This window comes from Pteropus medius, unplaced genomic scaffold (genome assembly GCF_902729225.1).
Source record: "Pteropus medius unplaced genomic scaffold, Ma_sr-lr_union100, whole genome shotgun sequence".
NCBI lineage: Eukaryota > Metazoa > Chordata > Mammalia > Chiroptera > Pteropodidae > Pteropus > Pteropus medius.
Window position 1 is genome coordinate 4,785,297 of NW_024344436.1, and position 70,165 is coordinate 4,855,461.

Sequence of the window (70,165 nt, forward strand, 5' to 3'; positions counted from 1 at the left end):
GCTGATGGAGAATGTAACAAAGAAGCGCATAGTTCTAAAGCAGAGCCCTGTGGGGTTCCCCTTGGCCCCAGTGTAGCCCTCCACTTCCTCCTTAGCCCCCTCCCAGTTTCCAGGAACCTTGCTCTGGAATACCCAGGCCTCATCCTAAGCCTCTCAGAGAGCTTAGCATGCTTCGAACACCACCTGATGTTTTGACAATCTCCTTTCCTTTCTGATTATAAAGCCAACACATGACTTTAGTAGACAACCTGATAAATACAGGGAAGGGTGATGGACAGAACAACATCATCTGAGATCCCAGCACCCAGGGCAGGAAGCCAGAGCTGAAATTTAGGTGTATCCCTCTCTCTTTTCTTTGCAGGTGGGACACACATGTGTATACACACATCGTGTGTGTAGATGCACAGATTCGTGTACATACCCACTTCACACTCAAGGCCACTCTACTGTATAGCAGACCCCTATGCATTACCTGTGAGACATGTTCCCATTTCACTAAAAATTCTCCATATGGTATTTGTACCAGGCCTCACACCTATCACCAACCATGTGCTCCCTCCTTTCTGGAACTTTCCATCCCTCTTGGCTCCAGGTTCCTGTGCTCCTGGTGCTCCCTCATAGCATCTGTGGTGTCCTCACAAGGGCCTGAACTGCCATAAGCCCAGTGGCAAGGCAAGTTCTCAGCCAGACAGCCCCATGCTCACGCTGCTCAGTGGGTGTGGAAGCCTCAGGGAAGCCGAGAGATGCCTTCAGCACCTTCCCACCAGCGGCTCTCGAGGGGAGTGGTCTTGCACCCAACAAGGATAGACGGGATCAGGAACATCAGCAATGGGGGACACAGGACACTCCTCTCTTCAAAGAGCAGGGCAGATGCTGGGTGATGCCCTGGAGGGGCAGGAGCCTTGAGGTGCCAGAGGAGGTCAGGAGGGAGGCCCTAGGCACCAAAGGCTTCTCATGAAATGGGATCTATCCGAGTCACAGTGCTCTTACCCTGAGCCCTTCACAGCCCCCGTCCCTGTGCTTTCTGGTGAAGATCAGTCTCAGCTCAGCCTCCAGCTACCTCTCCCTGCATACGGTAGGCCCATCTGTTCATCTGTCCATCCTTTCATTTGCAATGTGGGCACCAGGGAGCCCAGAGGTAGGAAGACAGCCTCGGCATGGCAGTGCATACTTGGAAGAGGCCCCCATCCTTCAAGCCCCACAGACATGGATGCAGAATAGCCGTCATTACCTTGTGACAGCAGCCACCACCACTGAGTGTTCTCAAGGCCTGGCACTAGGGTCAGCATCAAAGTCAATGGACATCCATGGGCCTGTTTTAATTATATATAAAATGCCATTAAGATTGATGGAATTTGCTTTTTCATGTACAGAGCGCTGGGGCGCCCACAGAAATGTTCACCGTAAGGGTACTTCCCCACCTTGACACGCTGCTCTTCATGAAGGAGTTCTAGGGGTGAGCCCCATTCTGGAAGGGGGTTGGGGGAGCCTGGCCCTCATTCCGAGTACGGTTGGGACAGAAAGCTGTGGAGTCTTTGTCCTTAGCCCCCACCCAAGGGCCGAGAATGAGGAGTCACAGTGCAGAGCACTTAGGGTGGGTTTTCCTGGCTCCTGCCTCAGGAGACACATGCCAGGTCAACCCTGCTGCCTTGAGACTTTGGGTGGCAGCCCAGCCTCTCTGAGCTCTTTCCTCTTCAGCCACTGAGGTCAGCGGTGGCAGCCCCCAGGCTATCCACCAGAGAGAGTCTACCCGGAGCTCCTTGCTGGGATGAAACTGGCCACAGGGGTTGACACAGGCTTCTGGCCCCCTAATATCTCAGCAATTCATCCCGGTGTTTGCTCCTGGCACCACTTGGCATGGGCTTGGAGAGTCCAGGAGGTAGGAGGAAGGCAGAGTAGAGGGACCAGGCCTGCAGTGACAGAGCTGGTCAACAGAGGGCAGCAGAGGGCCCTAGGGCTTCTTTGGCTGATTCTCCTGCCTCCTGGGGCCTTGTCCCACCTCTGGGACTCACAGACCCTAACTTACCGCTACAGGAGTAGGTCAAGCTTTACCCTTCCAACTCCCCGCTGTAAGCCAGCTGCTGGACTGGGGGGAAGGGGCATCTCCCTTTCAAGTCTGCTGCCTGCCCCCAGCACAGAGCTCTCAGCACCCTTCCTCCACTGTCCCCACCCCCACACACACACAGGAGTCACCCTCCTGGACAATGTCCTGGTCCATCCCAGAGCCCAGCTGAGGGTCTGTCTCCTGCACTCCCAGTCCCCAGAGGGTGGGACGAGGCTTCAGAATGTTCTGGGCAATATGACGAACACTTCCCAAGGGAGCAAGTTCACAGAGCAAGACTCAGGCTCCAGGGCTTGGTCAGACATCTTCAGGGTACAACTTCTCTCAGTGGGGGTCCCGACAGAGGTGACCATGCAAGGCTCCCTAGTGTCCCGCATCTAGAAGGTTATAGAGCCTCATCACCCTAGCTAATAGTCAGTCCCTTTCTGTCCTCTGGTGACGGGGAGCTCATCCCTTCAAGGCTACTGGTTCCAGAACCTTCCATAGCTTTTCCCCATCAGCTCATGCTCATCTCTGTCAGCTCCCTCAGCCTCAGGAGTGTATTACAAATTTGTCGAGACCTTCAAGCCCTCCTCCTCCCCCTTCCCACTGCTGGCCCCATTCTTTGCCCTCGGCCCTTCCCTTCACCATCCACCTTCTTTCTCTGGTGAATGCAACCAGTGTCTTGGCTGTAACTAGAGTTCACTGCTATCATGAGTGAGGCCCACGTTCCTCTCTCCAGCCCAGCCATTCCAGGAACCCACCCCTATGCCCAGCTCCCACTGTCAGCTACACACACCTGACTTATCTTAAACTGTCCCTGGCCCCATCCTCACCATCCACCAAATGGCACCACTGGCCCTAGGGACATCGCCCCCTCCCCATCGCTTCCACTTGTTCCATCTCTATCTCCCTCTTCCTTTCTTCCCCACCCAACTTGGCTGGCCCCAGCATCCATCCTGGACAGAAGCTCCTAAGTGACCTCCTTTCCCCACCCACACCAGGGCCACCTGTTGCACTTAGAATTAGCCCCAGTTCCCCACTCACTGTCCCTTGACCCTATCATACAGGCAAGAATCCCACCCAGCCTGCAGTGGTTGTGACCTGGCAGGACCTGGAACTCTCCCACGGTGAGGACTGGGGCCTGGCTGGCTCAGCTCATCAGCACAGACTTGTTCCTGCCACAGAGGCTGATCCGAAGAGAGCAGAATCCAGGCCAGCTGGGTTGCTCTGGCCTGCCCTGGGCACAGTGATGGTCCAAGTTTGTGCAATGAGGGTGGAGCCAAGGGTGGCTGCTGGGTGGCTAGAGTGAGAGGTGCAGACTGGGGGCTACCCAGAAGATGAGGCAGGCCCACAGGGCAGCATGGTCAAGCAAACCCCAAAGAACAGAGCTGAGCCCTGATCAAGCAGCACCTGAAGCCCACCCTGCTGTGTATCTTCTCAGTTACATGAGCCTACAAGTTTTCTTCACCATCCCACCCAGGTTGCAGTGGATTTTCTATTCCTTAAAGCCAAAGGCTCACTGTCAGTGTATCGTCTCCACCTACCCCATCTCACCATCTCCCCAGCCCAAGTCAGTGTGCTGAGTAAGCTCCTATTGTACCACCTTCGGCCTTCCTGCCCCTGCCTGGAGTATGCTGGAAGATCGCACCATGGCTGGTCTCATGCACCTCCCCCACTGCCCTGGTCAGGCTCTTTGTTGAGTGCTGGTCACTCATGATTTATCCCTCATACCTGCCTTGAATTGGGGGTGGCCTTGTCACCTTTTAGTGCTCAATGTGGCCAGCTGGGGTGGTGAAATAAGCTGGGTCTACCTGACCCACAGCTTTGCCCCCAAGGGGATTCTGAGAAGGAGGCCCTAGCTGCCCAGAGATGGCTATGCCCCACAGGAGGGAGGCTGGACTGCGGTACCACACTCCCTACCTGCGGCCCCAGAGTTCACGTTTCCTGTTCTCCCGCCCACACCCATCGGTCAGCGCCAGGCTGGCCAGCTCTGCGACATGGGGGTTCATCCATGCTGGTCCCCTTGTCGGGCATGGGGGGTTGTGGCAATTCAGGGGGATCATGTCAGGGACCAGGATAGGTGGGTTCCACTTATTCTAATAGGAAACTCAGCCTTTGGTTTTTCTTTTTCCATTGCCTGGTTAGGAGTGAGGAGGCCTGGGAGGGAGTGTGACCGCCGCCTCATGGCCTGCAGGATGGAATGCAAGTGCAGACAGAGCTCACTTTATTGTGCTTTGCGTTATTGTACCTCACAGGTGTTGTGATTTTTACAAATTGAAGGCAACACCCTCCACCAGCAAAAAGATTATGACTTGCTTTATTGTGACACTCGCTTAATTACAGTGATCTAGAACAAAACCCAACGCAATGTCTCCGAGGTATGCCTGTATCCCCTCTGCTGAGATGGGGCTATTCTATGCCCAGTAGGCTCTGGTTTTCTGAAAAAGGAAAGAGGGGAGGCTTCTGGGAGGTAAGAAGGAGATTGGGGGGGGCACCAATTTCACTTCCATGGTCCCAAGGCATTTGCTCAGCCACATTTCATTTACTAAGAAAATGCTACCTCTCAAACCAACGATGGTGCACAGGGGCTCCCAATTAGCCATGGGACACAAAGAGCTTCTGAGCCACCAAATCCCCAAGTCTCAGTGCGGGTGAACGCACCCTAGCACTGGGCTTGTTAAAAGCCTGTCTTTCCAATTATCTGCAGTCGGCTTGCCTTGGGGATAATTGGCTCCCTGAAGCTCCTTGCTGTCCCTCTGCCTCTGGAGGAAGCAGGCAAGGAGTGGACTGTGCAGTGTTGCCCCTGGAACCATCATATTGGCCCACGACCAGCCTGAGACTCCCGATGGCCCCCAAAGGCCCAGTGCTAGCCTTCAGGGATGCCCTTAGGAGGGGCAGACTGGTGGAGGGAATACATCCCCGGAGGAGTTCCCTGGAGGCCATCTTACCCAGGAGGAGAATGCTTTCCACCCAGACCCTTAGGTCTGGACTTTGGGGGCACCCCCACTGTCCTCCCACTCTACTTCTTCACTCCCAGACCAGGTAGCCCCACACCAAGTCCAAGCACAGGGGCTCCAGCAGGCTCGGCCCTGCCCACTGCCCAACCTGGTTCCATGCCCTCATCTCTAGGGGCCTGCAGCCCCTCAGCCAGCACCCTTTGTCCAGCCTCTACGAGCCCACACCAATCAACTGCAGCCCCCTACCGCATACAGGGCACACCCAAAAGCCAGTGGGGCTTCCTGATTCTGGGAGCCTTTCAGAGGAGACAGCCCATGGACGAGAGCTGGCAGGGTAGGTGTCTCAAGGCCCACCCCGCTTTGCTCCTCCCAAAGCCGTGTTTTCAAGGACAGAGCATTTTGTAATGAAAGGGTGTGATGGTTAATAGAAGTAACTTTCCACTTTCGAAAAACTGAACAGAGCCTCTGCCACAGGCCACAGCATATAGAGCAGAGGCCTTCTACCTGGCCCTGCTTTCAGGATGTCCCCCCAGCTGGCTTGTGTCCTCCTCTACCCTCAGTATTGGCCTTGAGCCACCTGTCCTATCACTGGGTCCCCATGAGGGGCCCCCAGTGATCTGGGCTGCTAAGGTGGCATTGAAGCCTCTGGCTGGCACAGCCTCATGCCCTTCTCATCAAGATGCAGGACAGTGATCACTGTTCCCAGCCATTGGGAGCATGCCGGTGCAGAGCCGCCTCAGGGAGGGTGCAGAGGAGGCAGAGTGCCCACCCTGCACCTGTCAGCGGCGGATGGGTAGGATGCATGTGGGGGCCTGTGGCCGTGCCAGGGGAGAGTCTGACCACACAGTGGCCGGCAGTGGCATTGGGGGTGCCCCCTTACCTGGACCATATCTGTGGGTGGTCAGGGTCTCAGCCTCCCGGTGGTCCTGTGAAAGCTCCACAGTCAAGCCAGCATGGCCTGAGCTCTGTCTCCCCCATCCCAGCTGTTTGATCCCAAAATTCATTTTCCTGCTGCTAGCTCGGTTTTCTCATCTCTACAGTGGAGCTGATGTGGAATGAAATGAGAGGATGAGACATGTCTGGGAAGAAAAAGCCCTCGGTGGGGGTCAAAGAGAGTCAACGGAAACCAGTGGAAGCCCACGGCAGCTGCAAGCCTTTCTCAGCATCAAGAGTTGGGGCTTGTCAGCGCTGGGCAGTGGCTGTGGCTGGAATGGGTCACTTCTCAGGCTGCATACATGCTGGACTCTTGCCCCAGCCCTGCCCTCCATTTACCTATGCTCCATCCTCCCAGCTGGGCAGGGTAGCTCAGTGGTGTGCCAATGGGTCCAGTCTCAGGGACCCTGGCTATGGGGTGGAGGACACAGCCTCAACACCTCAATGTGGTCGTGGACGTGGGAGCAGCCTAGCTCCCTGACACTCCCTCCCCAGAAATAAAAGATTTCCTTCCTCCTTTCAGCCTTACATAGCCACAGCCTGCTCACCGCCTGGCCCTTTGTGCCTATGCGTTGCCATGGAGACGGCGATTCAAAGACCTGGCACTTCAAGTCTTCCCTCTTCTTCCCTAGCAGGCCGGGGCGGGGGTAGCCGGGATGGTTGCCCAAGCCCAGCCAGTGTTGCTTCCTCTCTGTCCAGCTAGATGCCCGTCCCTGCCAGGCCAGCACACCCACCACCTCTTCCTCTGATGTGGGCTGACTCTCGGCTTACCTGGGGAGCAGGTGTGCTTTTACAGGAACCTTATTCAAAGTTAGATATAATGAGGGAAACTGAGGCACACTCATTCCTGGGGAGACCTTGCTTCCCTTGGTGCTTGGCACTTGGAGGGTGCAGCATGTCACAAAGCGGCTGTGTGAATCTTGAGGTGTCCTTCCTCCAGCCCAATCCGCCATCTGTACAGTAAGCTGTTCTTACCTGGGCACCAGCAGGGTCGGGTCCCTGAGGCTCCGAGGCTACAGGCCTGGGGAGATGTTGTCCCCTCCTCCATGCCTCCAGGGATGGCCAGCAAGGTGGGCTGTGTGGGGCTCCTGATGCAGGATCCAAACCGACCCCTCTGCGCCTCCATGTTCCCTGTGGGGAGTTTTTCTCTGAGTCACCCCATCCAGAGTGTCGCAGGGTCTTTGAGGCTCTTGCGCTTTCTCTACATCCTGTGCACCACTCATACTTTTCATCTCTCCATAATCCGCACTTTAATCATCTCCTCTGACTCACGCAACTAGAAAAATCTACAGCGGAATTTTCTGGTTGCAGCCATTTTCCTTCCACTCACTCTGGTGTGGTAGAGGGAGAGGTGGCCCTTTGGGAATTCGTCACCCACTCATTGTGGCACTCAGGCAGGTCTGGGGCCACTTCAAGTCTCGGTTCGCTCCCCTGTGAAATGAAAGCGGTCGTCCACACTGTAACAAATGTCCACGGACATCTGGGGGGCTGGGCTCCATACCGGGCCCAGGAACAGGACATCTCATTTCTTTGGGGAAGATCCTGCCCTTCTTGCTCAAGTCCAGGAACTCTGGTAAGAATGGCCAATCACAGACCCTCCCACTTACCCCTGTCCCAGTCAGCCCGGGCCCATCAGGGACTTCCCTGGGAGTTTACAAATAGAGGAAAGAAAACAGGGAGAGGCAGCAGGGCTGGCTGCACTCTGGGCTGGCTCCAGGGGCCCGGGCTTCGTAGCTGCCTTCCCTGGCCTGGACCCCCATCCCACTTGAGCAGCTTGGCCCAGGGTAGCCCTCACCCTCAAAGACGGCTCAGATGGCACCATGGTCCTGGTCTCAGGAGTAGGCAAGGGGCATGGACAATACAGAAAGATTGTGAAGGTCAGGGCCGTGTGACAGGGCACAGCAGGAGCTAGGCAGCTTCTCTAGCTGTTGCCCAGCACAGCATCTAGGAGGCCCTTGATGTTTTTTGTTAACTTCCCAGGAGCAAATTCCCCCTTCTGGAAGGATGCTGGGCGTGACCTGATGTCCCCCATGACCAGGTAGTGTTGTTACACCCCATGAAAAGCTTTGAAACACAAGTTCAAGGTATCCAATGACACAGCCAGGCTCAATCCTAGCAGAGAGGGGACCATAGCCACTTCTAGGCCATGCCCCCTAGTGTCTTGAGTCTGAAAACAGGTGGTTTTAGTGGACAGGTGTGCCTCAGGGCTGTGTTAGGGTTCCAGGTGAGTCCTGGGCAAGAGTGGCCAATCCTCCAGGTGGTGTAAGGAGAAAGAGTGCATTAGCCACTGACTCCCCAGTCTAAGGCCAATCCTGGGCCTCCCTTGCTCAGAACCCCTGCCCATCAGACTCCACTATGATCTGAATGTATCCTCGCAAAATTCATATGTTGAAATCCAAACTCCCAAAGATGATGGCATTAGTAGGTGAGGTTTGTAGGAGGCGCTTAAGCCAAGAAGGTGGAGTCTTCATGAACAGGATTAATGCTCTTATAAAGGAGGCTCCAGACAGCTCCCTCACCCCTTCTGCCATGTGAGGATACAAGAAGTCTGTGACCCAGACCTGCTGGCACCTGACCTCAGACTTCCAGCCTCCAGAACTGTAAGGAATTCATTTAGGCTGTTTATAAGCTACCCAGCCTCTGGTATTGTTACAGCGGCCCAAATGGACTGAGAGGCTCGGTGCCTTTTCTCCACTGCACGAGACTGTGGGCCTGCCCCGGGCCCAGGACATTTGTGGAAAGAAATAGGCTGTGACTGACTTTGGGAGTCTCTGGCATGGTCAGTCCTGGGGCCGGGCACACAGCAAGTCATTAACAGAGCCAAACCCACCCTTGCCCCCACCCCTATTTCTCGTTGCTCCCAATGAGCTCACAGATGTCACCAGAGCTCCCAGCCCAGTAAGCCCTGCAACGAGCAGAGCCCCACTTGGCCCCCTCTTGGGTGGTTATGGTTGGCTGAGCACTACTGTCCACAGGCCACCTCCCCTGTGATTTGAGGGAGCTAAATGGCACCTGTTCTATTAGGGGAACCCCTGGCCCAGAGCAGTGAATTCCCTCAGCCAGGAAAGGTTAGGGCTATAGTGAGGGGGTTTGAACATAGTCTATCTGTCACTCAGGCCTGGGCGTACCCTACCACTCTCTGCTTTCTGCAAAAGAAATGGAAGGGAGACTCAGCCACAGCTTTGAAGAACAGGGCTAGCTGTGTCTGAGCTCACTGCTCCCACCTTCTGGGAGCACAGTTGGAGCTACTCCCTCCATCTGCTGGCTGCACATGGGATAGCCCATGGGGGTGAGGTCAACCTCAGCCCATGGGAAAGGGGGCTGGGCCGGGTCCTAGGTGGCCTCTGCAGAGTAAGAGCCAGCCTAACTCAGGACCCACTGCTACATCCTTCAGAGCAGGATGGATGGATTATCCCCATTGGGCTTCCTGCTGCCAGGAAGAACAGTTAAGAGGTTCCAGGCTGGGGTAGGTGTTGGTGAGGAGGGAAGAAGAAGGTGGTTTGGTACTGGGCCCGACCAGGTGAAAAACGGGATCATACAAACTGCCTGAGCCATGGCCCAGGTCACCACTGGAGGCGGGGTGGTCCTACTGCTTTTTGCTGACAAATCCATCTTTTTTTTGAAATAAATAAACTTTTAATTTTAGAATAATTTTATATTTAGAAAGAAATTGAGAGGCTAGTCCAGGGAGTTCCCATATACCACACACCCGGTTTCCCCCATCGTTAACATCTTACATTAGTATGTATAAGTGATGAACCAATATTAATACATTATCACCAACTAAAGCATGTTTTGTTCCTATTTCCTTAGTTTTTGCCTGATGTTCTTTTTCTGTTTGAATATCTGCCTGACTTTTAGTCGCTGAGACTCCCAAGTACAAGGGGACACAGAGTGTGGTTAGCTGGCAGGGCTTCTAGCTGTGACCTCCGCTGCCCCTTAGTCTCAGCCTCTCCCTCCCCTGAGACATCCAGGGGGCCTCCATGGACAAGGTGGAGAAAGTGACCCACCACACATCTTGTCATCACCCTTCCCCACTCCTTACTCCCTGTATACCATGGAGAGCCTCCTGAGCCTCAGTTTCCTCCTCTGTGACATGGGCCCAGGCTGCTGCCATAGTCACACCATGCTTGACACCCAACAGTCATGTGGCAGAGCCTTTCTCCCACTTTTAACTGTGGCCTGATACTCTTGGAGCTAGACTTCCCCCCAGCCTACTCCAGGAGCCTGGCTCCACTAGACAGGGTCTCTATATCCTAGGGCCTGGTTGGGACAGAGCCAGCGGGCACAGGAGGTATCTCCTGACCTGGCATGTAGAGTGGTTTTTGGAGGGGCCTCTCCCCGTCCTCATACCCCTCAGCTCTCATCCCCCAGTACTCACTCCCCTTCCCCCCACCCCCCGGCCCACCATCCTCCACCTCCAACTCAGCCTCAGCTGAAAAGGTGACCTTTTCCCCAGAAAGCTGTCAGGCAAGACAAGCTGGTAAGCTATGGGACAGAGGAGACCCAAATGCTCTGCTTGGGTGAGAACAGCTTCTGCCTCACTCTGCTCCTGGAAGCTTAGCACTAGGGGCGGCTCTGAGCTCAGGCCTATCCGGCAGCCCTCTTCAGATGTGGGTAGATGAGGAGTGGGCAGGCAGAGGTAGGCAGGCGCGTTCCTGCAGAGTGGACAGGTGGCCTTGGACACGCGTACTTGGGGACCAGCAGTTAGGCTCCTTCAGGCAGCCCTCCTGCCTCAGCCTCCTCTTTTCCAATCAACTGACATTTCTTCACCTCCAAGATGGTTGTTTCCAGGCAGGCCCCCTGAAAACTCAGGGACGCCTGACCTGCTCTAGGACCCCCATGGACTACGCTCCCTCCATGTCCCACCCCTCCTATTCTCCCCAGTTCTGTTCATTCTTCCTCCTATGAAGTAGGTCTCACCCGAATTCACCATCAGGGAAACTGAGGTTGGGAGGGGAGGGGACTTCCCAGGGACATGTGGCTTATCCATAGGAGGCCCTGGATTTGCTGGCCACCTGTGACACATTGGGACAGCTGGGGTGTGAGAAAACAATCTGGGTGAGGTAGACTGGACCTGATGAGGAAGGGCAGTGGAACTCGTGGCCAGGGGCTGCAGCAAGGACTGGGGGCCGAGCAGGGCCTCTGTGTGCCCCTGTCGAATTTGGCACTGCTCCCAAGAAGCACACAAGAGAGAAATTAAAGCAGGCCTCTGCAAGCACAGTGCCAGTGAAGACGAGGGGGAACAGGTGCTTACAGGTGCTTGTCGGCAGCTATGCGCAGGTGGGACTGTCAGCAGAGCCTCTACCCGCTGCTTTGTAGGTGGTGGCAGCCAGAAAGGGATGGTGTCATTTGTTTTATTTTAAAATAACGCTTTATTTTCTATTTAGACTGGATCTCCTGGACAGTGATATGGAATAAAGGAGCATGAAGAACTGGCTCCCTCCCACCTCACCCCCTAGCCATACCTGCAGGTGCCCCCTCTCCACCTTCTAACCATATATATAGGTGTCCCCTCTGTCACTCCCAGCAGCTCCTGCAGTTGCCCACCCCAACAGAGTGAATCCTTCACCTTGAACTTTGCCATCCTGTCGGGGTGGGGATACTGCATCTCACTGTAATTTAAATTTGTATCTTTCTCATTTTAAGTGAAGTTGAGCCTGTTTTGATGGGTTCATTTCATGTCTTGGCCCATCTATTTCCTGTGTTATCGGTCTTTTTCTTACTAATTTGTAAGAATTTATATACATAACAAGAAACGGCCCTTTGTGAGATGAGTTTCCAATATTCCCACAGTTTGTTGCTTTGTTTGTTTGTTTCCCAGGCATCTGCCTTTTATTTTTATGAGGTTGAATGCCCATCTATTATTTAATGGTTTCTTGGTTTTGTATAATTCTTAGAATGACTCAAGTTTATAGATTATTCTTCTAGTAGTTTTATGCTTTTGTTTTTTACTTTTTAAAATTTTGGTTCATTTGGAACTTATTTTAACCTCAAGGAGCGAGGTAGGAATCCAAAAGTTTCCCCCATATCTGTTTAGTTGTCCTAAGACCGTGTATTTATTATATATTTTGAGTTATTTATTAAATAATCCATTTTTCCCTCCTGGATTTCAACTGCCCCCTTTTCATATTTGCATTAAAATCTCTTTCTGGACTTTCTTTCCCATCATTTGACTGTCTATGGGCTGCGTTAATTCTTGTGGTTTTGGAATGTATTTTAGAATCACATACAGAAAATCTACCTCAGTACATTTAGTTTTAAATTGTTCCTTGGTTTCTCTGTTTGCTTATTCTTTCATGTGACTTTCAGAATTGCTTTGGCCTGGCCTCTTGATTTATTCATGGAACAAGCCGTCAGAACTTTAGCGTGGCGCACACGCGCCTGGGTCTCAGCTCAGGGTTCACCTCATTGGTAGGGTCCATGGGCCTCGCTGGCCAGCCTGGCTAAGCCCTGTGGGTGGAGTGTGCAGGCGTGGTGCTGTCCAGGGTGCTGGACAGTGTTTCTGCCCCCAGGCCTTGAAAGAAGGTGTCCCAAGGGAGCGGCTAAGGTGGAGGACCCTCTCTCTGGGTGTCATAACTTGCCATGGGAAGGGAGGTGGTCCTGGCTAAGTTGTGAGGCTCTGTGGGCCCAAGTGTGGGCCTTTCTGCTCGCACGCACCTGACCTTGTAGAACGGGCTGGAGGGGCCCAGCAGCCAGAGCAGGTAGGTGGACAGTGCTCGGCAGACCCTGTAGGCCTATCTGGAGAGGCCAGGTGGTCAGAGCAGGTGAGTAGCACTGAGCATAAGTATCTGGGAGAGAAGCTGGGCCTGGGATGGTCAGCTGTGGCCACTCTGCTGACCACTCATTCCAGAGGAGATTTGTAGGTGGGTGGCAGGCAGCAGCCAGTCTGCCTTCAAGCTGAACTTGCACACACTCAGCCCAGAGCCTGGAGCCTGGGCATGAGTCAAAGCCTCCCAGAAACCTGACCCTCAGGTTGGCCAGTCAAGAATGGCAAGTCGGAGCTCAGAATCCATGAGAAAGACAGTCCACAGCTCTGTGCCCAAGTCTTCCCTCACCTGTTCTCCACTGCACCCCCAGGGCCTAAGCTCATTTTTCACAGTGGCTGACCTAACTTGGGAGAAACCAGCCACCTGGTTGAAATGCTGAAGCTGCCTGGGCTGGTGGGGTGGGGGCACCAAGCAGAGCTGGGGTGGCATGGGCAGACCCTGAGTGTCCTTACAGGCTGAGAGAAGTACCTCTGAGGCTGACAGAAAACCTCAGTCATCCTGAACTGTCAGCAGAAATCCTGGCTAAAAATACCCCAGCCTTAGAGGCCTGCCTGCTGCTGTAGCTTCTTCAGAGCCCCCTCCTCATGGTAGGCACTGCAAACAGGCCCTTCAACCTCCATGCAAGAGGGCAGCAACAAGGCCCATTGAACAAAAGAGGTTCTGCACCCAGTAAGTCCCAGCCCAGGGCCCCAATCTCCAGGACTGGGCACAGAGCCTTCTGTCTCACGTCAAGGTCAGATTTGGCCCCTTCCCTGCTCCTTGCCTGTGACCCTTGGCAGGGTTCAGGGCAAGGCTCAGTCCAGAATAAGCTCAGCATGGGATGAAGGCTCGGCCAGACCCCACTCTGCCTGGGTCTCTGTTTCATGGCTCTTGGGATGCAGAGACACTTGCTGGGGGCAGAATCATGAGGGCTTGAGCTGGGCCAACCCAGTAGAATGTGGAACAGCAGGCGAGTGCCCGGTGGGCTCTGTCCCAGTTGCCTGGCCATCTGTCTCTGTGGGCTTCCAGGTGACCATGTGGCATAGATACCCACTTTGTTTTGGGCTCACTAGCTGAGTGGCCTAAGACAAGACCTTATTCCCTGGGTTCAGTTTCCCCGCTTGCGCCCTGTGGGGATGAAGAACATGGAAGTCCGCAGAAGTATGATGGTATCTGGAATCAGCCTCCCAGAGAGTTTGTTGAGTGACTAAATAACTGAGCAAGAGAGCAGATAAAAGCATTGAGGGAAAGAAGGCAAGGGCCTCTTCCACAGTGCTTTTTGGGTCGGATCTCTGGCCTCCACAGTCCTTCTCTGCCCTCAGCAGGCAATCAAGGATGAGCCCTTGGCCTCTCCATCTGGGAAATGGAGCAAATCTACATGCCCTGTGGTCATGGTAGCTCAGAAAGGGGCTCAGGGAAAAGCAAGCCTGGGCACTAAGTCTGAGTTGGCCCAGCAGGATCCCCCTCACTGTGACCCCAGGATGGGTCTGGCCTCCACTCTTGTCCACTCCAGCTGTGCCTAGGCCTGCCTTCCTTGCCCTACTGGGTGCTTGCAGATCCCTTACCAGGTGCCTCCCCGCCCTCCCCCCGCCCCCTGCCACCCCCCAGACCTGGTTTTGACTGTCTGCTGGGCTCCTGGTGTGAACAGCGGCTCCCAATTTAGCTGTCACTGTCAGGTGGGTGGCTCTACAAGGATCTGCATTCCTTGCAGGGGTAGGGAAGGGGAATGAATCAAGTGCTGATGCCTCAGGCACAGCCTGGGGACCCCATCTTCCTGAACTCTGTCTCTGCACCAGACTTTGGGCTCTCAGGGACCGGAAGCATCCTATTCATCGCCGGCGCAGGCTGGTGCTCGGACAGAGGCTACCAATCTTGCTGTACCCACTGGGAGAGGACTCTGAGCCCATCTACTGGTGACCACTAGGGAGCCCTAGACACTCATCCCTCTCTCTGGGAGCAAGGAAAAAGGGCAGATCCAGCCTTGAAAGCCAAGAATCAGCACTGCATGTCCACTCGGCCTGAGTCTACTCTCTTCTCCTCACCTTAGAGACCAAACATGGGGGCTCCAGGACCAGAGAGTGGTGTGGGGAGGGCCACCACTATGCAATGCACACTCCCCTATTTGCCAGCAGCCCCTCAGAGATGGGAGGTGCACATAGCCTGGGATGCACCCAGCACAGCAGAATTCAGGATGCCATCCTGTGAGCGGAGGCCCCTGCTTAGCATGGAGGTTGGAGGCATATAGAGATGGGCAGTCTGGGCAGGATTCTTGGGGATGCTGCCAGGGGTCAGGCTTTCGGTCCCTTCCCTGCAGTGTCCCAGCATTGCTGCTGTGTGTGGCTTTGATGGATAAGAGATAAGGAATCAGATTAATTATGTCTTAATGTGCACCAAAGTTGGGCAAAACTTTGCAGGACTGATGACAGAAGGCCAAGACACCCCCTGCAACCCCGAGATTAGAGGCGGTGGGGGGCTTCCAGAGGAAGCAGTGGCTATGGGCAAAGGTGGTCCTGGGAGGGGTTGTCAGGATGTGGGTCTACCTAATCTCCCTTGACCTCAATTTTCTTATCTGTAAAATGGGTAGTATGGAATCTACACAAGACAGAATGAGGTGATGTATTTAGCAGGCCTGGCACAGAATCCTTTCAGGCCTTGGGCAGGCAGCCACCCTTCACGGTAAGAGCAGATGGCGGGCCGGCGCCCCCCAGCTCCTTGGCACTGGGGCCACATTCTCAGCCTCCCACTCATAGTGCTGGAAAGGGTCACATTGGAGCAGCCCTGGACAGCAGGCGCAGGTTTACTGCATGACCTTCGATCTTCCTTCTGGGTCTCTCCTTGTGCTTCCCTAGGGGTGGCTCAGAACGTATGTACACACCATGTCCCTTGTTTCCCCACCCCTCCTCGGAGGGCATTGAGAAACTGGATGCCTACATGTATCTCACCAAGCAGCCTGAGCAAAGCCACCATAGGCCTGTCTCTCTAGAGAAGAAACAAGGCTCCTAGAGCCCATGGAAGCAGTGATCTTCTAAGGAAGTCGAACCATGTCTCTGTTAGCTCAGGACTGGCCATAACAAAAGGAACCCCTTATCCTAGATAGATTCTATAAGTTTGAGTGAAAATCTCAAACCACTCCTATAGGGCCCTGCATGGTCCCCTCAGGGGATAGTAGAGGTGGACGAAGGAAGGACGGTGACCAGGTGAACTCTCCCAGGAGGTGTTAGTGTCTGCCTTGTCCACATGTTTCTCTGAGCTCAGAGGCCAAAGGGCTAGGCTGAGGTCGCACAACTGGGAGAGCCCACACATGCCTGACATGCTATCATGGAAGCTGGTACCTAGGACCAGGAGGTGGGGGTGAGGCAGTACCAGACCTCGCTGGAGTGTGTGGTGGGCGCTGGGCAAGCTGAAAGGATGCTGTGTCCCCTGTGCAATGAGTCTGAGGGGGCAGTTCATGAAAAAGCCCAGCCCAGGCGAGGAATGACGAGTCTGTTTAGCCCAGAGAGCAGAGCTGCCTGCAGTATCCAGCTCTTGCCCACTCCTGATCTCCAGAGGCAGGTGTCCAGAAAGCCTGGGGAATTCAGATCAATGCAGCCCAAAGGGCCTGTCATCTGTGCACCCCTGCTGGGCCTCCCAGGAACTGATGGATGTAGACTGCATTACAAGAGCAATATGCAACCAGCCTCTTTCCATGGGGTCTCTGGCTCCTCCCATGGGGTTGACCCCTAGGTCTGGCTGTGCCCCTTGACCAGAGGCTACAGCCTCTGTCAAGCCATCCCCACTGGCCCCTCAGCAGTTGTCATATGCCCTCCTCTCTCAAACCTTTGGGCCTTGGGTAGTGATGGCTACAGAGCTGCCTACCCAGGGAGGGCACTATCCCCCATGCTGTCCTGTACCTGCCCACACCCTAATAAATGTGCCTTACCCAACCCTCCCCTCTTCTCCAGTCTGAGCAGAGAGCTGTGTCCTGCTAGAGGCAAACTGACCTGCCACCCAGCCCTGCTCAGCTTCCCCTCTGTCTGCCATAAGCCCCTTCAGAGCAGGCCCACACCTCTCCAACACCTAGGAATCATTCAATAGGTTTCCAGTGAGGAGGGCGCTGGCCACCGTGCTGACCAAGAAAGCAAAGGACCCCTGTCCCACAGCCCGCAGTGCCCACGTCCCATGCACAGACCTGTGGCACGTGGGAGGCCCAGGCCCCAGCCCAGAACAGCCAGGAACATCCAGGCTTGGCAGCTAGAGAGGGTCGTGGTGCCAGAAACCTCCATGCTGCAAGCAACACTGGCTCCCCATTCCCTTCCTCGTGTGCCTGTGCCCCAGAATGTCTGTTCCTAGCTGCCACAGGGAGCTTTGAACCTACAGGGAGGTGGGGTTATAGTCGTCACCCTTGGTGGGCCAGCCCTGGGTGTTGTATCATTATAAATACCCGGAAGCAATCAGCAGGCAAATATCCTCTCAAGGCCCCTTTGCAAGCATAGGGCGGCCCTGAAAGCACAGAGCAGCCCTGAGAGGCTGATCCATACTGTCTCTGACCTCAGATTGATAGCCAGTGCCACATGACTTGTCGTTTGGTTTGAGATGGCCCTGCAGGAAGACCTCTTCCTGGTCTGGGAGCTGCTGTGTACAAGGACCCTGAAGGAAAGGTGCAGGTGTAGGGGACAAGTATCAGTCTCCTAATGGCTCTGTGAGCTTTGGTCTCGGTTCCCCAGCTGTACAATGGGGGATACACCTCCCACATGGTTGTGGGGAGAATTCACTGATGGCATTCAGCAGCTATCACCCACTGGGTAGGAGGCCACAGGTACACATCCTGCCCTTTTAGGATGCCAGGGGCAGGAATAGGCACACAGGAGCTGGGTGTGTCTGGGCTCTACTTCATCTACTATATGTCTGGGAATGCACTCCACAAGACCTGGAAAACCTACGACGGGACGAGGACCGCGCAGGCAAAAGTGTGGTCAGGGCCACAGAGCAACAGCCAGAGGGGTTTGGGCAGTATGGTTTTCACATCTGGCCAGAACACCAGCCCAGCAATGGTAACACTGGTCTTACCTCACAGGGTTGCCTGGGACCCTATGCTCAGATGGGAATAGTGGGCTGGAAGAGGGACCATTTTCCCTTGGCAAGGCCAGGGCGCCATGAGCCCTGTGCTCTGCTGACCTCTCCCAATGCCACCTCCAAGGTCAGGAGTTTTGCTCTGGTGGAGAGGCAGAGTGCACTGGGCTTCCCAGTCATTAGGTCTGTTACCTTCCTATCACCAGATGACACTGGCTAGGGCACCAAGCCCTCAGCCAGGAGTTCCAGTCACAGGGAGGGGTCTGGGGCTTGCAATGGGCACAGAGCCCTGCAAAATGAAACCGACTTTGAGTTGGCCAGCCAGTCCTCCATCCGTGTGGTCCTCTTACCTGCAGGGTGGGCTTGATCACCTCCACACTAGCATTCCACACTAGCCTGGCAGCTCCAGGAAGCACTCAGGAGCTTATCTGTGAGGGCAAGTATATCCCCTGAGAAGGAGAGGGAGATGGGAGCAGTGCAGGTGTGCAGTGGGAGAGGGTGGGGTCATTGGGTTCTCTGGCCCTAGAGCCTTGGCTGGCTTTCTGGAGGAGGGTGGGGGGTACTAGCAGGTGGGCTTGAAGGGAGTGTCTTGGGCTTAGAGCCCTCTTCCACAGAAAGGAACAGGTGGGGGCACCTTCAGGGATAGAGGCAGGACTGTACCTGTGTCCCCTCCCTGGGGTGGTGCAGAGAGGGCCACAAAGATGAGTGGCAGGCTTTAGAAGTCTCAGGAGCTTTAAGCCTGTTTTCAAACTGAAAAGTGGAGCAATCCTACTCCAGCAAAGGGTTGCTGGGCATGGGGGCTGCGGAATTTAGTGAGGTGAGAAAGGGAGTGAGCCAAGCAGAGGCATCCCCCCGGCCCACCCTGACTCCTCATCCTTAGGCCTCCGGACAAAGCCCTTATCGCAGACTGACCACTTTAGGGACTCGAGCACCCAGGCCCGCCGGGGCCGCCACGCCCTCCGCCTGCGCCCCTAGCCCGTTGTGGCCAGGGCCGCCATTCCTGCGGCTGCCTGCAGGGGCCGCCGCCTCTTCAGAAATGCGCCGCCTTTGTCTGGGTCCGACCGGCGCGGGTGCACCCGCCGGGCTGAGCGCCTCCTGCGGCCCAGCCTGCTAGTCCCGGCTTCGCGCCGCCCGCGCCCCTGCCCAGCCCAGGCCCGCGCCCAGGTGAGCGCCCCGCCCGCCGCGAGGCCCCGCCCCGGTCCGCCCCCGCCCCGCCCGGGCCCGGCCGGCGGGGGAACCGGGCGGATTCCTTGCGCGTCAGACCACATGATCCCATAAAACATTCATCCGCTCCCGGCCCGCGCCGCCTTCTTCTCGCCAGTCCGCGCCGCCGCCGCCGCCGCCCTCGCCCTCGCCCTCCGCTCCGCGGCCCCGCCACCCCAGCTGACCGGCGGAGCGGAGCGCGCCCAGCCTCGTCCCGCGGCCGGGCCGGGGCCGGGCCGGAGCGGCGGTGCCTGGATGCGGACCCGGCCGCGGGGAGACGGGCGTCGGCCCCGAAGCGACTTTCCGTCCCTGACGCGCCCCGCCCGACCCCGACGATGAAGAGGGCGTCCGGCGGAGGTGAGTGCCGCGCCCCGGCTGGCCGCGGGGTGGGGCGCTGTGGAGCTGGGGGGTGGGGGGGAGGGGGCTCCTGGAGCCGCAGGGCGGGTCCGGGCTGCCCAGGCAAGCGGCAGGGTCACCGGGCGGGCGGCGAGGGCCACCGCAGTGCTGTGCCGACTGGTGCCCGGCCCCAGGAGGGCGGAGCCCGCGGCAGCAGGAAAAGTTGCTCCTTCCTGGGAAAGTTGGCGGCGGCGGCGGAGCCGGGGGCGGCGGGTCGGAATGGTCCTCGACGCCCGGCCGGGGCCCGGGTGGGTGCTGCTGGCTGGATGGGCGGAGTCCAGCCTCGGAAAACCCCGGCTGCGAAGGGGTTAATGATCAGGTTTGCAGAAACGTGAGTACGAACAAGGGTGGGGGTATTGGCCTCCTTCACCCTTGCCGGGCAGACCCAGCTAGAGACCTCTCCTGTCTTTTGGGGTCAGGCTGAAGCGGGATGAATGGGGGCGTTGGCGACAACGAAGGGCGTGGGGTGCGGGGCTAGCCCTGTGTTGCAAACCCCAGGGGGAGGGCAATGAGAGAAGGCAGCTAAGCGCCCTACATCCGCAGCCTGAGGGCCCCTGCAGGACTCGCTGAGGGGCTCACAGCACCCACTCCCTGGCGGACTTCTTGGGGCCCCTCCCCCTACCCGGTGCGAGATCCAGAGAGTCGAGGCTGGGGGCCCAACTGCATGCCTTGCCTGGAGAGTGCCGCCCTGGTGCCCCCACCGGCTGCCCTGCTGATGTCCACCATGCCGCAGGCTGCCCACACGTTTCCTTGCACGTGCATGTGTCTGTAAGGGCTGCACACTTGCACACCACTTGTGCACACACTGTGCCTGGCTGCCCCAGTGTGCACGTGCACACATGCCGTGGGTGCACTCTCGCATCCTCACCCCCGCCTACATGCCTGTGGTACACATGCATGTACATAACATGCCTGCTGTGATCTCCATGTTTGGCACATGCTGAGGCCCCTCAGCAGAACCCACTCCGTGCTTACAGGCACATGTGTTGAGGGGGTGGCTCTGGGCAGCTAGAGCTCACAGATAGAGGAGGCGAAGAAGCGGTGACAGGAGCCTGGCCCCACCTCTGTCCACCTACTCCCATGTCCTGGGAGTATCCGCTTTGCAGCCCCTCAGGCCTGTGTGTGTGTATGTGTGTAACGTGGTATACACCTGCACATGTGTGTCTGCATGCATGACTGTATGTGCCTGTGGACACGTCAGCATGTGTCTCTTTGTCTCCGGGTGTGGGTGCCCCTGTGTGCCCAGGTGGTCTGTGACTGAGTTCTGCCCAGATCTGTAGCAGAGGCCCTGGAAATGTGTGTTGGGGGCTAGTTCAGTGCCTGAGCCCAAGGAGTGAGGTGAAGGGTTTCCCAGACACTCTTCCCCCTCCCCTGTGTTAAAGCCATAATGACCAATGGGGGCTGGGACCTACCTGGGCAGGGACGGCCCATTTCAAATCTGGAGGTCAACATCTTGACAAATAGGCCAGACACTGCTGCTCAGTCCAGTGGGGTGGAGGGCAGTTATGTGCCCACCCCACAGCTGACCCAGGGTGACCTCAGAAAGGCTTTGACAGTAGTGACTCAGTCTCTCTAAGGTGAGGGGTTCTATGGTATGTTACCTGTCTTAAGTGCTTTGTGGGGCTCTGAGGTAAGGGTGTTGATGACCCACTCTTGCTGTAGTGAGGAAGACCCCTGGCCAGGGTTCAGAAAGTAGGGCTATACTGCCTACTCCCCTGCCACCATCAGTGTCCTTGTTCGTGGAATGGGGACAAGCGGGTCATCCTTATAGGGTATATGGGGATGAAACAGGGGTGGGTCCCATGATGGGGTAGGCAGGCCACTGCCCTTTGTGTAAGCCTGTCTTTCCATCTGTAAATCAGGTAACAGCCCGCATCCTCCTCTCGTCCAGATGAGGAAGAAGAAAGCTCCCACTTGAGAGCCCGAGCCAGGTTGTGGTTCCTGGCTCCTGGGTGTTGGGTGGCAGGAGAACAACAGCCTAGATTTGGGTCTTGGCTCAGCCACTCATCTGGGGTATGACCTTGGGTGTGACAGTTCACCTCTCCATGCCTTAGTCTTCTCACCTGTGACATGAGCCAGTAATCAGGCATCCTTCAAGGGTTGTTAGGGGCACTTCAAGGCCAAGGTCCACATAGAATTTTGCCCCCAGTGTTTCTACCTTCAAAATACCCGAAAGACTCCCCCCTCCGGCAGTTCCCACGTAAGGAAGTCCCGAACCCTTGCGCTGCCAACCAGATCCCTCCCTCCTACCCATTTGTAGATGGGGAAATTAAGGCCCCTAGAAGTGACAAGGGAGAGGGGGATGGGTAGATGGGGGAGGAGGGATGGAGAGAGAGCACTGTGGGAGGTGGCCACCTACATATTTCCCAAGCTGGGGCAACATCTGTGCTCTGCCTGTCACCAATGGGAAACCTGCAGAACCTCAGAGCCTCAGTTTCTTGTGCTATGTGAAGATTAATGGCCAGCTGGGATCCTGCAGTCAGCACTGACCCTCTCTCCCTGTGGTCTGGATGAGAGATAAGGGAGAGGGCTGAGGAAGGAGAGCCTAGCCCAGTGGGGCTCATCAGGCAAGAGGGCTTGTGGTGGGGTGGTCTGTGGAAGATCGCCCAGCACAGGATGTGCTGGGGCTCTGGAAGTCCTGTTGTCCTAGGTGGCCGAGGGTAGGCCTGAGGTCTGTGCTGCCATGCCTCCCCCAGGATCTCTGACTCCCACCTCACCGTCCTTCAGCTGCCTCCAGGCCAAGGAACTCATGCTCACTCACAGAGGGTGAGGTCCCCTCCTTACTCCAGGCCCAGGCCTTGAATTCATGGCTTTGTAGCACGGATACCTCTGGCAGCTGGTGAAGCACCAGGAGGGTGCTAGCTGGTGAAGGTGGAAAGAGCCCACCCGCTAGGGCCTTGGTTCCTACTCTCCTGGGCCTGTGGCCAGAAAGTCTCCACAGAGCCCCAGTCTGTGCATCCAGAAAGGATCAGGAGAACGGGCTGAGGAAAAGAGTTCCATGATGAATGAGTGAATTGACTGAATGAGTGAATGGTGTGTAAGAGAATGAGTATGTCAGTGAGTATGGGAAGGAGGGAGTGTGTGAGCGACCCCCCTGCCACTGGGCCCTCGTGGGGGTCTTAGGGGCCCTTGGCTATGCCTGGTCAATACCGTTCATGCTTCCCCATCCCCAGCCTGGTGGGCCCTGACCACTGACCCTGGGGCAGGGATGCCAGACCTTCTGTGGCTACCCAGAGCCTGGCCGCAAGGTCCATAGGAGCCTGCCTGGCTGTCCCACCCCCAGCCATGCCCCCAACATGTCCTCTTAGGGCCCAACCTCTGCATCCCTCAGTGTCCCCAGCCCTGTGGCCTGGCTGCTCCTGTCCTCTTCAGCAGCCCAATCCCAGGCACTGTGTTTGTTCACTTGGACACCCATTCATTCTCTCATTCACTCATTCACTCACTCACTCACTCACTCATTCATTCATTCATTCATTCATTAGTTCCTGGCCTGTCACACCCTACTCTGAGCCTGGCAAATAAAGAGATGTGATCCTTGGCCTCCTGAGTTTGTAGGACTAAATACTTTAAGGGACAGGTGGTAGCAGAGCTGCAAATGGAAGCCCAGCCAAAGGGTGGGCATGCTGTCCACACCCTCTGCATCTCCCTGCGCCATCACAGGAGCGCGTGGGCCTGGCCGGGTCCCACCATACGGGTGTTTTGTGCTGCAGTTTCTTCTTTTGTCACTGTATTTTAAACATTTTGCACATCGGGAACTATTCTTGTGCATCATGGGTTTACTGGTGTATGTAGAAACCCTTCCTGAGGATGTGCCATAATTTATTTTTCCAAACCTGCCTCGGCCTCTCACACTGCCCCTGATTGTGTAGCTGGACACAAGGAAGTCCACTCCGCACGTGCAGGCCCCATCGGGTCCTCCCAAGGTGTGACCCTCCCCTGATTCCAACCCCTCCCAACCTTTTACAAGTGGGCTCTGCATTTCTTACTGGTAGTGAGTGAATATGCTTCCAATTGTTGATCAGGATTCCAGCTCTGGCACTTTGAGCCACCTCTCCCCTGCCCTCTTCACACAGTCTCTGCCTTCACCCTGCAGCATCCTGAAAGTCCTGTCTCCATGTGGGCCCGCGGCCTTGCCCTGCTGGAGGAGGGTGGAGGAGGGACCATGATACACCTTCTAACATAGGCTCACACCTTCAGAACAGGGCAGCCAGGCCTAGGAGGTAGAGCTGAAAGGCAGGGCTATGGAAAGGTGTTGCTTGGGCAGAGACCTGGGTCTTGGTTTGGCCCAGGTGGTGAGCCCCATCCGGGCCCTGGTACATAGAACTGGGCCAGTGGTGATACAGACAGCCTGGGTGGAGGGGCTGGGGTGTCACGAGCTGACCCAGCTTTTTTCAGGCAGCCTGCCCAGTACCCCAGGGGTGCTCCTCAGCTCTCAGGTCAGCATCGAGGCATTCCTAACTAGCCGTCACAGATCATACTCCATGGAATTGAAGTTCCATGGAATGTCGGCAGGGATTTGGGACCAGCAGGGTTACGTGGAACTAACGCACCTCCTTTTCCACAGGGTGTCTCAGTGCCTCAGGTTTGTGAGCAGGGTGGGCAGGGCCGGGCAGGGCCCCTCTGTGACCCCTATGCAACATACTTCAGGGCCTGATGTGCCCAGAAATTTGTTTCAGGAGACGGTGACTACAGTCCCTTGAAGGGACTGGGAGGAGGACTGTTGGGCCTCCAGCAAGGACACCAGGGATGGATGAGACATCTTACGCAAACCCTGTAGCCGCGGCACCTAGTGGGTGGAGGGACTGTTCTAGCAGTGTGAGGCAATGTGCAAATTTAACCTTTGGGTTTATGACTCTATTTCTTTGCAGCAAATGTCACGGGAAATGTCAGGCTGAGGCTGAAGCTGGTGAGGGGCCCATCGAGGAAGCGGGTGCAGTAACGAGGAGCTCAGGGCAAGGCTGAGCTCTGGGATCCTCACCTCCTCCCTGGAGCCCTCTCGGATTGCCCCTTGCTTGCCTGGGCCCAACGCTGTGTCCTCAGTCTGTCCTAGCCAGCCATAGTGACCTTGTTGAAATGTTGCCTTTATTCGACTGCTGCCAGGGCCCAGATGGGGCAGGCTCAGGGACCTGCCAGCAGTCTTCCCTACAAGTCTGGGCAGCATTTTGATCAGTCTGTGCAGTGCTGGCTTGCTGTGTGACCTTGGGCAGCACCTGCCCTTTCCTAGTCAGCAGCGGCCACATCCATAATCTGTGACTGTTGACCAGAGGTAGTGTTCCTAGCTCAGTGCCTTTATGAGTGGGAAAACACTCCGAGTCTGAAGCATTTGGGGTACTGGGCTCTGGGGGAGGTGATTAGGAGCTGTGTGCAGGGCCATGGGGGATGGGTAGCTGGCTTATGGCATTCTGCAGTAGCTTCAAGCACACAGTAGGTCTTTTTAGCCCAGGCAGTGCACCGAGGTTCAGGGAGCCAGACTGTGTGGAGACTGCTGTCCCACAGTTCTCTGCATCAGCCTCATGCTGTGGTGGGATGGGTGGTCCTTGGGCAGGGTGGGGTCTGGGCAGCAAGAGAGTGGGCCACTTAACCCGTGGGTGTGGTCTCCAGCCTAGAAATACCTCCCATCCCCAAAGATATAGCTGGAAACAGAATTCCAGAGAAAGGCCGATCCTGGCCAGCCACCAGGACATGCTTGCTGAGTGTCACATCAGAGCAACCTTGGGAGAGCTGAGGGACCCAAGGTCACAGAGGATGCTTCGCACCTAGCTCTCCCACCTCCCTCCACAGCGAACCCCAGCCAGAAAGCTGGGAGTGGCCCTAGAGCCTACTCCACCCTTCCCAGAGCCGTGCCAGGTTCCCTCCCCCACGCTCTCTACTGGCCGCTTCCCTCTGTCCACCCTGGTTGAGGCCTCCCTGCTCTCCCAGAACACATCCAGCCTCAACGCTCGTCCTCAGAAAGCATAGAACTGGCTGGTCATGCCCCTGCCCAGCCACTGGGGCTCCCGTGGGATGAGGACCTATAAGGCAGTGTCCACCGAACCTGGTAGGGACCAGGCTACTAAGCCTCCTTGGAGAGAAGTGCTATGTAGGTACCAGCAGGGTAGTGAGGACCCTGAGGCCTGGGTGCCCCCCACTGGATCCCCATCGAGACCACACTGGCCCTAGGTGTTAAAGAAATGCTAGAGCTGCTGGCTGAGCGGGAGGGGCTCCTGGAAGGGAGTAGAAGCTTGAAGACTCTGGGTCAGCCCACTGCATGGGGCTAGGCAGCTGGGGCCTCTAGGGTGGGCCCAGGTTGGCCCTGCACAGAGGAAGGAGAGCGATGGGGGTCAGGTGAAAAGCTTTTGGGGGCCAAGAGGAGAGCAGAGGGAGGGGTTGGGGATCTTGGGCCAGAAGGATGGGGTGGAGGCTGCCCCCGCCCAACCCCAGCTGGAGGCCAGCCCACTGCTCTGTGTGCTCTTGTCTGTGTGACACGTGGCCCCTGTACACCAGCCGTGTCCAGGCTGTCTTTCATCCCCCTGCCTCAGCCCCAATTTATGTCAGGCAGAGGCTGACACGGGGACAGGTGTGACAGTGTTTGGCTTCCAATTTGAAAACTGGCAAAAGAAAAACTCCCCATAAAGATATTCTATCTACCTACCTTCTGGATGTCACCAAGAGGACCTGTCGTGGCTGAGACAGATGGTGGCCCGAATGGATTCCATTCTTTACCTGCTACCTGAGCCTTGGCCTGGCCCCTGGGTGGCCCAAGGTGGGGGTGGCGGTGTGTGTGCGTGTGCATGTGTGTGTGTGGTTGCGTGTCAGTGCTCCTATGGAGCCTTCCCTGATGCTGTGGCTGCCTGTCCCCCACACCCCCAGATCACAGGAAGCCTAATATAGGCATGACCATCTTTATCAGTGACAAGGGGCCTGGGGGAGGGGACGGTATGTTCTTCCATCAGGCAGTGGGAATTAGGGAGGGAGAGGCAGCAGCCTTCACACCAAAAGTGTGTCTACTATCCCCACATTGCTCTGAGGCCCAGGTGGGGTCAAGATGACCTGCTTGGCATATCACTCAGGCAGGACTCCTTGGGCCGCACTGATGTCCTTTCCTGCTGAGTACCCCGTGGCGGGAGCCCATGAGCCATGACACCAGCCAAGCTCTTTGGGCTCTGCTTCTGCACCTGTTCCCTCAGTGGCCCCATCAGGGCTGAGTCCAGGGTTAGGGGTGGGTTTGAGGATGGACGTCTCTGGCAAGACTGTGGTGTGGGAAGGGAAGGGATTGGGAAGGGTCCAGCCTCTGAAGGGTGGCGTGGTGGGGCTCTGGAGAGAAGAGCCCTTTCAAGGAGTACATCTGGGAACAGGGCAGGCATTCCAGAGGGTGGCTACCGGAACAAAGGCCGGGCCCAGTGCGCATGCCAGAGTCAGGGCCTGGGGTAAGGCGAGGTCAGGTGCCAGCGTGCCCTTTCTAGCTGTGACTTGACCTCCCTTCTGTCAAATGGGGATGGTGGTCCCTGCTGGGGATGACATGAGGCACTCCTGATTAACTCCCACAGCACAGGCGGGTTGGGCATTTCCTATGCACCTGTTGTGCTCCTGCCCTCGTGAGCTATGTGGCTTCTCTGCACCCTGTGAGGTGGGCCTTATTATCTCCATTCTCCAGGTGAGGGGCCTGTCCAAAAGGTTAGGAGACTTGCCTGAGGCCCCACTGAGGCAGAGCCAATGCCCAAAGCCCTGGGCAAAGAGGGACCCCATGGCACCGAGCTCTTGGAAGGGGACCCTGCTGCCCGAGGTGGCCTTACCCACCCTTTCCAGGGCAGGGCTGCCCCGTCCAGTCGGCACATGAGACCAAACGGAACAAACTAAAAACACTTCTGATTTTATCTGTGTGCATTGTAGAAAATCTGGAAAAATATAACAGAGTTTTAAAAAAGAAGTTCTATTAATCAGCTCAGACTGTCATAACAAAATACCAAGATGAGATGGCCTAAATAACAGAAACTTTTTTTTCTCATAGTTCTGGAGGCCGGAAGTCTGAGATCAGGATGTGGCAGGGTCAGGTTCTGGCGAGGGCTCTCTAACTGGCGTGCAGATAGCCACCTTCTCAATGGGTCCTGACATGGAGAAAGTGAAAACCAGCTCTCTAGCATCTCTTCTTATGAGGGCTCCAATCTCATCCCAGGGCCCCACCCTCAGGACCTCATTAAACCTAATCACCTGATCAGTGCCCCAGGGACTCTCCTGGGCCTGGACATCCTCGGGAAATGCTATCTGCACAGCCTCAAAAAGCCTGCAACTTGCCCATAAGTGGTGTGTATTTCTTGCATTCATGTGACAAGCATTTATGGAACACCTACTGTGTGCTGGTCACCAGCCATGATCTTGCCTCCATGGAACCCATAACCTAGGGGGCAACAGACAGAAACAAGCAGCGCAGGTGCTTGGTAAGTGGATCAGTGAGGTGTGGGGTGAAGTAGGCTCCCTAGCAGTAGATGGAGGTGGGGGTGGAGTGGGGTGGGCCAGGCTTCTTTTAGAGCTGCTGGCAGGTGTTGGGGGTGAGGAGAAGCCATGCTGGGATACTTGCACTGATCCCTCATCCATTCCCAGGGCTGACACTGAGAAAATGAGGCCACCCTCCCTGGCCCTGCCCCCAGGGCAGCCGACCCCCTTCTGCAGCCAGGAACACCAGGCGCATCAGCCTCAAGAAGTAGCCGAAATACACTGACCTGTTTTCCAGGAGGCAGTGGCACCTGCTTCTCCCACTCTCACTGGTGAGAAGCCGCCAACAATTTCCATCCTAAATTGATTTCAAATAAGGAAGAGTTATCACACACAATCATATAGGAATAATTTATCGCTCGTTAATAAAAGAGCAATTACTTATTCACGTTGCCCCTGCCTGCATGCCGCAGGTTCAGATGCAGAGATTCAATTGGGGCTGTCATAAAAGCCACAGGGAGCCTGTGTGCACTCGGCCAAGGCCAGGGTGAGCCTTCTTCAGGGGGCCACAAGTGCAGACAGCCTCCTGCCGTGTTTATCTGCTGGACTCCCTGCTCCTGAGGGTCTGTAGTCTGGGGTGGGGAGGCTCAGATCTGTGAGCTAGGAGCAGGGCAGAGGTGAGGAGGGGCCAGGGAAGTAGCTGCCTGGTGGTGTTGGAACTGTCGAAGGCTAGAACACGCAGATGGATTTTCAGGCTGGAAGCTGTTTCTTTAATTGTCTAGATTTCAGAGGCTTTTGGTGCCAAGAGCCTGGACTGTCCTTGGGGACCAGGGGTGTCCTCGGCCACCCTTGGCTGAACAGGGGCTGAAGAGCAGTGCGCAGGGCCTCATGCCTGCACCAGACACCTGGCCAACCACCACAATGCTGTGGTAGCTCTCACAGCCCCATTTCTCCTCCTGTACCTTGGAGGCACTTCTAACCCATGTTCGACTCCACCTTCTGGCAGATACCCTTTATTTTCTTCTGTTTATTTATCTCTGTCTTTGAGATTTCAGTGCCAAACATGCAGTCTTTTAAAAAAGGTAACACTGTAGTCAACCATGTCTTGCTCAAAGTTAAAACCTGCACCCAGCCCTGGGAGGCTAGTCTGGAGAATCGGTTTGTTGTCCTGGAACACCGTCACTGTCGCCCTGTTCCTCATCTTTCCAAGTGGCTGCTTCACATTTCTGTGGCTCCTACCCTAGGCCCCTCTTCTCCAGCGCACTCCCCAGCATGGCTGTCTTGCTACTCTCAGTTACATTCATAACTCGTGTTTCCCAGCCCAGGCCACATAAATGCTCTTTGCTGCCTGGCCACAGTAGGGTACTTTGGTAACCTTCCAGCTCTTCTGTGGTCTTTTGCTTTTCCTGGAGTTTACAGTTGACTTTGTCTTTTTTCTCTTGTCTTATCTGCCACCCTCATGTGCTTACTCTTCTCCACATCAGATGTTCTACTGGGTCTCTTGTTTTATCTCAGGAAGGTCTCACCCCAGGCCTTTGTCCTGCTGTCCCCACCTGGGCCATGCTTGCTGTGGACCCATCACAGCTGCCCAGGACTTCCCTTTGTCACCCAATGTTTCTTGGGCTCTATGTTTTCCTCCTGCGTTTGTCCTGTTTTAGCTGAAGCACATCCCCAACTAACTCTCTAAGGAAGGCACAGTGAAGAATCATTCTATGAGTCCTCAAATGTTAGCAAATCTATTCAAGCTCAGTCCAGAATTTCATGTGGAAAATAGTTTCCCCTCAGAGTTTTGAAGCCATTTCGCTTTTGTTGTCTCTGGCATACATCGTGCCTGATGCCACTTTGCTTTTCCTCTGGACATTTCAGGCCTCTCTTGACCCTCAGTGGCCTGAAATCACATTGCGAATGTCATCTGTTGTATTAGGCACTTGCCCACTGGAGGGCCAGGTCTTCTGCTCCAGGAGATTTTCTTGTATTATTTCTTTGGTGACTTTTTTCTCCTCTATTTCCTTTGTTTTCTCTTTCTGAAACTCCCATAAGACAGATGTTGGACCTTTGTCTTCTGAATCTCATCATTTCTCCCCCTTTCTTTTTTTTTCTTTTTGTTCAGACTTCTTTGACCTTGTTTTCCAACCCTTGTATGATTTTTTTTTTTTTTAATTTCTGCCATTCTGTGTTTAGCTTCCAGGCTCTCTTCTTGTTTTCTGATGATTCCTTATTCATAGCATCCTGTTCTTGTTTTAAATCCTCTTCTATCCCTACTGGAACACTAATTAGATTTTTCCCAACTTGTATCTATCCCCCACACTGTCTCTGCGTCCTCTAAAGCCTTTTTTTCTTTTGTCGATGCTTTTTCTGGATACCTGATTCTATGGTCACATTTTACTAGGGAAGCACTGAAAGCGGTCAGATGCTTCTCTGAGAGTGAGGTTTGTTGACTGGCAGGAGTTGGGCAACCAGATGAGAACCACCATGGGGGAGACACTTTCTCTGGGTGTTTCTTCAGGGCAGTAGCCCTATCACCCTGCTCCTTGCCCTTCTCATCACGTACCTCATCCCCAGCATCATGAGTCTCGGGGATAAACGTATGTCTCACACAGGTGGTGGGTGGACATGGAAGGGGACCACCAAGTGTGTTGGTGTTGCCTGAGAAGCAGCAGCAACCTTACTCCATGCTGAGTGTGGGCAGGGGTCTCCTGTGAGGCAAGCTGGTCTGCGCTGGGCTCCAGGCCTGAGTCTGCTCTCTCTGCTGAGGGTGAGCTTGTCGGAGGTGGGGAAAGTGGCTCTAGGCATACTTGCAGCACAGCTGAGCCACTGTGCCCTCCTCCCACCCAGACACAGCCTCTCCTGGATGAAGCAGAGCTGTCAGGCCTTGCTGGAGCAGCCTCAGGACTGCTGCATATAGATGATCAGCATGGCTCCAGGATGCCACCTCTGAGCCTGGGCCTAACTTCCCTGAGCTCCTCACCTGAGGTTGACCTGATTAGATGAGAAGAGGCCCTACACCAGCCTCCAGGGAGATAGGATGCTGGCCATAGAGCAGGGGTCCTGGTGGGGGTGCTCAGTATGGTTTCCAGGCTGGATGTGCCTCAGGGCCCTAGGAAGGAGGTGCTGGCCCATCATCATCCTCATGTTACTGGTTGCAGACAGACTGCGAGTGGGCCGTTAGCTTCCCCTGCTACTTGGGGAGGAGGTGCAGAGCCCATATCAGCCTGGAGCTGCCAGGCTCCAGGGAGCAGAAGTTTTGGGCTGAAGATGAGGTTCTGCGGGGGTCAGGGAGCCCAGAGCATACTGGTCTGTTGCCTGGGTTGGGGAGATGGCTGCTCCTCCCTGCCGTGTGGGTCTCTGAGGCCTAGGGCCTGCTCTGGTCTCCTGGCGTAGTGGGGTGGGGTTTTTGACCCTGTCCCTGGCCTCGCTGGTACCCTATGGCCACCTCACCTCTCTAAGTGCCCTTGTTTGAGGCGTGGAGTTTGGCAGTCACCCCCTCGCTGTGCTGTGGGACGTGGTGAAGCCTCCAGGAATGAGGGAAGTCTGCACCTTGGGCCATCGCATTCCCAAGGGCCCCATCCCACCCCTCCTCCCCACCCTGGCCATGCCCCCAGTGGTGGTCACTGTATGAGGCTGGGGACGTGGTGGTGGACTAACAGGAGACATGCCCATCCAAGAATTCCCAGTGCAGCATCAGGCATGGATGCCGGAATAAGGCTTCCTCAGGCCAGGGCCCTGCTCAGGAATGTCTGGTGGCCACCCAGCACTGGTCCACCTCTCACTCACCTGGGGTTCCCTGACCTTATGTGAGGCTGGCCGTACTTCAAATGGGTCCCAGGTGGGCCCAGGTCAGCTCCTAGCTGCCTGTGATCCCAGGGCCTTGCACAAGGCTGGTGTGATGGTAACAAAGCTTCCACCACTCACTTTTCATCCAGTATCCTGGTCATGAGTTTGCAGAATGGGTCCAGGAAGCCTGATTGCAAAGAGGCCCTGAACTAACTTCGGTGCATCTCACCTTTCCTAGACTGAGTCATCCTATCTTTGTTCTTAAATAGGAAGATCCCATCAACCAAGGCCTGAATCCTGATGTCCTGGGAAGTGCATCAAAACTGACCTGCCACTTCCCCTCCTCCCAGCCCAAGTGGACAGTGTGATGCTACTGGGTCAGCGAGCCGCCCTTGGGGCAGCTTGGATGCAGAGTCCCTAGAGGAGGGCATAGTATCCTGGGGTAGCTGTGGCCCTAGAGACCCCCACCCATCCATCCCAAACCACTTCCCCGTAGATGCATCTCCCGAAGCATCCTCATTGTCTTCCCAAGCAGGGATGTGTGGATCAGTGCCTCTTTGTGCCTGGGGACATCCTCCTTCTGCTCCTCACAGCCAGTTTTCTTCTGTCTGTGTTTTAAGTTGTCCTCTTCTATGCATGTTTGATTGCCAGACTCCAGACAGCCTCTTTAGCACAATACTTGTTTTTCTTTTGACCTGCATGCCATTTCAGGGTCACCTCTCTCCTCATCACCCTCCATCCCTGTGAGATGTCACTAGGTTCTGTTCATCCCGGCCATCTGGCCTCAGCAGGGCAGTGGCCTTCTCTGAGCCCTGGTTTCCTTTTCATTAGGTGGGGGTTCGAATGACCTCTGTGGGGCTGTTGTGAGGGTGAAGGTGGCAACACCCACACGCAGCAGGCACTATGTTCCCATCCTGAGCAAAGTCGGCAAATTTCTCTAAAGGGCCAGATACTAAATAATTTCAGCTTTGTGGGCCATGTGGTGTGCCAGAACCACTCCACTCAGCCCAGGTAGCACTAAAGTAGCCGTAAGGAATGCACAGGTGGGGCTGTATGCCTACAACACGTTATTTATAAAGACAGGCGATAGCCAGTAGGCTGGTTCACAAGATGGCAGTAGAACAGGAGGCACAAGGGCCCGTTGGCTCCGATGAGAGTTTCACTCTGGCCACTTGGACATGGTACCCGGGCCGTGGCTGGTGATGACTCGAATAGGAGCATCTCAGGCTAAGGAGGGTCATTCACTGCCTCTTGAAACCTTCATCCCCTGGAAAATGCTGGATCCCATGGTGCTCACCAATCCACACTTGGCTATTCCACAGTCTCAACAGGTGCTGCCCTGACCCTCACCACCCCAGCCTCAGTTTCAAAGCCCCTGAGCACCCTCCAGATGCTCAACCCTTAGCAGAGGCGCAAGCCTCCCTGGTCAGGGGCGTTTTTGAGAGCTCAGCTACCTTGGGACAACTCAGGTGGGCTGTAGTCCAGCTGCTCCCTCCAAACTGGGACTGATCCCAGGTGGCCGAGAGACAAGATGGATGATCCCAGAGGGCGAGTAGACAAGGGCCTCCCAAAACCTGCACTTGTCTTTTTGTAGTGGAATAAATCCTCCTCTAGCAGAGGCAGTCCTCCTGCCTTGTCGGTGATGTTTGACAAGTGCTGAGGGCTCAAGAGCACGCAGGGATATGCCCACACGTCTTGTCCTACTGCAGAGGAGAGCAGACCCTCTGCCAGCCCTGGTTCCTGGGAGAGGCTCCCTGTCTGCCTGGCCTCGCTACAGCAACCCCTCTGCTGTTTGCTGACTCACTCCCTGTGCCCTGACCCACCCAGGCCCCCGCAGCCAAAAGCATGAGAGTACACTCCTGTTGTGTACCCCTATAGCGTACATCCCGAGTGTGTGCTCCTGCACTTTGCCCTGTAGGCAGCTGGTACTCTGGGCCTCATAAGAATGGTCAGCTTTATGTAGGTGGCAGATGCAGGGTCCTGGGAAGAGGGATGATGGATGGGGGAAGAGTGTAGGACCCAGCACTGTTGGCCCTGCCAGGCCGGGCACCCAGTTCTGGACAAGAGCTGGTGGAGAGAAGGGATCAAGACAGGTCCTAGGTCCCAACATCAGAAGTGCCCCCTTCCTGAGACCCCCAGGGCAGGGGCATTTCGGCAAGCTCCTCATAGCATCCTCTGGGGGCTCGAGCCCATGCCAGCCTTTGGAATCAGCCAAGAGACTGATGGATTGGTTGTGGAGATAGAATTCTCCAGGTAATCAGGCAGAAGGTGTTGGTGGCCTGATGGAGTGGAAAGGAATTCTAGCTAAGTCCCTGGCACTGGACGAGGCTTCAGCTGGACAGAACCTCTGGATGCTGGCATCATCAGGCCCTAGTGGGGAGCTCCCTGGGGTGGGCACCAAGGGAGTTGGGCATCAGGTGGAGACATGTGGGCTGGACAGGGCAAGATTGCAGAGCCCTCTAGACCAGCAGTTCAGCCTTGGCAAAGGATGAATTCCCAAGGCTTAGTCTCAGGGCCAAGAATCCTGACCATCAAGCAGTCTGCCTGGACCCTAACCCTGGCAGTGGGTTTCAGGGCTCCGTGGCACTTAAAATTCCCCAGGTGGCACATGCCACATGGCAGGGTGACTGCCTATGGTCAGCCCACTCCTGGATCACAAGTGTCACAAGCCGGGGTCAGCATCCTGGTCTCAGTCCTATAGCACCCAGCTCAGCACTTGATGTAATTTGCTAAGTGAGTGAGTGCAGCCCCAACCACAGGGCACCCCCTTAGGCCTCTAGCTCTCAGATAGGCCAGGCCCCACCTCTGCCAGCCTCAGTTTCCTTGACTTGAAAGGGGCCCTGGGCTGCCCTCTCATGTGATGCGTTCTCTGGAAATTTTGAGGAAGAATGGAGCTTGCATGTAAGGTAAGGGTGATGGGTAAGGTGAGGATGAGGGAACTTTAACCCAGCAAGTCCTTTCAGGGACCAGGTGCCATGATGTTAGGAATCCTACTAGCCCTGGGGCTATGAGCAAGTGGCTTTCCCCACCCCTGCTCCCCACACCAAACCTAATTTTCCACACCGGTAAAATGGGCAAATAAGCTAGACCCCCTAGGAGAGTTAGCGGACAGAGGGGCCCAGCCTGGGCCTGGCCCATTAGCCCTGGGTCCATCTGTGCACTGAGTGCAGTCAGGAGGCTGGTCCTGCCAGCTCTGCCTGGGTCTCAGTGCAACATCAGACAGGCTCAGCCCAAGCTGGCATCAGTTTCCCTCACTGCGCGCAGCTTGGCCTGGAACTGCTCAGCCCTGGGTCCAGCACTCCTGCCATGGTGGTAACCTGGCCCATTTATAGACCTAGCCTGCCCAGCCTTCCCCTGCAACTGCTGCCCTGAGATCAATAAGGAGCCGGCCTTTGGGGGCACAGGCAGGCAGGAGGAGCGGCAGCCGCACCTCCAGGAGATACAGGGCCCTCTCAAGGGTGGGCTGCCCCTGACAGAGCTGCTGCCATTCTCTCTCAGCACCGGGGTGAGCAGCCCAGGAAATGCCGTAACATGCACACTGCCCCAGCTCATGTCTCTAGACCCCAGGACAGACCGAAAGTGGGCGGTGAGCGTGCGAATCGAGTGAAGACCTAGGGGGAACAGATGATGGGGTGGGCGGCCGAGCCAGTCGCTGGTAGAGGGCCGGCGGCGGGGGGGAGCAAGCACAGGGGAGGAGTGTAAGCACAGCACTGCCAGGGTGCCCTGACCCTCTGCGGCATGTGGACACCACCGGCCCCACCCCTGCCTGGAGCTATTTCTGGCCTTGGTGTGCTGAGCTGTGGCCTCCTGTTCTGCCTTTTAGCTGCAGTCTGTGACATGATCCTTCATGAGGATGTTCTTGATGTTTGAGAGGGTCTTGAGCTAACCGATGTCCTAGCTGTGCTATAGCTGCCCAGCCTCTCCACAGCCTACTGACCCCAGCCTCTTGGGGAGTGAGGAGGCAGATAGAGCTCAGAGCCTCCCTGGACATAGCCATTGAAGGTACAGGAGGGAGCCATGTGCTCCTGGCACCTGCCTGGGTCCCATTCCTGTCAAAGTCACACAGTGGCTACTCTTCAGGCTTGGGCTGGACTCACTGGGGCTCCTTCTCTCTCCCACTTTTCCTCATGGACCTTCTCCAGTGGGAGCAGGTCAGGGCTTAACCACTCACTGCCTCAGTTTCCTAATCTGTAAAATGGGCTCATGATACTGAAAAGAAAATTGACTGTTATGCAGCTCTGACTCATGCCTTTTATATCAGCTGGTGGACCCTCATAACAACCCCTGAGGTGCGTTTCTGCCACCCCATTGCAAATGGGAGACATTAAGGCCCAAGGGCACTGAGCCAGTGTTCTTGAACTCCAAGGCTGTCAGCCCTGTGCTCTCTCTGTGGCCTTGCTGGGTTGGGGCAGAGGTGTCCCCAAGCTGCATCCCTGCATACCTCAGCCCAGGCTAGGGGGCTCCAGGAGTGGCAGGGGCCAGGTACATGCCAAAGACGCCCTGTGCGTGCAACCCCTCCTCCTGAGCTGCTGACCTCAGCGCACTACCCGCTCACACTCCTGTGGCTGCTGGTGAGTCCCGAAACCTCCTGTCCCTCTTGGCGCCCCTCCCTTCTCCCCTTTCCTCCTCTCTCTACCTTCCTCCTCTCCCCACTCCCAACTCCCTTTTCCAGGTCCTTCTCTGCCCCTATCCCAACACAGTGACTGGGAAGGGGAACCTGGATCCTTTGCTGCCCAGGAGCTGGGGTAGGATGAGCAGTGCACGCCCAGACCTGATGTACCCCAGCTTCCTAGGCCTTTGACTCTATGGGCTCTTCAGCTGTCATTCCTGCCCCATCTGGCTGCCTGGATGGGAGAGAGGCCCCAAGTAGAATCCGGTCACTGTCCTACTCTCATCCTAGGCTGGAGTGGCCAGTCCTCCCCCACCCTCCTGCCCCCACCACTGCTTCTGAGCCAGACCTGGGCTAAGGCAAGAGCCACTCCATGGTGAGGGCACTGGGGGAGACCCCCAACCCAACCATTCTGCATTGAGGCTTGAGGAAAAACAAGGTGAAAATAGGCTTCGGGGATGGCAGGAGAGGGACAGGTTAGAGTTTATGCATAGCTCAGGTGGCCTGGTGGCCTGGTGTGGGGCCATGATGGCTGCAGGGGCTTTAGGGGGCACATCGTACTCTGGTTTCCTGTGTGTACCATGGTTTCTGAGAGTGCAAACCGAAGCTGTGGCAGGGCTACTTTTTCACCACACGTGCCTGCAGGTGGGCTGGCACTGGGTGCTCACTGAGGACCAGGACCCAGTGAGGCTGGGCATGAGTGGGAACTGGGGCTGAGGGCAGGCAGGTAGCTAGGCTGCAGCCAGTGAACAGGCGGGCAGAGAGTGTAGCCTGGGGCCTCTGATGGGAGGGTTGGACCAGCAAGGGTGGAGACCTAGAGGCCAGAGAAGGCTGTTTCAAGGTGCTGCAGAGGCCAGGGAGGGCAGAAGACAAGATGAAGGGACAGGCTCAGGGAACAGGTGGGAGGATAGGATGAAAAGACAGGATGGAGGAAGCCTTTTTGGGTTGGGAGGGGCTGCAGTTCATGGTGGGCATTGGGAGGGGTCAGGCGAGTGACTGGGTCCAGCCCCTGGGGTGGGGTCAGGGAATGCCCTCCCACTACCTGGTGGGGTCTCCTGTGATCCAGGGCCCCTGCTGTGAATATGAACCCATACTGCAAAGTTGTGTTTGATTATCTCATAAAAAGATACCCCCCAACGCTTGCTCAGCGGTAGAGTTGCCATGGAGACCAGCGGGCAGACCCCAAGGGGGGCCGGGCTAGAGCCAATTACTGTGGCTGGAGAGGGGAGAGAGCCCACCACTGGCCGCTAACAGCAGGGCCAGTGCAGAGGGACTGATCCTCAGAAGTTGGTTTCCGAAAAGCAGTTGGTTCAGCAGGAACAGAGCTGTGTCTTTACGTCTGATGCCCACTTCCCAGCAGGGCTGAGACACGCAGCCACTCTGCCACCCACCCCCACTTTGGTGCAGCTCAGCCCTGGAGCCTTGTTTGGGGCATACTTAGATGGGTGTGGCCCCATACTCATCGCTTCCTTAGGGCACAGGCTATGGCCAGCTGAAGACCAGAGCAGCCGACCCCCCGCCTCTGGTGAAGCCAGTTGAACCCAATACCAGCAGAGTTCACAAACCACAGCTGCAGGCCTGGGAGCCACAGGACAGGATGCAACAGTGACACAGTTCGGTCGGCGATGTGGCAGGCACAGTCATGATGATTGGCTGGTGACATAACCGGTCAGTGGCATGCTCTGGTCTGTGGCACGGTCATGATGTGGCCTGCTCATGGTGGTGAGGTTCAAAGCCTGGCCCGGTGAGTGCCAGGGCGCCCCATTCCACCCCACCCCAGGTCTTCCCCTGAAGCCAAGATCTCGGGGACAGAAAGTGCTCTTTTCATAGCAGTTACATCCCGTGACAGCAGGTGAGACGCTGGTGGGAACTGGCATAATGAGGCCTGAATTCCCAAGGAGGTCTCATGAGAGACCCAGAGAGGAAGTCAGCAGTGTAAATAGAACAGCAGGCCTAGATGCCCCCCACAGCCTCCAGCACTCGGCCAGCCTAGGAGGTTTGCTCAGGGCTTGAGGAGTCCTGGGCTGGGCCTGCCTCTCTGAACCCCATCTTGGGGCTGTCATGTCCCTAGCAGCTGACAGGGGACAGAAGAGGTCTCCAGTCTGTGGGGAGGGGGCACCCAGGACCTGGGGACCAGAGTGCAGGAGGGCACACTGCTGTGACCGCTGCACATGCCTGCTTGCACGGGCTCTGGGCTTGGGCAAGTATCTGGACCAGCCCAGGCAGAGAGGACCCAGCATGGGTGGGGGGCCCCAAGGTCACAGTTTTGGATGGAGGGAGCTGGCCTGTGGTCCTCTCCTTCCTCCTGGCTCCAGCCCCAGCACTTAGCCAGATCACGTCTGCAGAATCTCGCTCTTAGCTAGCTGCCAAGGAAGGTGTTAGCTGTCAACGCAGGTGTTAGCTGATAACTCAAGTGTTAGCTGATAAGCCTTAACCCTCCCAGGGGGATTCACATTTTAATAGACTCACTCCTGAAGGCGGAAAGAACCTTCAGTATTCAAAGAGGGAGGTTCTAATGGGATGTTAGGCGCTGAGCTTAGTATTTGTTTGGCACTGCTGATGTTTGGATACATGCTGGATACATCACCCCAGAAGTGGTCTCCTGTTTGGCATAGGTCACACTGGTGAGGTCCTGGGTATGTCTGGCCCCTAGGTGGGGAAGAGAGAATGGGGAGGTGTGCATCCCCCTGGGGCTGGAGCAGAACCCACTGAGAATGTCTGCGTGGGATTGAGGGCAGCTGGGACTGTGCGTTGATGGGCTAGGAAGGAGTAAGCTCCTCGTTTGGGGAGGAGATCAAGCAGAGAATGAGGCTGAGGGGAGGAAGCTGCAGGTGTTCCATGCCAAGGCAGGAAGCTCTCAAAGCGGCTGTGAGGACGCGTTGAGGAGAGAGCAGCCTGCCTGGAGGGGGCTCGCCCTTCAGAGCCTTGGAGCCACCTGCCCTCAGGCACTCAGCCTGCTGATCTTGATAGTAGAGCTGCTCTGGAGCTGCCATGGCAGTTTCCTGGGCCCTGGTGGCAGGACCCATGACCACTGCAGGAGGGCCGCTGGGAACTGTGACTCCCAGCTCCACTGGGGTGCCCGTAGTTTCCTCATTAAAGCGCAGCTCCCTGTGGTGATGAGGCCTCCTCAGAATCGGGGCCGCCCTGGGGCCTCAGGGTCCCCAGGGGCCTGGGCCGGGCACCAGGTCTGAGCCACAGCCCCACCCCTCCTATCACCTGTGAGGGCCCAGCAGCTGACTACTTAAAGGGCCTGGGCATGAGCTTCATCTCGGGACTCCTGCGGGAGCTCTCCAGCTTGCTCCTTGAGTGTTTAAGAGCCTGTCTCCCAGTCTGGCCTGTGGGCTGGCGGGGCAGGGGACAGGCCAAGGATAGCACTGGGTTAGCAGACAGCAGGCTCTGTGCTCGCTGGAGTGTCAGGAAGTTTTCTGCAGGCTTTCGAGTGGGCCTCAGCTGGGACCTGGCTAACCCCGAGTGGTGGGGGGTGTGGGCATGTTGGCTCTCGTGTTTCAGCTCTGGGCGGGACGGCATGGGGCTTCTACAGGCGAAGTTTCCTGGCATGTAACTCCCCTAGCAGGTTTTGGTGCAGCAGCTTCCACGTGACAGAAAGAGCAGGGATCACAGCACCTGAGTTCTCAGGGGTGACAGCACGACCTGGGGCCGATCTGGCTCCAGCACAAGCCCCAGCCTCACAGAGCCCGCTGCCCGCTAACTACCCTCTCCTCCCCCCACAGGGAGTCGGCTGCTGGCCTGGGTGCTGTGGCTGCAGGCGTGGCGAGTGGCGGCTCCATGCCCAGGTGCCTGCGTATGCTACAACGAGCCCAAGGTGACAACAAGCTGCCCGCAGCAGGGCCTCCAGGCTGTGCCCACTGACATCCCAGCGGCCAGCCAGCGCGTCTTCCTGCATGGCAACCTCATTGCGCACGTGCCAGCCGCCAGCTTCCGCGCCTGCCGCAACCTCACTATCCTGTGGCTGCACTCCAATGCACTGGCCCACATTGACGCAGCCGCCTTCTCTGGCCTGGCCCTCCTGGAACAGCTGGACCTCAGCGACAACGCACAACTGCGTGCTGTGGACCCCACCACATTCCACGGCCTGGGCCGCCTACACACACTGCACCTGGACCGCTGTGGTCTGCGGGAGCTGGGCCCTGGCCTGTTCCGTGGCCTGGCCGCCCTGCAGTACCTCTACCTGCAGGACAATGGGCTGCAGGCGCTGCCTGATGACATCTTCCAAGACCTGGGCAATCTCACTCACCTCTTCCTGCATGGCAACCGAATCCCCAGCGTGCCTGAGCACGCTTTCCGCGGCCTGCACAGCCTCGACCGCCTCCTGCTGCACCAGAACCGTGTGGCCCGTGTGCACCCACACGCCTTCCGTGACCTTGGCCGCCTCATGACACTCTACCTGTTCGCCAACAACCTCTCCGCGCTGCCCGCGGAGGCCCTCATGCCCCTACGAGCCCTGCAGTACCTGCGGCTCAATGACAACCCCTGGGTGTGCGACTGCCGGGCCCGCCCACTCTGGGCCTGGCTGCAGCAGTTCCGTGGCTCCTCGTCCGAGCTGCCCTGCAGCCGGCCCCGACGCCTGGCTGGTCGCGACCTCAAGCGCCTGGCAGCCACCGACCTAGAAGGCTGCGCCGTAGCTGCTGGGCCTTCCCGTCCCATCTGGACTGACAGGCACGCCGACGAGGACCTGCTGGGGCTTCCCAAGTGCTGCCAGCCGGACGCCGCAGACAAGGCCTCAGTCCTGGAGGCTGGAAGTCCGGCCTCAGCCGGCAACGCGCTCAAGGGACGTGTGCCATCCGGTGACAACCCTCCAGGCAACGGCTCTGGCCCGCGGCACATCAACGACTCCCCCTTTGGGACCCTGCCTGGCTCAGCTGAGCCCCCACTGACTGCACTGCGGCCCCAGGGCTCCGAGCTACCAGGGCCCCCCACCATCGTCCCTCGCCGGAGGCCGGGTTGTTCCCGAAAGAACCGTACCCGCAGCCAGTGCCGTCTGGGCCAGGCGGGCAGCGGGGGCAGCGGGGCTAGTGACTCGGAGAGCTCAGGCGTCCTGCCCAGTCTCAGCTGCAGCCTGGCCCCCCTGGGCCTCGTGCTGGTGCTCTGGACCGTGCTCGGGCCCTGCTGATCAGCCCCCAATTGCAAGCAAGGCCTTTTTCAGTAGCCAGGCGTGTGTATATACGGGGTCCCCTCCACGCCTCCAGCCAGCACTGGGCGGCAGGCCCCAAGGGGCAGCCAGACCCTCCCTGACGGATGCCTCCCACCCGCCCACCCCATCTCTGCCCCATCATGTTTACAGGGAGCAGTGGCAGTGTTTGTTCCAGAACACCGCCTCCCACCCGGACCGCGGTATATAGAGATATGCATTTTATTTTACTTGTGTAAAAATATTGAACGATGTGGAATAAAGAGCTCTTTTCTTAAACTGTGGCCTCTCAGGTTGGGGGTGGGGTGGGCCCCAGAAGTGCAGCCCTGCCCCCGTCTCGGACATACAGAGGCCCCAAGATGGAAGGGAGTTGCAGGCCGCACGGGTGGTGCAGCCCGGGCTGCAGGCAGTTCTGAACACCTCAGCCCAGCAACCATGGTGGCCACTAAGAACACGTGGTGCCTCAGCCCATCTCCTGGCCACGAAAACTGATGACAGTGAGCCTCACCTGCCATCTAGACTGGCAGCAGCATTGGAGGAGAGGTGTATGTCCAGCCCAGATCACATACCCAGCCCATGGGAGCTGGATGTGGCTGCCTTTGTGGGGACATTTGCTCTGGTGCCACATGGGATCCCTGGAGGTCCCAGTCTTCCACCCCAGCCAGCCCAGCTCCAGTTCCCCACCACCACCACCAAGCTCCCATGTGGCTTGGGGTGGTCCCAGGAGGACCCTGTGCGGGTGGGCTGGGATGGCCCTGCAGGAGAGCTGGGGAGTGAGGCCTGGCAGGGGCCGTGTGTGCCCTCATACTACTGCCCGTGGTCGCATTCTGTACCTACAGCCACACCTGCACAGGCACGTGCCCAGGACACCCACACTTACTCCATGGCAAACCCAGACACAGGCCAATGTGGGTCTGCAAGCCCCTGTACACACGTGCACACAACAGGCACACAGGCAGGGCAGGGACGGCACGTGTATACACACATGGCATCCACGCACAGCACAGGCAGAAATATGCACACGCACGTTTCCTCAAGGCCTAGGCAATGAGGACTCAGAAACAAAAGGGAAAGCGGCCACGTGGCTGAGGCTCCCCCCATCCTCCTCGAGCAGTGGCCTGGGGGAGCATCCTGAGGGCACAGGGAGAGGGAGGAAAATATTGATTGGGGGAGGGAGTGACGGGAGTATTGCTGGTGGAGCCAGATGGCCGTTGAGGGCCGCAGGGGCTCCAGGAGCCCACCTGAGGGAGGAGGGGGAGGGGAGGACATGCTCAGCAACCAGGTCTCTGGCTCCACTAGCCCTGGAGGAGCTCAGACTCTCCCTCCCCTGCCCAGGGCACTGTGCGGGGAGGCACCCCTGACCTCCCCTGTCTGGCCCTTACCCCTTCCCACATGCCCTAACTCTTCTTCCAGGAGACCTTTGGGCCTGGGTGACTGGCAGCGCCTGCCTCTGCATGGCCCTGGCAGTCTGTCCCTCTGCACGGTGGACACCAGCACATTCCAGCTCCAAGACCGGGCCACCTTGCCCCTGGGCTTGGAGAGGGCAGCTCAGGCAAGCCTTACACAGGTTTCTGCCCCAACTCCTCTGGGCCCAGGAAACTCCAGTGCCTCCCTGGACAGCCTCCTCTGGTGTCAAAGTGTCGGCAGTCTCGGGCTTGTGCCTGAAGGCCCACCATCAGCACTCCCTGGCACCTCGTCCCCGTGACTGCGCAGCCAGGAGTCTGCCAGCCTGTGCCTGGGCGTTGGTGGGCAGAGAGAGTGTGGGCAGGAGTTTCTTTATCTAGTTTTCTCCTGAGAAGCCCCTGCCATGCCCAAGAAAACACAGCCAAAATACAAGGTATGGGGAGGGGGCAGGGCTCCAAGCTGAGGCTGTGGGGCTCTTGCATGGCATGGCAGCCCCTGGTCTCCCACTACCTTACTGGCAGCCAGGAAACTACAGACACCTATTTGCAAAAAGCTTTGATGCCCACCTGAGCTCCTCAGCTTGCATGCCTCCCAGGATGGAGAGTTCACTACCTCTGTTTAGCCTGATCCTCGCTAAAAAGCACCTGTCTGCCCTCGGGACACTTTCAGGCTGACTGTACCTGTCACTGCCAGCTGGAACCTCAGGAGTCTGCAGGGCCCACACTGAGCGGTGACTGGCTGACTTCTCCAGATGCCCTCCCCAGGCCCTGCCTCCACAGCCACATGTCCTCCCCAGCTCTTCCCTTGGGATGTACCCTCCCTTCCCCCAGGAGGGAGAAACTGAGGGCATGGTGGGGAGTGAGGACAGGGGGCTGACCAGTTTTGCTGAGGGTAAAGCAGGGGGGTGGGTGAGCCCAGGTAGACCTGGGGCATGTGCTTGGGGTCCTACAGGCTTTGGGGACTCTGTCTGACAGGGCCAGGGTGGGGTCTTATTTCCTGAGGCATTCCCTAGGGCTGCTTTGTGCACAGTGAGGGCTTATGCAGTGGGGGCAAGGGAGGTACACGGTCTGGCCAGGCTGGAGGAGGGTGGTGTGGGGATCAGGAAGGATGTGGCCAGGTTTGAGTTAGACCCAGCAGAAGGCAGAGGCAGTGGGCAGGCCTCCTGGTGTCTGCCCTGAGCAGCCAACATGGGGTGCCCTGTCCCTGAGGTGGGGGCGCCGGGAGGAGCAGCTGCCATTGTTGTCAAGGCCCAGGAGACATCTGGGTGGGGGTGTTGTGTGGGCTGTGCAGGCTGAGCTCAGGAGAGGGGCCTGGGCTGGAGGACAATTTGGGATTCTGGAGCCTGAAGCGTTTGGGTGATATTTACAGCCCAGGAAGAGATGAGATCACCAGCCAGCGCTAGCGAGAGGCCAGGCAGGAGGGGTGGGAACGCTGGGCGCAGGCAGCGGGTTTAGTTCCTACCTGCCTCCACCCAACTACGATCGAGACCCCAACCCCAACACCTCGCTGGTCCCGTTGACTCCTTGACATCACACCCTCTGGACCTAGGCCGATGGGTGGGCAAGCAGCTGTGTCTAGCCTGGGTCTCCCAGACCCTGAGACTGCGCAGGAAGCTGACTAAAGCCAGGAGAAGTGGTGTTGAGCATGTCGACCTCCCTCTCCAGCTGCTGGTTTACTGTACACGCTCCTGACCCCCATCCGAGGATGCCAGGCCAACCACAGGGCAGACTGTGGACAGAACCCTTCACGGCTCATGAGCCTGTCCTTGTGTTCCAGGTCCTGGCCAGGTTAAGGCTGCTGATTGAAATCAATGGAGGGTGACACTTGGGGCTGGGGCTCAAAGTGGGTGAACGGGGCGAGTGAAGGGTCTTCTCACAGTGCTGGAATCGGGGCTGGGCTGCTCCCAAGAGTCATTTCTCTTTTAGCCCTGACCCTGGGACACAACAGCAGGCCTCTGAAGTATGAGGGTTCACAGGGTTACCCTGAGCTTCCATCCATTTGGAGGCTGCAGGGTTGTCCCAGGTCCTCCTGTGGGAGCACCTGCTCCATTTATCTGGCTGCCCAGGGCTTTGCACAGTAATTGGAAGAATTATTTTTCAGTCCTTATATTAGTCCTGAAATAATAGAAGCAGTGGAATGTTCAGCAGCCGATGGTAGAATAATGTCCAGTGAGACTAAGAACACGCCAAAAACATGTTGATAGGGAAATAGGGGTTTATTTGTTGGATGAGCTGGAGCCCGGGGCAGCCAGGCAGAGGCCACTCTCATAGCCAGGGCATCTGAGCCCTACCCCAGCTCTCAGCCACCCCAGAATAGGGTGAGTGCCTCACACACCTCATTCCATTCATGCCCTCGCAAGAAGAGGCTGCTGAAGTCCCTAGTGTGCAGACAAGGACACAGGCCCAGAGGCTTGAAGTGATGTCTCTGGGCAGGAGTAGACCCCCTGAGGCCACACTAGTTCAGACGTATGGCAACCAACATGGTTCTACCCAGAGTGCCGTGGCTGGCACATGGCTCCCTAGCCATGCCTCAGCTTCCTCACGCCAGCTCCAGGACATCACAGGATCCTGGGCATTGATTTCTCTCCCTTGTGCCAGTCAGCCTAAGGGTGTCCCTCGGCCCAGGGATGTCGTTCGAGCTGTGGTAGACATGTGACCACACTGGCACAACTTGTCTCACTGTGCCCCAGCTCCCCTGGCAGCCTTGCTCTTGGTCCTGCCTTGCCCACCCCTGGTCCTTTCCCACCCTGCATGGGGCCAAGGCTGCCCTGGAGCCCTGGATGACAGGCTCCATGCACATCACAGCCCATAAGCTTGGCGGGGTCCCCACCTGAAGCCTGGGCAGCCCCAGGGGGGGAATATAGAGGCCAGGCCACTAGCCACCAACATTCTGGACGTGGCCTTCCCCATGTGGCCAGGCTGGAATCCTGGGGGGATTCGGGGATCCTACTCCATTACTCCCAGTACTGCCTGCCTGAGCTCCCAGCCAAATAACACCTCAGGATCTTCTTCTCGGGACTCTCCACTTCAATATTCAACTCTAACCTGGCCCCCTCCTGCGGGAAACCCTCCCTGATCCCCCCAGACTTATCCCCACCTAGCCAGGCAATGATGGAATGGATCTGAAGCACCATACGTGGGATGGCCAGGGCTCGGGAAAGTCTGGAGTCAGGTCGTGGCCAGGGCAGGCTTTCCTGCCTGTCAGGAAGAATGAGAGAACTCTCATGGTGAACTCTCATGGAAGGGGTTCCTACAGCTCACAAAGCCACTGTGAGAGGGGCCCGGCTTGGGACCAGTGCTGAAGGGGCTTGCAGACTGCTGAGACAGTCAAGCCCCCAGGAGAGAGGCCGGACGGGGCTTCCTGTTACACCATCCCAAGGCCATCCCTCCCTCCATTTGACCCACGTCCAGCAGGCTTGTGTTCTTGGCTCCGGGACCTCAGACCTCCTCGCTGAGCACACACTTGGATTCCCAGTCCCAGCAGGTAAAGGGAGTCTCCAAGGCTATGCAGCAAGAAGTGGGGCCAGGCTGGGCCACCTTACCCTGGGGCCACTGGAGTTGGCCTAAGGGACCGCTCACCCTACCATCCACTGTGCTGAGCATTCCACCCATAGCATTTCCTTCATTCTTGCAGCCAGCTACACAGGCCCTGTCAAGGGCCTGCTGACCACCGGGAGGATGGGGCTCACAGCCAGCCACCATGGCGATTGGCAGGGACATCCAGCTCCGGGATGTCCTGCCCTCTTTGCTAAGGAGCGTTCTCGAGCTGCATGGCTGGGCTGCATGGAGGGGTCTTCACACTCTCGCCCAGGTGGGGAAGGGTCAGGTCCCACTCATGCTGGCATCTACCAGTTCACCATGAACTTTTTAAACACCGACCTACTGTAAACTGGGTAGAACTAATGGGCCTCCTTCTTAGGATCCAGTGGCAGTGCTTTAGGTATCACCCCCTGGGCCACCTGGGCAAGAAAGGGGCCTGCCTGGGACTGGGCATGGGAAGGCCAGTTAGGTGATCTGGCGTGTTGAATCCATACATATGGATGCATGAGGGGGGAGGGGTTCATTGTCTTTGGGCACTCCAGCCACTGTCCCCCCTAGACAAAGCAGGTGGGCAGAGAAGGGCCCCTTCCCCACCCCACTCCTCTGTGGAGAGAGCTAATTAAACCTACTACCAACAAACACCGGGGAGCAGGAAGCTTCTGATCTGTCTCCACAAAGGCTATGCGGAGATTTATGGGCAATAAAGAAACATCCATCTTGGAGCAGGCAGAGGAGTAGGGGGACTGGGGGTGGGCTGGGGTGGGAGGCAGCCCCCAGCCAAGGAGCACAGCCGCAGAATTCTGAAGCAGCTAGCGGGAGGCATGGACGAGGTTTCAGGGAACACTCACCAGGGAGGGAGAAAAATTAATGTGAACAATTAAAGAATGATGACAACTTTGCAGGAGAAAACACCTTGACGCACACAGGGCAGCAAGGCCAGCCAGGGTGCCAGGGATGTGGCATGGAGACGGCCTGATGCCACACAGTTAATTTTGAAAAATGATGGACCAAAGAGGGAGCAAAAGCAGGGACGACGAGTGCCCTCCGGAGCAGGAGGTGGGGGCACTTCTTGGGGGCCATCACTGAATCAGATGGCGGATGAGGGTCTCAGGGCCTCCAGAGCTCAGGTGCTCAGCAGAGGGACACTGGACTTCTGAGAGCCAAAGCTCCCTCACCAGGGAGCTTTGTAACCAGACCCTCCCTGAGGCCCTTTTGCCAACCAGGAGCAGCAGCAGCCACATCGGCCCACCTCGAGGTTCTCACCCTCCAGCCCTCCCCCTCCACCCCTGGATTCCTCTCCCATCTCCCTTCTGCCACCCAGGCCACAGTCGGAATCTGCATCCAGTCCACGCGTTCGTCTGCTTGTTCATCCATTTCCCCACCGCTCAGTCCATTCAATGGCGCTTCCCCTGTTCTTCGCCTCAACGGGCCCCACTCTCTCCATCAGATCCTGGGGGAGGAGGAGCCATGGCTTTCCTGTCCCAAGTCAATATCATATAAGACACATCCCCCTCTCCAGCCACAGACCCCCTCCAGGCCTGCAGAGGGACAAACTGGCCACAAGGCCACATCCTGGGCCAAGCCTGATTTGGTGTGGCAAGCCAGGCCAGGGCAATGACGCCGTCGTCCCCATTTCTATCATGTCCAGGGAAGCCTGTGGCTCCCACCCAACTGCTGGGTCTGGTCTGTTCAGGGGCCAAGGCCAGGAATGTGGACAGCTTCAGTCCTGCCCTGCCTGTGTAGACCCTGGTCTGTGAGGGACAGAAATGCCCAAGAGGCCAGACTATCCCCAAAGCCTACTCCCCATATTCAGGTTAACTGGAGCACAAAGACTTGCAATTTTCTCACTCAATTAGGCTATAAAAACCAACTCCAATTAACAAAATGAAACGGAAGCACCCAGCACTGCACTCCAGAAAAAAGAGACATGCACTGGGGTGAGAGCTGCTGTGCAGTGAAATGAGGGGGCTCTTGGCAATCGCCATCCCCACAGCATCCTCTTGGAGGAGTCTCTGTGTCCTTTCCAGCCGTTGTGGGTATTCAGGCAGAAAAGTGTCTGGCACCCAGCACCTCCACTGTGATGAGTCCTACAGATGCTCTAAGACCTGGCTCTGGGGCTACCACCTCCTGGAAGCCGGCCCTAACTACACCCGCTCAGCCCCGGGGTCTTAGCCCTCACCCAGAGTTCCTCCTGCCCTGCTGGCAGAGCCCTCAACCCCTTTAAATGTGTCCCAGGGTGACTCTGTCTCCAGCCTGTGACAGGCATGTGCTGGCTGCTCTTGGAAATGCTTCCTTGGTCCGGAGAAGGGAATGTGGGAATGACCGTGACACCTAGAAAAGGGTCCACTGTTCTGGGTCCACAGGATCAGCCCAAGCCAGAGCCAACATCCAAGACAGATGGCACAATTGAAGGGGAACCCTTGGCTTCTGCCAGCCCTGAGCCTGTGCCTTCTCCTGGTGACTGAAACAGGGCCATCTGCCATACTCTTGTTGTGCCTTAGTCAGGGTGGGTCTGTCTCCTACAATCCCTGGGAGCTGGACCTTACCATCACCTGAGGGGACTGGGACTTGCAGAGAGGGAAAAGCTGGAAAGGGTGGAGTAGGCCCTCATATTTCACCGAAACACTGCCGAAAGCTGGGGGAAGCCAAGGAGCAATAGACCCTCTGAAAGAGGGGCTCCCGGCCCCAGGGAGGCTAAACATATGCTCAGCCCATGGAAAGCCAGCCTGTGGCAGCTCTCCCGCTGTGTATGTAACAGCTGCTCAGTCCCTGAGGGCCCTGTGGAAGGAAGACTCACCCTTCTTCACTCCACCTGGCTGAGCAGGTATCAGGAAGGCTGTCCTGGCAGAAGAAACAGCCTGTGCGGGCCCTGAGGCAGGAGCACAAGAGACTAGTGACTTATCCTCAGCTTGGGAAGCCTTGGTGGGAGGTTGGGGCAGGGTGGGAATCTGACGTTGGTATGCATGGGCTCACCTGTTGACCTTACCTGCTGCCTGTGCAGGTGTGGGAGAGTTCTTCCAGGAGAACCCAGTGAGGGGTGCTGGGCCAGACCAGGACAAAGCTTAGGGTGAAGAGGGGACTGAATAGATGCTTGTGGAAAGACAAGGCTGTAGGGTCGGCCCCACCTGCCTCTGGAGTACCCAGGTCCTCTTGCTGGGTGGCCACTGCCATAAGACCCAGAGCCTCCCTTGCTCCCAGCTGGCCTCCAGGTCAGCTGGCTACACATCAAGCAGATGCTCAGTGGTGCAGGCTCTGACTTACAAAGTCAGTGCGAAGCAGTGTTAGTAAGAGGACATACTCATATGGGGGTGGGAGGTGGGGACCTGAAATCCAGGCATTGGGGCAAGGAGGACACCAATGGACTTCACCCAGGTCTAGCATGGAATAGGGGGCTCAGGGGACCCTGGGCCTGTCGTGCTGGCCCCTGCCCCCACTCAGGGCCAAAGGATAGAGTGCTGTGAACAGGTAGGAAGCTCGAATGGGGAGATGATGCCCCCCAACTGCCAGTTCCAGAACCTTAAGTTGGGGCCAGGGTGGGGAGACCCAGCCTATGGCATGTGGCACCCCTCACCCTTCCCTGAGCCCTTGTGGGGAGGTGGCTGTGGGGAGGGAGCTTGCCTGGCCCTTCCCACATAGGATCATGGCTCTGGGGGCCTCACATACCCCTCCTACCCCAACTGGGACCGCCTCTGCTGTGGTTTCAAGAATGCGCAGTCCACAGTCCTGATAACAGCAGCTCATTCCCCCTCCTCCTGGGTCCCCCATCAGAACTTGGGGGCTGACAGAGTGAGCCAGGCAGGGGACAAGGAGCTGAGCACCCTCAGCAGGGGCTGAGCTGGGCACATGAATGCAGTGGCCTGAGGATGACAGTGGGGAAAGGTGCTATATTGGGGGTGGGGTGTCTCCATGAGATAGGGCACGGCCACGTGGCTGAGGTCAGGGGTAAGGACCCCTCCCTGGGCCCTCCGAAGAGTGAGGCAGGCCTCGGCACTTTGGGAGTCCACAGGCTATGAGGTAATCCTTGGTGGACTCTTTCCATATGAGATCTGTGCTGGGAGAGGGGGCCTGGGCCTGTATTAGGGAGATGGAGAGAGTGGGGAGGGGCTGGCCAGGGACCCCACTGAGCTGTTGAGCTGTGTGTCTGCCCTTGGCACCAGGGAGGGTACCCTAAGACACGGGTGCGGGCATAACCCAGGCTAGACTCTGTGGCCAGCTGTTCATTTAGCCAGGAAATTCCCCAATTACAGCTGTGTTGCTGAAACTGGCTGGTGTGTTGGCTGCATGCTGGCTGCGTGCTGGTTGTGTGCTGGCATCATCTGGAAGAGAAGCTGAACCAGAGTAGGAGGGAACAAAACAAGGAGGCATGAAGCACCTGAGAGAGATTTGTGCCCATGAGGCAATTTTCCAGAGAACAGCTAGCCTGGCTGAGTAAGTAGCAGGGGTCTCCAACTCCTAGCCCCAGTTACCCACAGCAGGTCCTTATGCTCCTGTGTCCTGCCTAAGGGCACTGTGCCCCACTCCTCTGCACCTGGCTGGTGTCTGTGCACCTAAGTTCTGCACCCAGACTGCAACCAGAATCACAGGCTCAGAAGTCTGGCGGGCTAGACACCAAGTGGCATCTAGGGAGAAAGTCTCCCTCTTCAGCGCCTAGCGTTGTCACAGCACCGAGGTACGGTTCACCTGCTGGTGCTAATGGCCCAAGGCTACATGTGGCCAAGGGGGTGGGCTGGGCCTGAGGGCTCCCCTGCACTCTACCTGGCCTGCCCCACCTTCATACTTTTCCTCCTAATTGGGCCTTCTCCCTGACAAAGTGCCACACAGGCCTCCTGCCATTTCTGTCAACGTCGGCACAATCTTTGCTCACTGAAGCCTGGCAGAAAGGAGAGGCCACTGCAGCCAAAATAGCTCCAGGCTCCTGGGAGCCACACAGCAGAAGCAGGAAGGGAGGCAGCTCCTAGGTGTGGTGGGGACAGCCTGGGGCCACCAAGGCTGCCTAGACTTCTCCTGCTCAGGTCAGGGCTTGGTCCAGGCCCACATACTTCTACGAGATTCAGGACAGATCAGCACTGGGCCAAGCCAAGTGTACCATTAACATCGGGTGGGGGACCCAGCCTGGGCGACAGGACATGAAGGGACCCAGGATCAACTGCCACCTCTGCGAGAGCTGGGGTGGAGCCTGCATAAGACTCTAGAGCACTTCTCCCTCCACAAATCACCTTTATCTGACCAGCATGACCACGGAATCCCCTGGTTCTTGTTAAAAATGCGGGACCAGGCCCCTCGCTAGAGAGTGGTTCTGTGAGTCTGGGGGCTCTGGGGCTGAACTATCTCCCTGGCTGACTCCTATGATTGGGCACATTTGGGACGTAGAGCCCAAAATGCTGCTCTCAAAAGGAGAGACTTAAACAAAAACAGCCAAGAATTAACATCATGATTTTGTAACCACAGAAACTACAGACAAAGGCTCCAGAGGGAGCATAGAGGGCCAACAAGATTGAACAGGGCTGTCAGGCTGGCCTCCTGCTGATGGGGGACCTGGGGGGTCACCTTACCTGGGGGTCAGTTTCTTCTTCTGTCAAGTGGGGTAATGGTGAGACTCATCGCAATGTCTGCAGGGAATCGTGACAAGGTCCCGAGCTGCCCTCCTCAGCCCAACTGTGCACACTAGCCAAAAAATCTGTAACGTGGGCTACACCGGCGGGAGCCAACTGCATGTGCGCATACGTCATGCGCACACAGACTCTCATGCATGCACGCGTGTGCACAGTGCACGTCACCCAACCTGTCAGCTCTCGGGGCTAGGATTTTGGCAGATTCGTTCTCTTCTGGGGTTCGTGTGTCTGTGGCTGCCTGCCCACAGCCTGTGTCCCTTTCCATAAGGCTTCTTCCTGTCACCATGCAGACCACAGCCACAGCCAGCAGAGATGCATGGAGGGACCCCATGGGACTTGGGCTCCTGCCATGGCCACCAAGCTGCCCAAGAATGGACTTCTTCTGAGCAGCCAGCCTTGAGAAACACCACTCGTGGCCATACCTGGTGTGCCGTCACTTTCAGGCACTCGCTGGCATTCAGTGCTGGAGCACAGAGGTGGGTCTGAGGGCCCCACCTCAGTCCCAATCTGGACTGATCCAAGAAGGCAGCCCTCAGCCTCCGATGGGATCTACAGCACCACCGCCTCCTTGGCATTGCTGCCCTGAAGAGTTCTGTTTCAAGAAGGCTCCAGGAGCAAGGCCCTGAAGCCCCATCCCCACTCTAGATTCTCACACACTTTTCCTTGCTACGTGGCATGTTATTCACAGTTCACTTGACATTAAAATTAGAAGTGCTGCTGAAACTCCAGCAAATTCTGGCCCCAAAGGCCAGTCACTTCTGTGAGCCATAGGACATGGCAGGAGGGGTTGGCCTGGACTGGGGAAGGGACCCAGCTACAAGAGTCCACACCTGGCCGAGTTCTAGCCTGAAGTCTCCTGACAGCCCAAAGGTGAGCATAGCGGGCAGGTGGCCCCACAGCAAGGTGAAGAAAGGACCAGAGACCAGTCAAGTGCCTGAACCAGCCTTGCTAAGGTATCGTGGGACTGCAGCACCTGCCTGGGTCCCGGGAGCTGTCCAGCCAGGGAGTCAAAGGCCCAATTGTAGTCACTGGGAATGTCCCCCAGGTGCTGGGCAGAGATAGTCACAGAGGGTCTGCTCCTTTCAGACCCTCGTGAGGCAGTCGTGCTCTAAGGCTCGTGTGCCTCTCAGGGCACAGGTCTGCAGACGCACGCCAGGCCTTTCTGCTTGCTGGTCCCGCCACTCTCTGTGCATTCTCTCCAGGCACACTCCATCCACTCAGCCTGTGCTCACAACACACCTTAGCAGAGCCTCCTCGATTTCCTGACCCCCATACCCTCCCTCCAGCAGTCTCCCCATCATGTTTACCATGTGTGCCCCACATAGGCCCTACAGAGTGCTGCCCTGTCTCCATTAAGGCTGCACTCTCCCAGGATGGTGCCCAGAAGCCTTGGTGACCACCCATGACAGCAGACAAGAGGAGAACGTGATCTGGAGGGTCAGAGACACCTCAGAGTCATGGAAGTAGCCAGAAGGACAGGCCCTGCCCTCGATGGCGACCTCTGCCCATCCTGACCCTAGTCCTGGCAGCGTCCTTTTTCATGCAAGAAGCTGAGAGAAGGCTGGATCCAGCAGAATTGCCACCCCAGGGAGTGGCTCAGATGTGCTGACTGTAAACAGCTGTTAGTATCTTGGAGCGCAAAATAAATTGTTTTAGCAGCAGAACAATTATTCTCTATGCTGCTGGGGCTGAGCACCCAGGAGTCCACACCTCCGTAGTTGGCCCTCATCTGGACCCGCACCGAACAGTGTAGAGGCCCAGTTGCCCTTGGGATGTTGGGTCGGTCTGTCCAGTGAGTGATGGATCCTGCCCAGACCTGGGCCCCAAACTAGGCCTTGCGTCTTATTCCTGTCTTCCACCAAAAATGGGGCTCCTGGCCACATCTCCCACTCCTGCCTTCTCCATCTTCACACCACCCACCAATGCTGTGCTAGAGGATCTGGGGACGTGGTAGGCTTGCAGGGGCCTGGGCATGCCCAGCCTCAGGGGACCACACTTCACAAGGCTCCTGGAGGGAGGAGCTCTGGGCAGCTCCCAGGAGCATTTCGGGTGGAGGTGGAGCCTCAGAGCCCCCTCCCAGAGCTGGGATTGTGGCAGTTCTTTGACATTGGAGAGAGCGAGCCAGGCCTGGCTACCAGGGACCAATTATCACTGCCACAGTCGGCCTTGCCTGCCTGGGGCCCCTGCTATCTTTGCCGCAGGCCCCACAGCAAGTTCTGTGTGTCTGTGAGCACGCTGGTGTGGGGGGCACATGTGTGTATGCGGACCCATGTCTGCGAACATGCTATGTGAGTGGGCATGCATGTGTTCCTGTTAGGTCACAGCATCTGCCCTCCTGGGCTCGCTCTCACCCTGCCTGTTTCCATCCAGCGCCTTCCCCTTCCTCACCTGGGGATCCCTATGTTGGCACCCTGGCCCTAGGGTCCCCACTCAGTGTAGTGGGGGATCAAGGACCAGAGTGTGCGCTTCTCCCAGGGGCCTGGCTGTGTGAGTTCAGGTGGCCAATGACCCCAGTCTTAGCTCTCTGCTGCCATGCTGTCTCTCACATGAGATCACATGTGAACCAAGCTCAGCAATCTCTCCCTGTCATTACAGCTCTGGAAAAGGCTTTGGGGTGTGGCCCTGGGAGATGGGCAGAGGGTCCTAGTCCTGGGGAGGGGTCTGGGCTGGAGAGCTTCCCGCATCACAGGGCAAGGTGAGGAGCCCCCGAACCACGGGCGGGAAGGGAGCCTTGGTTCTGGGCAGCTCGGACTCACTCGGCACTACCCCCTCCACAACAGAAAAACGTCCTCTGGCCCGCCATCAGCTCAGCTCCTGCTCTGGCCGCCCAGTGGCCTCCACTAAGACAGAAAATCCATACTGGGCCAAGTAATGCTTCCATCAAGGTCAGACAAGTTGTGGGGCGGGGGATTGGAAGGCAAGTAGGGGAATTGGGCCAGCCCGCCTCCCCTCACCCACTCACTGGCTGAAAGCAGGCCAAGGTGTTTGGGCTAACTCTCCACGTGCCTTCTGTAAGAGGAGCTGGGCCATCCCAGGCCCTGGCCCCACCCAGCCCTGTCCGCCCTTGGGAGCACCTAACACAGGAACCCTCAGGCCAGATGTTTACACATAGCAGCTGGGATGCAGGGACCATGTCACTGTCTGCCCCAGCACAGGAGGCAGCCAGGGCAAGAATAGCTTGCTGATCAGGACAGAACCCACGCGGCCCCCTCTTACAGACCTTTATCCCTCCCTGGCTAGAAAGCTTCACAGGCCCTGTTGAGTCTACCTCCACTGTTGCTCAAGGGCATAGCTCATCTCTAACAGCCTGGCCCCACCCAGGGCTGTCGATGCAGCTTGGAGAGGCTTCTCTGGGCCCTCCAGACACCTTAGGAGGTGACTGATGGGATCAGTGTCCTCTTTCCCCCAAGAGACCCACACACCAAATATGAGCCCAGTTGCCTGGCCCTGGGGGTACTCGGAGGTCTTTGTGAATGAATGAATAAATAAATGAGTGAATGAATGAATGAACAAAAGAATAAATGCCCCAGTGTCCCCACAGAGCTGGAGTTGCCCCCGGTGACGGCAGGAGCCAAGAGTTCTATTATTGGCAATCAGGTATCTGCACTGTGGGAGTCAGGAGCTCGGTCCTTGGATCCCGCACTAAAGATTTATGTGGAGGTCTGATGCTCCAAGAAGACAGACAGAGCTTGGGGCCCTGGACCCATCTTTGATAGAGGTTCCTGTCAGTGTCCTTGGGCCATTGCAGAACAACCTAGCCTCCTGGCACCACTCCCCTGCCATACAAGGTGGGGAGGTAGAGGCTGGAGGGGGAGGTTCCTGTCTTTACTCCCCAAGTGTTTCCTATTGGCCTTATCAGACCCAGAAGGCTAGCACTTCTCGTGTGGTGGCCACGTGGCCAGTTCTGGCCAATGGGCTGTGGGCAGGAGTGGGGCGGGACACATCTGGGCTTGGTGGAAGGCCTGTAGGATCCAGCGAGGACCCAGATGGTGGCTGCCTGTCAGCCTGGGTAGTTGAATGTGGAAAGCCCCTCTTGGCCAGATGTCTAAGCTGGTGGGCCAGCCAATCTGAAGACTTGAACCCCATGAAAGTGAGCCCAAGAGAGGGGACTCGATTGGGGCAGGCCAACAGGACAGGCATGCAGCCACTGTCCCCTGGGCCTTGCCGGGGTAGAAGGCAAGCAGCTCAGCAGGACAGGGAAGAGCCTTGGGCTGCAGACCACAGGATGATTGCTCCCTCTGTCAGGAGCTGAAGCCTCTTGGCCCACTGGGACAGACTCTCTGGCATGACCACTCAGCTGTCCCTTGGACTAAATCATCTCATCAGGAACAAGCTCCCAGCTTTCGTCCTGTTTCCCTCCTCCAGAAGGGGGTTCTGCCAGCCAGCCAACCCTGCCTGCTTTCTTCCCCCTCCTCCCTCCCCTGGGTCAGACATCTGCTCCCCGGGCCTGACTGTGGACCCACTCACTGTTCATTCCTCCAGGCCGGGCTGTCTCCTCCATCCTCCTTTGGGTCCTGAGTCTTAAAGCAGCCTGTGTCCAGCACATAATAGATGCTCACTAAACAGCTCTTAGGGAATACCATGATTACCCCTATTTTACACGAGGGGACACTGAGGCTCAGGGCCACCTGCCCTGACCCCTCAGGGTCTACCACACAGAGGCCCTTTGCCCCAGCCACCCAGGCTCCTGCCCTTGGGCCAGACTTATCTAGGAGCCCCTGGGGAAGGGGGAAGCCGTGAAGCCTGCTAAGGCATGTTTTCATTAGCAAGAGATGAATAATTAATGTCATGGAGCTGTTAAAACTGTTTTGGTTTTTATTTTAAACCTTTTTTCTGTATATAGAAACAGCATTTTTGTTAGGCGCCAAATATATTTTTTAATAAACACAGCAGTTATTTATTCAATCTCTAATGCTCCCTAGGGTGGACTAGCACAGGAGACTTGTTCGAAGACTTGCTAGGGCACCACCATCAGCCCCAAAACACACGCCATCAGCCTCTGGAGCACACGGCAGGGGCAGAGGGCAGAGGGAAGAGGTTGCGGGCAAGGCCTGGTCAGTGGTCCAGGCTGTAGCACTGATGCACCGTTCCTAAGCACCCTGTCTGGTTCATCTCATCTCTTCCCCTCTCCTGCTGCAGGCCTGGGATGGGTGATGGGTGGGTGGTGCCAGCTCTGAGTTAGGGTGGGGAGGAGCCCAGGGTTAGGTGGGCCCCAGGCAAAGGCTAGGAGTCCCCCTCACAGGGATAGCACCTGGTGGGTAGGCCTGGGGGTCACCTGTCCTAGAAAGGCAGGCTGAGCCGGCCATGGAGTGTGAGGCCTCTCCCCGCTTGACACCATCCATGAGACCCACCTTCCTTCATGCACTGATCTGGGACCCGAGCTAGAGGCCTGGATTATTCAGCTCTGTGATTTTTCTGGGCCGAGAGCTGGGGAGCCTTGATTTCCTGGCTCTGAGTCCATTCTCAAATCCCATTATTTGGTGCTTTCTCAGAGATTAAGTCAAGCACTTATTTTTAAATTACAAGCCAAGGAGAGTGCGGACAGCAGAAGAAAAACAACATGTTGACTCTCCAAATGCACCTTTCCAGACTAGAGGCACAGGGTTGGCCAAATGCCAGGATGCCTAAGACCCTTGGCTCGTCCACGACTAGTGTCCAGGATGTGACATCCTGGCCCCACACAGAGTCCTGCTTCCCAGCTGCATTTCCTTGGCTAGATTGTGATGTTAAACAAAAGAATTAGGAGGAAAACATTTCTTCTTGCGAAGACTCATCATTAATTTTTTAAAGTGTGCAATATTCTCTTCAACGAAACATGTGAAAAATGAATTGTCTGTTCCCAACAAATATTTTCCAGATTAAGTATTTGTAACACTATCAATTATTTATCTCCATATATGGAGAATGCATAATTTGTAATAAGATGCAGAAAGGGTTTTAATTTTTCTGCACAATATATGAAATTGAGTTTTTGACTAATACACGAATAAATTGACTTTAATCCCTTCTTGTCATGGTGTACGATATTGTTTTAGGCATAAATCTCTTATTTTATAGATGTTTTCAAAAAATTAATCTCCAATATTTAAGGATAGATGTAAATCTCAGTAATGGGGAGTTTCATCCAGCAGGTTCTCATTTATAAGGCTTGTCATTTCCACATGTCCCCCCTGAATCATCGCTGTACATGCCGAAATCACGCCAGAGCTCCATAAACACTTACAAATGTTCATCATTTACAAAATAGATGCTGCATTGCCTGTAACGAGGTGGTATAAGATCCATGGCGGCAGGAGGCACAGTGCCTGGCCCTGTCCTGCTGACTTCCCTCAGGCTCAGTGGTTCAGGGTACGTGGCCTGGTCACTGAGGGGCAAAGGCGAGGCCAGGTACATCCCACACATAAGCAGTTCTCAGCTGAGGAAGCATATCCAAGACCGCTTGGTGGCTTAGAAACTGGGGAAGAAGGCAGAGGGGTATCTGTGCCGAGAGATCAGCAAGTACTAGGAAAGTTGGCAGTGAGGGCCAAGGAGTGGATGACAGACAGGGGAGAAAGTGGGACCAGCACCCACAACCATTAACTCCACAAATCTCCTGGGTACAGGTCACCCAACTCACCCAGGGAAGCCAACCAAGCACCTGTCCTATACTGGACACTGGGGACAGGTGCATAAGGGGAGCCCTGCCTCCCCATCAGAGCATGACATCTGGTTTTGACCATCCCTGGCTCAGCTCGGCCAAGGCTGGAAGGCTTCATGGAGGAGGAGGTGCAGTGTGGGCTGGAGCATCCAGTTGTGCCACTAGCTCACTGAGGCAGACCCCAGCAAGTCTGCCTCTGCTCTGGACCTCAGTTTTTCTACCTGGAATCACAGAGCCTGGGTTCCCGTCCCTATGAGGTCACGCAGCCAGGCTGGCCACTCTCATTTCAGGGCCCAACTCTTCTGCAAAGTGGAGCTGATGCCTCTGCAGGAGATAATGCTGTTGGGATCACTGATGCCTCAGGCATCAGGGGTGGGCTCATAGCCCAGGCTGGGCCAATCACAGTACCTCCTCCTCCTGACCACATCACGGTGATTGGGTAGAGGGAGAATCATGTGACCCAAGCCAGGTCAGTCAAGACACTTTCCTGGAATTTTTCAAACTGAAGCAAGAGATCGAGCTCCTTTCTCCCTGAAAGAAAGTCTAGAAGTACAAACCTGGCACTGCTGGGGCCACAGGTCCAGCATGAAGACGAGCTATGGCTGACCATGGAAGGAAGTGACAACAGAGCTGGAAAGAGACCAATGTCCCAGGACCAACTAGTCCCTGTGGTCCCAAGGCCACCCTCAGAGCCCAGGAAGTCTCCACCTACACTGTCCTGAAACACTTTCCTGACCCCTTGGGGGGGGGGTCACATCAGAGCCTGGGTGCTCTCAGGCCCATGACAGCGCATGGCCATGGCGTCAACGTTGATGGTCTAATAGCTCAGGGGACAGGGCGAAGGAGTGCAGATCCCGGGGACTCCAGCTTAACCTCAATGTCGACTGAGATGTCTCTTCTAGGGTTTGTATGGAAGGAAGTGGCAAGTATCGTTTCATCACAAATGCTTGATATTTGGAGAACCGGAGACTTAAAGTGTGTTTTTGAAAACTGAGACTTGATAAGAGCAGGACATCTATCCACCTTACCACCCATGGCTGCAGAACACAGAAAACAAAAGTTCCAGGCAGTAAAAAGGCATAAAACAAAGGGGTGAAACAGGCCAGTCACAAAAGGACAGATACTGTAGGATTCCACTTACATGAGATGCCTGGAGAAGTCAAATTCATAGAGACAGGAAGTAGAATGGTGGTTCGCAGGGGCTGGGGGAGGGGAATGGGAGCTGTTGCTTAATGGGGACAGAGTTTCACCTTGGGAAGATGAAAAAGTTCTGGAGATGGACGGTAGTGCTGGTTGCACCATGTGACCGTACTTAATGACACTGAACTACACACTTAAAATGATTAAAGTGGTAAATTTTATGTTACGTTTATTTAACCACAATTAAATAAAAAGAGTATCCCCTTGCAAAAAAACCCCAACATTGTAAGTCAATATGCTCTTAAATTAAAAAATATATATATCTACACATATATATAAATTAAAAAATATATATATCTACACATGTATATCTACATATACACATGTAGAAAAATATATATTTCTACACACACACACACACACATATGTGTATGTGTGTGTGTGTGTGTGTATATATATATACACACATGCATGTATATATATCTGTTGCATTCTAAATATACTATACAGGATCACCTACTGGTGAATGGCCTGAATATACAATATTTAACTCAATAAATGGATTGTTTTAGAAAAAAAAAGAAGAAGAAGAAGGTAGAAAGGAAGGGAAAGAGCATAAAACAGTTTTCATAAAACCGAATGACCGAAGCACGACCTGGCACCAGTCATGTGTGAAGCCTGTGTTTCACATCATCCTTCTAGGAGGCAGATGCCCTCAGATGCAGACAACGCACTGCAATGCTGTCCATAAGCTCTCAGCGGAAGCAGGGAAGGCGTTCCAAGTGGCCATGGGAGGCAGGGAGGACAAGCTGCAACTTACATCCTGAGGAACTTCCCAGGGCCTCACTCGTGCTAGGCTCTGGGACACAGCAGTAATGGGCAAGTGGGATGTTCCCAAGGGAACACAGACAGGAGCAAGAAGCAGAAAATGCTACGTGTCAGGGAGGTCTCTCCAGAGGAGACAGCTCCTCCTTCTCATACTTTGAAAATTACCCCAAACAAAAATTGTAATGAAAAGCTACAAGAATCAGAAACTAGGTGAAGACAAGCTAGTGGGCAGCCCAGAGGGACCAGGCCTGGGACAGGGGGCTGGTCCTCTCAGGGCTCTGCCCACCCCCACCCAGCCAGGTCACTGAGCCTCGGGGCTTCCAGTGACAGGCCTGGATGATTCCGTGGGGCAGGCAGTGAGGGTGGGCCCTGGTGTTCCTGGGCAGATGAGGAGGGTGTATGGTGGGGGTGGGGGTGGTCCTGGGCCTTCAGCGCCTGCTGGGCACCTGCCCCTTGTCCTAAGCTTTCCCAGCAGGTACCGTGTTACCCGTACCTTTCACTCCCTGTATTCTGCTGCTTTGACCTCTTGGGTACTTGCTGACCCTGGAGGGACCACCTCTCCCAAGGTCTACTTGTCCCTAGAAATAGCAAAAGACTCGCCTTACTGTGAGTGTACTTTTCAAATACAAATCAGCCAATCCCGAGCCTACCCCCAACCACCTCCGCTATGGGGCTGTCACACACTCTGAGCCACTGCCTACCTGCCTTCATCACCCAGGGCAAGTTGGGACAACCAGGGAAGCCCCTCCACCCCAGAGCCCTGAAATTATTCAAACTAGCTACCCCTGAGCCTGTTTACCTTGCCTCACCTGTTCCTTCCCTGGGAACCACAATGAAGGCCCTGGGAACCACAATGAAGGCACTGGCCCACAGCTCCCCGACACCTTGGCCTCCTGACCAACCCAGGTGCTTCCCCATGCGCCACCGCCTCTGGCACGTCCTGCTCCCACCTCTTGGAACAGTGAGTAACCAGCTATCTTCTCAATGGCAATCAGCTCCTGATTCGTTGGCTTTGCCAGACCAGAATAACAATAAAATCTACATTTAAAACTGACAGCCCAGGATAAATTCACGGGGCAGAGCAGGGGCTTCACGAGACACCACCATTCAGGCACAGAGGTAGGCAGGGGCACAGTGGGACCCATCCCTTTGAGTAAGCTCCACCCTGCCCTGTGGGGACCTGGGTACAAAGGGCAGAAAGCACCCTTCCACCTCAGGCTGCTGGAGCCTCCCAGGGACCACCAGCGGCCCCAGAATAGCACTGATACCCGTGGGCATGAGGGTCCTGGGAGGGTGCCCAGAGCTCTGCTGGGTGGGTGGGGAGGCATCTGTGTGAGGGGCTTGGGAGGCCGTGGTGGGACTCTGGGCCCTGGGCAGGATAGCTGACCACCCCGGGAAGACCTGACAGCCCTATCAGGTTCGGTCTTTCCACCCGGTGCCCAGGCCCGTCTGTATGGCATGGATGGTGTTTCTGAGACCAAGGATACAGAGGGCTGAGGAAAGTGATTACTAGCAAGACTACACAGGCTGGATTTCCCTGGGAGCCCTCCCATCCTGGGCTCTGTAGGCGAGAGAATCCATCTCAGCGATGGCGACAGGTAGAATGGAGCAGCCACAGCACAGCGGGCAAGTTTCTCCCAGAAAGTCACATCATCAGAGAAGCTGAGGGGCTGACTGGAGGTTCAAGGACGCACAACCTGGAGTGCTCTCGGGGTGCCAGGAGGGGCTGAAGGCTGGGGTGTGGGGTGGGTGTAGAACAGTGCAGAACAGGGCTGGGGATGGTAGTGAAGGTCCCACATGTCTTCATGCAGGGAGGCAGAAGCAAATGTGGATGTCTGCTGCCTGCCCCGCCCCTGCCTCCATCCCAGAATGCTGAGTGGGAACTCATGATTGACAGCGAGGGACTCTGCACCAGACTGGCAGGCCTGAAGCCCCAGTGGGCTGAGACTGAGGATATAAGGGACCCCCAGGGCCCAGGGTCAGGGACAGAGTGGGTATGGGCCAGAGCTGGGATGGCCGGGAGCGTCACTGTGAGCCACAAGTTTGAGGTGTGAGCGGGCAGGCCAGGCCAGGGAATAATTGAGAGTCGGGCTGCTGCTGCCTGTACAGGGCACTCAACCCGGCCCCTGGAATCTCTCAGAGCTGTGGTCTTGGTGGTCAGTCTCCATGTGGGGTCTTAGGGACAGTGGAAGGGGCTCCTGTACCATAGCTAGCACAGTGCGAGGAGGCTGGACAGGAGTAGGGGACACAGCCTCCTCAGGTTGTTGGGTGGCCCTCCAGCATCTGGGGCATGTCCACGGGCCTGGTGGGCACAGGCAAAGCGCCACTGACTGAGTGGCTAGGTGGACAACAGAAGGGCCTGGAGTCATGGCGGGTCTGCCCTTGAGAGTGCTCTCTGTACTCTGTAGCACTCAGGGGCCTCAGGCCCTTGGCACTGCTGGGCACGTTCTCGCTCCTACTCAGGCCAGGCTCGTCCACAGACACTGATCCTTCTGGATTCATGGGTCTCCGGCCAGCACATGCCCATGGTACAAGGGGGTGGCCCACAGCACTGGACATGACACCCTTCAGGCCTCCTCTGTACCTCTTGCACCCTGGGTTGTGGGCACCCAGCTGTGCCAGGTGGAAGGACTTGTCTAACACCTCCAGGGCATGAGTTTAGATTTGAATCCCTGACTCAGATTCCAAATCCTGGCCCCATGGGCTCGCTGTTTTGCAGAGACCCCTTTCAAGTACAGGGAGGGCCCGAGACCCAGCCCACCACCAGGCCTGACTTCCCTGGGCCCAAGCTGGCCTATATTTCCCATTTGGCCGTCCCGCCACCAGCCCAGCTCTGTGTGTATGTACATGTGTGTGCATGCCATGTGCATGCATGTGAGCATTTGTGTGTTTGTGTCCATGCATGTATATGTATGCATGTGAGCATGTGTGTCTGTGTGCATGCGTATGTGTATAGATGTCCGAACCATGGTGGCTTCCTGAGGACCAGCCCTTGGAGGTGCTCTGCCCTGTGTCTTCATGTCATTGTCATTATGTATTTGGAGCATCATGGGAACAAATTCCTACATAGGCAGAGGCCAAGGCACCTGTGCCTAGCTTGGGCTGCAGGGGCGTGGAGGCCAGCCAGGGCCCCCCTCATTCAACATCCCTAAGTCCAAGCTCAGGGTGTCAGATGTAAGCAGAGGTAGCTGGGTCTTGGGAAGCAGTCGAGTTGTGGATCTGTCCCTTGGGGAAAGACAGGCACCTACTGCATCTGAAAGAGGGCGTTCCCGGGATAGGGGTCCCCCCTGGAAGGACAGCAGTCCTGCCTATCAGTGAAACAAGTCGCAGATCCCCAGACGAGCCGCTCGCCTGTCAGAGACAGTGGCACAAGGATGGGCAGAGGCTAGAAGCCTAGAGAGGTTGGAGGGATGCGGTCTCCTCCCCCACATGGAGATTATGCCCCACTTAATGATGGTAAACTGAGGCTCTGGGATTGGAGGCCTTGACCAAGGAGCCAGGAGTTGCTGTGAGACCTTACTGGGGACCCCAACTCTCAGAACCCCCAATGAAGGCCAGAAACCCTGGTGAGGTTGATGATCCATGGCAGGCTCCCTTCCCTCTGAAGACAAGGGTGGCTACAGGTGGGTTTAATGATGGGGAATCCAGAAACTGCACACATATGACCTCAGTGGGGTAGCGGAGCTGGGCCCAGGAGAAGCAGGTACTGGGAGGAAACTGAGGCTGGGAGGGCAGTGTGGCCCCAGGTAGCAAAGTTGCTCCATAGACGAGGCAGGATTTATACCCAGCTACCTCAGACTCAGTTCCAGGGCCATCATGGGCACTCGGGGACCCGGGGCCAGCACTACCTCCTCAGACCCCAGTCCTGTGTGTATGGATGCCTGTGTGAGAGCTCACAGGTGCTGTACAGGTAATTGTAGTTCCGGCTGACAGGAGGGCACCTGGGGCCAGCCAAAGCCAAGGAGTTCTGAGTCCCTATCATGCCCTATAGAGAGACGGAAGCCGAAGGGCCAGGCTGGCCACTCTCCTTCATGCCGACCCGCAGCCCGTGCCAACCTTGGGCCCTCCATACCTCAGTCTACAGTCTCCTCCTTGTCTGGAGCCTGTGGACGAATTCTGGTGGTCAGCTACGGGGCAGGGTAGAGGCACAGTCCAGCATCCCACCCTCTCTCGTGGGGGCCAGGGTCCTCTGCAGGCCTTGCCCCTGGCTCATGCCACATTCCCAGCAGGACTGCGGTGCTGGCAATGGGCCCTGGGGCTGCAGGGTCAGCAATTCCCCCAGCCACCAATGCAATGAGCCACATAGCACTATTCTTCCCAGGTACATAACTTTGATGATAGTAAAGCTGAATCCTCCTCTTGTTTCCTAAAAATTCTTATCATTTTGTTTGTAAATTGCCAAGTGTGTAAGCCCCAGGAGCAGAGCGGAGTTCACGCTGGTTTGTGCAACCTTTGAATGGCAAGCTCGTGGACGTGCTATGTCATTGGCAGCAAATATTTCTTTCTGATCCACTCTTCCTAATGTCCCTTGCAGTGTTCTGAGGGGTCGTGCATCCTGGGAGACAACCTCAAGCAATGTTGGAAAGGGACAGACGGAGGACACTGTTTCTTTCACCCCTAGAAACAAAGATAGAGTCTTCAGGTGACATTTGGCAATAGAATAGAGTCAGGTAATGGCAATGACAGCAGAGCCATCATGAGTGGCTTTGGTCACTTCTTGCAGCAGCCAAGGGACAGGCTGCTAGGATGGGAACCTGACCCAGGGCCATGTGGCTGACAGGAGCGGTGCCAGGATCCTAACTCACCTGGGCTAACACCCTCTCGGCCTGAAACTGTCAGACACCCCAGCTGATAAAAGTGTCCTGCAGGCAAAAGCCCAGCCTCAGAACCACCACTGGGTCTCTGGGCATGGTGCTGCCAGCAGATGTGGACACTGGCCGAGTCCCAGGAGCCGTGCCTGCCCCAGACACGCTTCCTCGCGGCTCCTGCCCACCAGTGCCATCCCTGTCATCCGTGCCACCCCAAGATAGAGCTGGCTTCCTGAGTGACAGCAATTAGGGCTGTGGCTGGCAGAGCAGTCGTTCCCCCCAAAGCACTTGACGTGGTAGCAGCTCCCCGGGGGCTGCCACACTCTGGCTGTGGCTGAGGCTCTTGGAATCTGCTGCTTTCTGCTGTAAAAATGGAAACATCCCCTACGTGAAACACAAGCTGGCAGGGAGAACGTCACTGTGAAATCTCGCACCCTGAGACAGGCGAGCGGTGGCCAGGGGGCCACCAGGAAAGAAGAACTGCGTAGGGAGAGCCGAGAACCTGGGGGTGCAGGAGCAAGGCACACACTCCCCAGCCAGACAACCCTGCTGGGAACACAGGCCAGGCCCTTTCTACCTCGAGTGGCCATTTTTTCCAAAAACGCCAACTGAGCCAGCACATCCGGCTGTTAGCACCTGCTGGGGCCTCTGGGATAGCTATGAGGGAGGTGGGCATGCGGAGGCGCGGTCCAGGGAGGCCATCCAAATCAGAGTGGCTTCCCGGGATCCAGAGGCACGGGGCTGGCCAGGGATCTACACTTGCTGCCAGGTGTGGGGTGGGGTTATTGACAGTGTGTTTGTGTGGTGAGGAGGGTCCCCTAGAGGCACCAGGAGGTCCTATCAGGGGCTTCAGAACTCAACATGCAAGCCAAGCACAGGGCTCTGACCCATGTACCCCAGACACTATCGGGCTGGTACACGGCACTCCGATGATCCTATCTAGCAGCACAGCCCCAAAGGTCCAAGCAACTTACTTTCTCAGGCAGGACCCTCCTTCCCAGCCCCCTCGCCCCGAGCATTGCTCAGCCGCAGGCTCAGCACCTCAGTCTCAAATCTTCTTCGTGCTAACTAAAGCACTGCCTGCAAACACCCACAAGCACCAGGAGCCTATGTTGTGTTTGCGAAACGCCCCCGCCCAACCGGTTGTTCTCACCCCCAGATTCACAGAGAACATGGTGCGGTGCCCATTTGCTCTGCTGATGGTAGACGTTAGCCAGCGGAGGCCAGCATCCACAGAAGCAGGCCCTGAGCTCTGCTCCCCAGATGGCCTGCTATGGAATGGAGCTTCTGTTTGCCCGTTGGGAGCAGGGGAATATGACAGCCACCTATTCAGGGTGTGGGTGGAGTACCCCATGATGAGACCACTCTGCTGACACTTTTCCTGCAAGCTGTTGATCATCATGAGGCCAAGAGGAGGGTCGGAGTGTGTCCTCCAGCCCCAGGGCCTGTGCCCAGGTGTAGGCTGGTTATGACCACCCTATCAACACCATCTGGCCAAGGGCTCCACTCTGAGGGCTCCTGGGCTCCTGGGCATGCCACCCAATGCCAGAAAGCAGGCATGCCAGCCTTAAGACTACCAGTGGGCTTGAGCATGCCTTTTAGGCTCACCCACTGTCAAAGTCATTCCCAGGAAGCCAAAGTCATGCAGATGTAGAACCTGGACCACCCGCACACATTCGTACACTCATACACATTTGTTAACACACACTGACTCACTTATGCACCCTCACAACACACTTGCACACTTAAGGCCCCCTCGCGTGCACGCACATACACATCACACATGCACAATTGTCTGCTTGCTCACTCACTCACATTCTCACACACCCAAACATGAACACACACACATATACTGACATGCTCATACTTGCGATTCACATGCACACACACAACGAGCACGTTTTGTCTTTTGGTTCTCATTCAGGCCCTTTGCACAGACCCCTTATTGACATTTAGAGGCGGGTGTTCCACCTGTGGCCGCCCTCCCCCGTATGTCAAGCAAACAGCACGGGTCCACCAGCTGCTCCAGATCTTCTCTCTGCACCCCAGTGATACAAGGTCTGCCCTCATCACCCAGAGAGGCCCTGGGCCGAGCAGTGAGTGGGCCGTAAGGAATGACTTCAAAGGACTGGCACCTGGCCAGCATGTCTGCTCGGCTGCCCACCTGCTCAGTGGCTACGGAGACTGGGCACCGTGGGCCCTCCCTGGAACTGGGGCACCAGGCAGGCAGGCTGTGGGGAACAGGACAGGCAAGGACTTGGGCTGGGCCTGTAGAACAGGGGAGACAGAAATAAGGCAGCAAAGATGGGGGCAAAAGCCCCTTCCTACACGAAACTCATCCCTGAGATTTCCAAAGGCCTGGAAAATGTGTGATCCAGAGGGACCTTGTGATAAGTGGTTGCACCGGCCCCAGCAGCAGAGGCTAAGAGGAGACACTGGTTCGGGGTCCTGTGCCAAGACAGGGCAGGGATCAAGGTCATTCTCTGGGGTTCAGACACTGGGAGCCAGACAGAGGGGCATCATCAGATGACAGAATAGGGTAAGAGCTGCATACAGACACCCCCACTCCTGGCCTGGGGAAGCACTTTGGGGTGCCCGGCCATGGGAGAGTCAGCACCAGCAGGTTTAGGGAGGGCCCAGCCCAAGGGGTTAGGGTCTGAGTTTGTGGAGAAGCTGGTTAAAGGTGGCATCATGAGAGCTGCAGCCACAGTCCTTCTGGCCCTCTGTGCTTCTGGCTGCAGTGTAACTCTGAGAGCGATGGCAGATGTGAGCCCCTCAGGGCCAGGTGCTAGCATGGAAGGATGGACCTGTCAGACCAGCTCTCATGAGGCATAGGGCCACAAACTTGACCAAGGGCAGAGGCCTAACCAATAGAATCTCCTCCTCAGCCAGGAGCAGCCCAGCCCCTCCATGCATCAGGCTGGAGCTAAGTGGCAGCCAAGCCTACAGGGCAAGCAGGGGTGCAGGGTCAGGAACAGAAAGGGCAGGGCCAAGCAGAGGAGCAAAAGGAGGCTGGAGGACATACTGACGGTTGGCTGCCTTAGTTTGGGGTCCCCCAAAGGAGCCATCCATGGAAGGGGCTTCTCAGGGGAGGGAAGCTGAGCAGAGACGAGCATTCAGCGAGGCCGAGGCCGGCCTAATCCCATGAGAGCGTAGAGTGTGAGTGGCATCCAGAGTTGTCCAGCCTTGGGACAGGGGCCAGCTCTTGTACCCAACACCAGTCAGATGCTTACTGCAGGCCAGCCTGAGGACAGCCCCTGCCAGGCCTGAGCCCTCTGACCACCCACGTGCCAGCCTGACTCCTGTCCATACCTAAGTGGCCCCCAAGCATCTGCTACCCAGCCAACAGGCTTATTCATCAAGTTTGCACCAGGTTTGCTCAGTACCTGGGGCCTCCCACGGCAACCCACTAACAACTTCAGGCCTTTCTCAATGCCCTGGGTTCCACCTGGCCTTGGCTCATGGGGCCGGGTGCAAACTCAGGGGTCCATGGAGCTGCCCTGTCCAGGCCGAGGACTGGGCTCACTGCACAGCCTAGACAGGCAGGACCTACCACCACCAGGAAGTTCTATCTTTAAAAATAGAATATTTGGGGTCCTAGGACAGCACTACAGGACCAGCCACACCTATGTTCACAGAGCAGCAAATGGGAGAAGCTGTCCAGCTCCAAGCACTAGATTGGGCAGGTGAAGTTTCTGGCTGATGTGGCAAGCAGCACTAATCACCTGGGGAAGCCCAGGCCCCCAAGAGCAAGCTGAGGGAGCTGGGAGATACAGTGCTCTCCATGGTGGACAGGGGTATGCCATGCTGCAGGGACAAAGGGAAGCAAGGCTGGATGGCACAACTCAGTCGATGGTGGTCCCCACAGTGGTGGGACCCAGGCTGGGGGTCGCACCGCATTCTTTCTTTCTGCTTGTCACATGACACCAGGCTCTCTGGTCGTGAAGAGGGACTTTGGCCTGAGGAGGGGACCCAGACAGAGGCTACCATGCAAGTGGGCAGTGCAGTCAGGGCTGGAGCTGGGTCTAACCCCCTCCTCTGCTTCCTGCCATGGTTCAGACACCCAGAGCTCAGAGACCAGAGCCACGGGGAAGGGCGTTTTGGATGTGAAGATGTGGCTGGCCTGCTGCAGTCTCAGCTCACACTGACTGGCATTATGAGCACCCAGTCTCCTGCCTGTTCTGGTGGGCAGTAGGCTGCTCGGCCCTGCTGTCCTGTTCCCCCCTTCAACTCCTAGAGGCCAACCAGTTACCCAGCCCTCAAAATGCCTGTGCTCTCCCAACTCAGTGCTTCTTCTGCAGTCCATGGGACTACCAGGGGCCATAGTCTTACTGGGTCACCCCACTGACCGCTGAAAGGGGTTGCCAGAGACCACCAGGTAAGTGGTCCATGGAGCCCTGTCTCACCCTGGCACTCCTACACCAACCCTGCTGGGCAGGTTGCCAAATGCAGGGGGAAACCGAGGCTCAGACACACACCAGACAAGCACCAGCGCATCCGGGGGCACACTCAGGGAGGCACCACAGAACTTCCTGGAGGGGGCTGGGTCTGGGCCCACAAAACCCAGCCATCGCCTGGGCTATCTTGGTCACCACCACCAGATTTTATTTGTGCCCTCTTTGGGGGAGAGAGGTCATATGTGTTGGGGTGTCCAGTGATAAATTTAATCTCAGAGTCCCCAAAGCTGAACGTGCTAACATCACTCCACAGTCCCTAAGCTGAGGGGCCCTGGAGTGCCTCTCTGCCAGAGAGGTGGCTCCATCCAAGCCCCCAGGTCTCGCCTGGGCCTCTCTCAGGGTCGGGCTGGCGTGGGCCTGTAGCACCGAGACCAGGACCAGCACTGAGTCACCTGCCCTCTCTCAGACAGTTCCTGCCACATCACCGGTCACCGCCACTGAGCCCAAAGTAGCCCACTACAAGTAGCA

The 70,165-nt window shown here is 56.5% G+C and overlaps 1 protein-coding gene and 1 long non-coding RNA gene across 2 annotated transcripts; both read left to right on the top strand.

Moving 5' to 3' along the window:
- The first annotated feature begins 18,995 nt into the window (after window positions 1-18,995).
- RTN4R (reticulon 4 receptor) lies at window positions 18,996-41,551 on the top strand. The gene is made up of 2 exons (XM_039872838.1): window positions 18,996-19,292; window positions 39,855-41,551. The coding sequence occupies exons 1-2, from the start codon at window positions 19,271-19,273 to the stop codon at window positions 41,252-41,254; spliced, it is 1,422 nt and encodes a 473-aa protein (XP_039728772.1). The 5' UTR covers window positions 18,996-19,270; the 3' UTR covers window positions 41,255-41,551.
- On the top strand, window positions 19,366-33,915 carry LOC120610495 (uncharacterized). The gene is made up of 2 exons (XR_005654948.1): window positions 19,366-27,745; window positions 27,909-33,915. It is a non-coding gene; the product is annotated as an uncharacterized LOC120610495 (long non-coding RNA).
- Window positions 41,552-70,165: the final 28,614 nt, after the last annotated feature.

Coding starts and splice junctions, on each gene's coding strand:
- RTN4R (XM_039872838.1), top strand. CDS start 19,271: ATGAAGAGGGCGTCCGGCGGAG. Junction 19,293..39,854: donor GAAGAGGGCGTCCGGCGGAG/GTGAGTGCCGCG, acceptor CTCCCCCCACAG/GGAGTCGGCTGCTGGCCTGG.